At 43.9% G+C, this 62,302-nt stretch overlaps 1 protein-coding gene across 1 annotated transcript; it reads left to right on the forward strand.

Annotated features, from left to right (window-relative positions):
- Nucleotides 1-30,603: 30,603 nt before the first annotated feature.
- On the forward strand, nucleotides 30,604-55,969 carry LOC145407656 (uncharacterized). Its single transcript, XM_080278527.1, has 7 exons — nucleotides 30,604-31,248; nucleotides 41,378-41,539; nucleotides 48,753-48,863; nucleotides 49,468-49,592; nucleotides 50,168-50,375; nucleotides 53,726-53,857; nucleotides 55,790-55,969. The coding sequence occupies exons 1-7, from the start codon at nucleotides 30,604-30,606 to the stop codon at nucleotides 55,967-55,969; spliced, it is 1,563 nt and encodes a 520-aa protein (XP_080134653.1).
- The last annotated feature ends 6,333 nt before the right edge of the window (nucleotides 55,970-62,302 follow it).

Below are 62,302 nucleotides of genomic sequence, written 5' to 3' on the forward strand. Positions count from 1 at the left end.
CGGGGTGGTGGTGGTGGTGGTGGTGGTGGTTGGAGGGTTCGCTGCTACCACAATCACCACAATTACCACCATCGCAAATACCATCACTGCTTCCTCTTCCACAACAACAAGCATGGAGGGTACCGCCACCACCACAACTTCCAACATTACTGCAACCACTATCACTGTCATAACTACTTCCGTTGTTACTACTACTACTACTTTACTAATACCGGTACTAATGCTATCACTACCATTAACACTACTATTTCTACCACTACTACTACAATCATCACAACTACCACTACTGGCACCATCATAACCAGAACTACCACCATCACTACCCCAACCACCATCACAACAACCACTCAGACGCCAATACTATGCCAGTTAATTTACATTTTTCACCCTACACGAAAACACTCCTTCAGGCCCTCAGTCTACAAAATTCCCTATCGATCAAAAAAGAAAAAAAGAAAAAAAAAAAGCTTCTCTCTCTAATTAATGTAAATTTGAAATAGTAAGATGAATTTTAGAAGGGGAAAAATAATGTAGGGTGAAAGAAGAGGAACATGCATACATCCCCCTATGACAGCTGCGGGGTGACTGAGGATTGTGGGTAGGTGTCAGGTGAGGCTGTGTTTATATATATCCTCAAGACGGGTAATAAGTACGTGAAAATTAATCTTCTCCTCTAGATTCTCCTTCTGGTATCGGGTTTATTCACTTCCCCTTCATCTCTGGTTATTAATTTATACATCTCAGTGAACGAGCACACTTCTACAGGCTATGAATAAGCATGTCGTTAATTATTTATGGGTATGCATGTATTTATATGTATGAGCTTAGGTGGGAGGTAGGGAGCTTCTTAATTGACAGGGAGATATGTTATTACTGGCACCCTTCTCTCTCTCTCTCTCTCTCTCTCTCTCTCTCTCTCTCTCATCTAACACCCTCTAATCATCCCTCCTCCCTCTCCCTCCTACCTCCTCTCACCCCTTCCTGATTTATCATCCTCTCTCTCTCTCTCTCTCTCTCTCTCTCTCTCTCTCTCACTTCCCTCCCCCCCCCTCCCTCCTTCCTTCTCTTTCTCTCTCCCCCTTTTCTCTCCCTCCGTCTCCTTCAGTTCCCCTCTTCCCTACCATGGAGGTAGGTTATCCTACCTCCATGTTCCCTACCTCCCTTCCTCTCTCCTTTCTCTCCCTGCCCCCCGGCCCCCTGTCAAGGTATGCGCGCCACCTTAATGAGATAACTTGCCCACCTTACATTTGACGGCTGGCAAAGGGGGGGGGAGGTAGGAAGATGAGAAAGGAGGAGGGGGGAGGGAAGGCAGAAGGAGAGAGGGGAAGACAGCAGGGTAGACGGGACAGATCGAGGAGGGAAAGAGAGGAAGGTGGGAAGGAGAGGAAGATGAGAAAGAAGGTGGGAAGGAGAGGAAGATGAGAAAGAAGGTGGGGGGAGGGTAGGTGAGAGAGTGGAAGCAGGAAGAGGAGGATGAAAAAGGAGGAAGGGAGGAGATGGGTAGGGAAATGGAAGATGAGAAAGAAGGTGGGGAGGAGAGCTTAGGGGAGGGAGTGGAAACAGGGAGAGGAAAATGACAGATGAGGGTAAAGAGAAAAAAGTAGGAAGGTGAGAGAGGAAGAGGATGGAGGAGACAGAGAGGGAGATGATGATAAACAAGGAAGATGTGAGAGAAGGTAGTGTAGATGGGAGAAAAAGAGGAAGGGAGGAAGGGAGAGGGTAAAGGGAAGGAGGAAGGAGAGAGTAAAGCGAAAGAAGCAGGAAGAGAAGGGGAAGGGAGACCGAAGAGAAGGAAGGCAAGGTAAGGGAGAGGAGTTGGTGAAGGAAGGAGGAAAGAAAGAAGGAATGGAGTGAGTGAGGGAGAGAGTGAAGAGAGGGACATGAAAGGAAGGAGGCAGGGAAAGACTGAGGTGAGAAGGGAAGTATGAATGGAGAGGAAGGGAGTGAAATAAAAAAGAATGGGGAAGAAAAGAAAGGAAGGGAAGAGAGAGAGAATCAAGGGAAGGATCAGAACTCTACACTTTATCATTATGTTCCTATTCGATTACTTTACCTTCATTCTCTTAAGTCCTCCCTTCCTACTAAATCCTTGAGATGAGATGACAGAGAGAGAGAGAGAGAGAGAGAGAGACAGAGAGAGACAGAGAGAGACAGAGACAGACAGACAGACAGACAGACAAAGACAGAGAGACAGAGGCAGAGGCAGAGACAGAGATAGAGGGACAGACAGACAGACAGACAGATAGACAAAGTTACCCACAGACCACACAGATATTACAGACCTATATGACGGGGTTTGGCCTTGCTATCAATACGAAACAATTTTCCTGTCACAGAAATTTAAAAAAATATAAAATAAAAATTAATTACAGCAGAAGGCCTCCCTCCTACCCTTCCCCCGCTCTGATCTGAAGGGTACAAAAATACAGTATTACAAAATAAGAAGCAACAACAGCAGCTTGACGGCCTGTTGTGTACGAAGGAATTTTTATGTGATGAGTAGACAGAACTGAATTTAAGAACGGTAAATATCTGGGATCTTTAGCCCCCTTTTATGACGCCTTCTTGTGGTGGCACTGATATTGCTAAGCGGCTCCACTGCCCGGTTATACAAAACATCCCAAAGCTCCCTTTAGTCCCTTATGTGGTGCTGGAGAGGGAGGCCTTCAAGTGAGGGCACTGATATGACTTAAAGATTCCTCTGCCCGGTTATATAAAACGTCCCTCAGCTCCCCTAGCCCCTGAATGGAGGCTGGTGGACCGCAGGAGAGGGGTAATTTCAGCCTGAAGTCCACTGGGTTCACATTTCAGATGCACCTGGAGCTACACAACACCAGCAACCCCTCCAATACTGTGATGCGTTTTTCCTTACACTCTTGCAATGTCCGGACGATTTTCTTCAATTTAAGGTTAGTCAGTATTGGTAAAAGTGCTGATAAAGGCTACATCTAACCCCTTCACTTCGATAAGCCTCTAAAAAGCTGAATAAAATCGTGTGGAGGTAGGAAGAATAAGATCATGTGGAGGTAGGAAGAATAAAGTCGTGTGGACAATCGTGTGGAGGTAGGAAAAGTACAATCGTGTGGAGGTAGGAAGAATAAAATCGCGTGGAGGTAAAAAGGGTAAATAAGAAGGGTTGACACTTTGTAATTAGTATCCCCATTGGGCAATATCCTACTTGTATTAACTATAGACGAATTTATGTGCCATTTCTAGATGCGGGAGTATGTCTGGGAGTGGCTCTGTCCGCATCTCGCACTAAAGATTTTCGTATATTAGACGCTTCACTCCCGCAGACTTTAGCGAATTATGCCACGCCACAACACCCTATCACACCCACCACCCCCACAACACACCACCCTATCACATCCCACCACACCCAACCAGACCACACAACACACCATACCACCCTATCACATCCCACCACACCACACCGCACTACACAAAATCACCTTCCCACACCACACCACACCACACAAAATCACCCTCCCACACCACACCACACCAAGGGCATTAACGAAATAACCTGAACCTCCTGCATCTACTATACTTTTGTACTTGAAGACCAAACAAAAAAAAGAGACTAATTTTTCTTAATTATACGCACACAGAGAAACCAAATCCTCACAATAAACTCAAATCAAGTTAATATGTAAAGTCTAATTCATCCACTTGTACACTTAACCCCTTCAACACGGAGAAAGAAAGAGAGAGAGAGAGAGGGGGGGGGGATGATAGACATATACCCTAGTTCAAAAAAAATTCCGCTCCCTTTTTTAAGCCGTTTTTAATGGTCCCTAGAGATATTTTCTTACGTGCTCTCTCTCTCTCTCTCTCTCTCTCTCTCTCTCTCTCTCTCTCTCTCTCTCTCTCTCTCTCTACCTACCTACCTACCTAACTCATCTGTATCTATCTTTATCTATCTATATCTAACTATCTTTCTACCTTTCTATTTGTCTGTCTGTGTCTACCTATCTGTTTGTCTGCCTGTCGGTCTGTCTTTCTATAAGCTTGTCTGTCTGTCTATCCGTCTACCTATAAACATTTCTTTCTTGCTCTCTATCTATCTAACTATCCTGTCTTTAACTATTGGACGCTGTAAACTCAAGGGTGAATACACTACTTTCCAGAACTATGTAACAATATTGGTCTATCCTGCCCATAACCCCTTCATGACATCCGTATTTATGTCATCCCTACTATGGCAAGCAGCTTCACTTAGCTCAGGGGTGTAGGAAAGAGACGCCTTCATGTGGTGGCACCGATATAACCAGGTGGATCCACTCCCCGGTTATACATACACCCTTCAACTTTTTCCATAAGTGGTGGCGACCATCATCTACTGACAATGTAGTGCTGACTACCTCTTGCCTCAACTTTATCTTTCTTTTTCTTTTTCTTTTTTTTATGCCTGCCGTCCTCTCTTCCCATTTCTTCCATTTTTCCTGTCACTTTCAATTACTCTTCTTTCTTCTTCAGGTGGCATGCACTGAGTGATTCTTGTATGACCTGTGGTTTCCTGTAACCCAGGAAACCATTTACAACGCTGGGCAGTAACCATATAACCAAATAAGGAGGTGATGTGGAATCTGTTATGGTGCTGCTGTTAACTGGCTGGAGAGACGCAAATGCGGCGTACATCTGGGAACCACACTTTTCCCCGCGCCTCGCCAAAGCGAGGCCCTTCTGCAGCAAGGTAACACCAAATTACTGCACGGGACAGCCCTGCAGGAGCAGTTGCTTGCCTACGGTTGATGGGTCTGCTCGGCCAGACAGACAGGATTACACAACAACAATAATTTCGTCTTCATCCCACAAAAAAAAAAAAAAAAAAAAAAAAGGATGGATAACAAATGGGCAATTTAAGTTCCCCAGTCCACTTAGTTCACATTTCAGATCAACCTGTGGCAGCAGCAACAACAATACTTTACCTTAGGATGCACCTGGAACCTGAGAAATTTTTTGTCAGTATCCCCTTCAGTACAATATTATCTTCATCTGTTTATCCTTAATTCGGCTATGCTGTTTTATTCTGTTCAGGAGGGACACCATGGGGGGTTAATATGTAATAAATTTCAAGACAATTTTGATGACCCTATTTGAAATTTCGTAATCGTTTGTGCTATTTTATTTCTTTACGATTTTCCATTTTACTCTTTCTTGCTTTTTTTTTTTTTAACTGACATTATTTGAGATTTTCATTCCATTTTTTATTTCTTTCATTCAAGCATTAGTCTATTTATCCACACAATTACTGGTTCGTTCATTTCTCAATTCAGTCACTAATTCATTCATTCTTGAGTTACTTGTCCGTCCATCCATTCATGCATCTGTCCACCCATCCATTATTTCATTCACTCAGTTAACTATCCATTTACTTATTTGTCCATCCTTCAGTTCATTCAACAATCCAGCCATTCCTTCATTCATTCATTTAGTTATTCATTAATTTATCCATCTATCCATTCATCCAACCATCCATTTAGTTATTTATTTCTCGTCTGCCCATCCATTCATTCTCTCATTCATCCATTCACCTATTTATTTATTTACATATATATTGTTTGTTTATGCTTCCCTATTTCTTCCTTGACACTCGCCAAACCTTCTCGGATGCTCTAAATTGGGTTTCACTTTTAACATTATCTACACTGCCTCCATACCCTCTCCTCCCCTCTACTTCCCCCCCCCTTCCTCTCTCCCCTCTAACCTCCCCTCTTCACTCTCCTCCTTCCCTCCCTTCCCCTCCCTCTCCTTCACTCCTCCCCTCACGTCTTCCCCTTCCTCCCTTTTCATCTACCCGCTCTTCACTTCGCCATTTCCACTTCTCTCTCTCTCTCTCTCTCTCTCTCTCTCTCTCTCTCTCTCTCTCTCTCTCTCTCTCTCTCTCCGTCCCTTTTCTATCCTCTGCTCCACCTCCTCCCTTGATCTTCCCTACTCCTCCCACCATTCTTCCCTTTTGCTGACCCTTTCCTCCTCCTCCCTCCCCTTTTTCTTCCCCCTCTCATCTTTCTACCCAACTCCCTCTCCCCTAACACTTCAGCTGCACTCCTTCCCCATCTCCCTCCCTTAAACCCATCTCTTTCCCTCCCTTCTCCCTTCAACCTTTCTCCCATTCCTCACTCTATCTTTCCCCCCCTTCTCCCTTCACCCTTACTCCCAATCCTTCCCCTCTCTTCCCTACCCTTCTCTCCCTCCCATCTCTTACCTTTCTACCTCCCTCCCTTCTATCACACCTCATCCCCCTCCTTCCTTCCCTCCCCCCTTCATTACCCTCTCTTCCCTTCCCCACCCCTCCCCCCTCCCTCCCGCCTACATCCCCCCTCCCCAATTCCTCCCCTTCCTTAACCAGGCCTCATATCTCACCCTGACACTTACACCTCACCTCCCCTCCCCTCCCCTCCCCTCCCCTCCCAGTTATGCCTCAGTCACCCCCTAAACTAACTAACTCAACTTTACTCGCACGGGGGGAGGGGGAGGAAGAAGAGGGAAGGGAGGGAGAGGAGAGAGAGGAGGAACAAAGAACAAGAGACTGAGGATGGGAGGAGAGAAAGGGAGGAAGGAGAGAAAATTGATGAAGGAAGGAGAGAAGGAGAGAAAAGAGATAAAGGAAGGAAGGACGAAGAGAAAGACAAAGGAGGATGTAAGAAATGCAAGAATCGGAAGGAAGGAAGGAAGACGTGATAGGGGGGGAGGTGGATGGAGGGAGAGAAAAAAAGGAAAAACAAATGAGGGAGGGTATGAGGGAAAAAAGGTCAGAATGAAATAAGGAAGAAGAGACGGAAGACAAGAACAGAACATGAGAGGAGGAGGAGGAGGAGGGAAAGGAGGCACGACACAAAACAGGAATACAAAGGAAATCAAACATCAACAGACCTACTTGTTTTGTCGTTGCTGTCTTTTATAAGGAAGGCTAAGATTATTATATTTATCAAGTACAAATTAAGGATATTAAAGTAAGAAGGCACCACTTACTCCTCAGTCCTGCCAACAGAGACCGACACGAAAAAGGGAGCCAATTGCGCAGTATGGAGAAAATGTCAAGGAAACAGAAAAGATAATATGAACAGAAAAAGAGACAAGAAAAATATATTCTACACTTTTTTATCTGTTACGGAAAAGCAACATTACTGAGCATGAATAACGATGCTGTGCTGTTTCTCTTTAAAATTAATTCCAGCAATTGTTCAGAACGCGTTTAGCTGGGATTTAGATGAAAGACAGCTCAGCCAAACAACGAATATCATAATCTCTTTCATAATTTCATTGTCTAGGTGAGTAACTTTTTTGTAATTATGACCAAAAACGAGAAAGTAAATGAAGTGTGACGGAAGGAGAATAAAAAAGAGGGTAGAATGAATAAATGCGGGAGTGAATAAGAGAATATGAAAGTATGAGGGAACGATAGAATGAGTGAGGAAGACTGTCCGATTGATAAAAAATGAATGATGTATAAAGTGAGTGAATGAAGGAAAGAATGAATAAGGAAGTATATTTTTTTTTTTTTTTTTTTTTACGTGTCCGACTCCGGGCAAAGGCTCAGGGCCTATTTCTTGGGGGCAGTGGCCTATCCCAAGGCCCAGTAGTCCTCCTACACCTCCACATGTCACCACTTCGGCGCTAACACCCACCGTCCATATTGAATACATGCTAGGGCTGTCTCATACAGGACTGGTGTACTGGTATTAGCGGGGGTACTTTTACGACATGTCGGCGGGTCATCTGGTAGATCAGAAAAGTCTGCTTTTTAGGAAATTCAAATCCTTAAACTGTTCCCTGCCCCAGCCGGGATTCGATCCTGGGTCCATTAGGACTGCAAGCCGCCTCTCTACCGATTCAGCCACCGCCTCCCCCAAGGGATATGATGAATAAAGTAATGAATGAAAACGAATTAAATAAGTATGTATGAGTGAATCAAGGAAAGAATTAATTTGGAAACATGGGAGAGACAGGAGGAGCATTGTGAAGAAGACTGAATGATTGATAAAGAATGAAAGAAGTATGAAATGAATGAAAGGTGAGAACTAATAAATGAAGAGAGATGACCCGGCTTCCACTCAGGTCTGACCCTAAGTGATGAGTTGGGAACTATTAATGAACTCTCTCTCTCTCTCTCTCTCTCTCTCTCTCTCTCTCTCTCTCTCTCTCAGTTGGATATTTTATTTTCCCTGATATATCCCTATGACATTTCTATAACAATTTTTTAACACTGCAAAGCGATTCTAACTTTTAACTACGGAATGGCACCAATCTAACTGGGCGGTGGAGTTGCCCTGTTATTCACACGTCCCTCTCGCTTCCCTATCCCCCGAAAGGAGAATGGTGGACTGCAGAGGAAGGGCAACATCAGCCTGCAGACCACCGAGTTTACGTTCAAATGAGCCTGGGTCGATAATTACCACCACCACCACCATCACCACCATCATCTCCTCCTCCTTCAGTACATCCATCCATCCATCCATCCGTCTATTCAGCTACCTTCTCCCTTCCCTCCTTCCCTCCCTCCCCTTTCCTCACTCCTGTCCATATGTCCTTCTATCCTCTCCCCTCCCTCCTCTTCCCACACACCTTTCCTTTTCCGCCCTCCCTCCTGTCTGCCTTTCTTTCCTTGTCTTTCACAGATGCAATAGTTAAATATAATCTTTCCTTAACATACAGTCCCGAAAGAACCAAAAAGCTGGTTATTGTTTGCTTTCCTTTGTACTCCTTCCCTCACTGTATTCTTCTCCCTCCCTCCCTCCTCCTCCCTCATTGTATTCTTTTCCCTCCCTCCCTCCTCCTCCCTCATTGCTCCCTCACTCCTTTCCCCTCCATCCCTCATTTTCATTACCTCCCTCCCTACCTCCATTACTTACCAATCTCTCTGTGCCCCCCTACTCCCTCCCTCCCACTCTCCCTCCTTCCATTACCTATCTCTTTCTTACCCTCCTTCCCTCCCTTTCTCCATCACTCACCTTCCAAGTTCCTTTCCTCCCCTCTCCCCCTCCCCTCCTCATCACTCACCCCCATACCTGACTCCCGTGGCTCGCTTAAGAACACTAGTTTTTCATTCCGTAATAGGCAGGGAGGGGGGAGGAAAGAGGGAGGGAAGGGAGAAGGAAAGGAAGGAGGGAAGGAAGGGAGAAGGAAAGGAAGGAGGGAGGGAGGGGAGAAGGAAAGGCAGGAGAGAGGCAGGGGAGAGGAGGAGGGAGAAAGGAGAGAAAGGATGGAAAGGAGAGAGGGGCTAGAAAGGAGAGAGAGGATGGAATGGGGAGAGAGGTTGGAATGGAGAGAGAGGAGAGAGAAGCCATCTTATACAAAAAATAATAAAGTGGAAGGAAGGACAGATGGAAGGAAGGAAAGAAGGAAGGAAGGAAGGATGGAAAGAAGGAAGGAAGGAAGGATGGATGGATGGATGGATGGTTGGATGGATGGATGGTTGGATGAATGGATGGTTCGATGGATGGATGGTTGGATGGGCGAATAAATACACTGAAATAAGGATATACATACAAAGAAGAAAGTAAGTGAAAGAAGGAAGGAAAGTAACAAGGAGGATGTGAAGAAAAGGATGAAAGTAAAGAAATGAAATGAAGGTAGGAGGGAGGAAACAGGAAAGTGAGTGAAGGCGGGAGGAAAGGTGGGGGGGGAGGGAGGGAAGGAGGGAGGGAGGGAGAGAGAGAAGCAACAGGAGAATGCCGAGACGGAAGTAGAAATATATTTGAAGAGGGGGCGAGTGGGAGGGAGGGGGAGGGAGTCAGGAAGAAGGAGAGAGAGAGAGAGAGAGGGAGAGAGAGAGAGAGAGAGATTCACACAGGCCCCATACCGTCTTTCTCACTACAAAATACTTCTAAACCGAATTAAATCGCTCAGTAGTAACCGTAATAAAAGTAATGACAGTATTTAACCGCATCACTACGGAACATCTCTTACAACCTCCCTAAAGCCATCTGGTGGTAGCAAGAATAAAACAAAATACGGCATCGTACTAAAGAGGCTAATTGCATTCCCATCGGTAAAAGAAGCTCCCTAACACCCTTTCCTTAGCGAATTATTATTTTTTTGGATATAGGTGGTTAATATCCTTTTGTACGTTATTTATGCAGAGTATTGCGATACTGGAAGGATTTATGTAACACAGAAGAGGAGAGTAAGGTGTAATAAGCAATTATAAATCGCTTAGGAGAAGGTGTTAGGGAGCTTCCTTGACCGACGAGAGTACCGTCCGGGCTCAAAATTCTTCACTTCGCTCTCTCTCTCTCTCTCTCCTCCAGCGCAGGTGAATCTACATGTGCGTAAAAAATTGCGACTACATGGACGTAAGACAGTTGTATGGGTAAAACTCTGTGTGTGTGTGTGTGTGTGTGTGTGTGTGTGTGTGTGTGTGTGTGTGTGTGTGTGTGTGTGTGTGTGTGTGTGTGTGTGTGTGATAAAAGGGCCATGTGCGGCGTGTGTAAGTGCAGGGGGGAAGGGACAGGAGGTGGAAAAGAGAGAGAGAGAGAGAGAGAGAGAGAGAGAGTCATCCGTCTTATACCACACGTGAGGGAGAAAGGGAGGGAGAAAGGAAGATAAAGAGAGAGGGATAGACGAAGGCAAACAGAGAGAGAGGGAGAGAAGATAAAGAGAGAGAGAATGGGAGGGAAAGGGAGAGATGCTCCAAGATGGGTGGGAGGGAAGGAAGGAGGAGGGAAGGAAGGAAGGAAAGAACGACGGAAAGAATGGAGAATAGAAAAAGGAAAGGAAAGGAAGGGAATTGGTAAGCAAGGGAGGGAGTGAAGAGAGAGGGAGGAGTAAGACATGAAACAAAGAGATGATAAATGAAGGAGGGAGAGAGGCGAAGAGAAAAAGGAAAAGAAAATAAGAAGACAGAGAGGAAAGAATAGGAGAGGATGGAGGAAAGGAGAGAGGAAAAAGGAGGGGTTGAGAGGATTGGAAGGATGGAGGGACACAAAGGAGTACCGAAGTAGCAAAATAGCAACAGACCTACTGCTCCTTTCGAGGCTGTTTGTTTTAAGGTATGTAATAAATAAGATATGTATTCTATGAGTCACAAGGATAGCAAAGCAGGCAGAGAAAGCTGGAGGGGAGAAGAGAAGGGAAGGGGGGAAAGCGAAATTGTCTACGCCCTGTTTCTGTCCTATACCATACCACTGTTTACTACCACTATATTCTGTTTCACACACCTTGTATTTTTCCTGCACCATAACACTGTCTATTACTAATCCATTCTCTTTCAACATCTACTGCACCTTGTATCTCTCCTACCTTCCTACGCCATACCACTGATTACTCCCACTACACGTATATTTTTTCACCATCTGCCTTACATCTCTCTGTCTTCCTCCTATTCATACCATAATTTACCACTACTATATTCTGTTTTATCATCTGTGCCTTGTTTTTGCCTTACACCATGCCTCTGTTTACTAGCACTATACTCTGTTCTGTGGCTCATCTATGTCCTACCTTCCCCGTACACCATACCCCTGTCTATTAGAACTACATTCCACTTCACCGTCTGAGTCTTGCTTCTGTCTTACACCATCTCACTGTCTACTACCACTATGTTTTGTTTCACCGTCTTTGTCGAACCCTACCATCCTCTTACACCACTACATTCTATTTCACCATCTGTATCGTATATATATCTGACTAACCATCCTCTTACACCACTACAATTTATTTTACCCTCTGTACTGTAATTCTGATCAACCATCCTCCCGCACCACTACATTCTATTGCACCATCTGTACCGTACATCTGTCCTACTATCCCCCTACTATATTCTGCTTCACCATCTGCGCCTTACATCTGGCCTACCCTCCTGCCAACCTCCCTACTACTGTACTTTAGGTGAGGGTGCCAGGCCAGGGGTGAGGTGGGGTGGCACTCGACCCTGACACTCGTGCTGCCTCTAGCGCCACTAGGGCTGATGGAGTGCTGGGGATGAGAGAGAGAGAGAGAGAGAGAGAGAGAGAGAGAGAGAGAGAGACAGACAGACAGACAGACAGACAGACAGACAGACAGAGAATGAAGGGAGGAAAGAGAACAGACGCAGAGGGAGGGAAAGAACTATGGCACTCTGTAGGGAGGGTGAGAGAGGGAATGGGTAGATGGAAGGAGAGGAAAGGAATGGAGGAAGGGAAGAAGGGACGAGCAAGTAGAGGGTATAAGCGGAAGAAGGGTGGGAGGAGGAGGAGGAGGAAGAGCATGAGTGGTGGTGAAGGAGGGAGAGGGAGGGGAAGGAGGGTGCCAGGCAAGGGCGACAGAGGGAAGGGTAAGTGAGAGTAGTGAGAAGCACTTTGATGAATAAGAGTATGAAATGAAAGTGCCTATAGCATGGGGAAGGGTCAGGAGAAGTGAGGTGACAGAGGTGAAGGGGGTGCCAGGGGTGAGGTGAGGTGAAAGGGGGTAGGAAGGCGTGCCAGAGGTGAGGTGGCACTCGACCCTGGCACTCGGGGTGCCTCCAGTGCCACTATGGCTGATGGAGTACGGGGAGAGGGGGGGGGGGTAGGCGAGATGGAATGGAAGGAAGGGAGGAAGAGAGGGCATCAATGGATGGAGGGTAGGGAGGAGGAAGACCATAACTGGAGGGAAGAGAGAAGGGATGGAGGGAGAGGGAAGGCATGGAATTGACGGATGAAAGACAGTAGTGGCTGCAACCCCACGCTCATCTGAACGTGAATCCGGTGAACTGCAGGCTGAAGTTACCCTTTCGAAGTACACCATCCTCCTCTCGGGGAATATGTGGAGGTCTAAGGAACATTTGTTAACCAGGCAACTCCATCGCCAGGGCATATCGGTACCAGAACGTGAAGGCGTCCCTCTCAAGCACCAGGGATAAGGGTAAAAGGGAAAGGAAGGAGGAAAGAGAAGGTAGAAATGGAGGGAAGGGACAGGAACAGCACAGGAGAGGGGGAGGAGAAAAAAGATGGATGGAATGAGGAGGGAAAAGATGGAAGGAAGGAGAGAGAGGATGTGAGTGGAAGAAAGGTATTAAAGAGGAGGAAAAAGGAAGAACATGAGTGGAGGGAAGAAGAGAGGTATGATTAAATGGAAAGGAAGCGTGAGGAAGGTGGAGAGGGAGGAAGGAAAGGAAGGAGGTATGATGGAGAGGGAGGAAGGAAAGGGAGGACGGGAGGAAGAGAAGAAAGAGGGGAGGAGAGGGGAGGGAGGGAGGGAGGAAGGTTTAAAGAAGTAGCCTACACAGGAAAGCAAAGAACAACAGACCTATTGTTATTTCCAGGACGTTGTTACAGAGCAGGCAATGACAACGATATCTTTTCTATGCGTCAATGATAAAGGTAACAAAACAAGAAAGTTCCCTTCACCCACCAATCTTTCCCACTGAAGCCGGCAGGAAAAAGAGGAAGAACCACAATGCAGTATATATAAATTTAACGAAAAAAAAGAAAGAAAGAAAGGAAAATAATGAAAATGGGTGGGGGGGCTAGAAGAGGGTGGGTTGGTAATGGGTAGTGAGTTAAGTGGTGGATAATACGCCCTGTGAAGATGGGCGTTGTAGGTTGGATAGTATGGTCGTGGTGACAGTTTCAGTCAAGACTTTCTCCAAGAACAAGTACAAGAAAATATGTACTGGTTGCTCTCATCAACGACTTCTATATAATTATGTTAAAGTAATATTACAAGAAAAGATGACGTGTAAATACAACACCATCTCCATCCCCTCGCTTTGAAAGTTATGTAAATGTGTGGTGGGAGTAAGAACAAAATAAAGTAAAATCGCCATACCGCAGACGTTAAGGGAGAATTATTCAAGTTTCTTCCCCAAGAGAGGCTTCCCCCAGACTGAATAAAATGGTCTGGCGGTAGAAAAAAAATTAAAAATAAAAACGCGCATTGAAATAAAGGTAACAAAACATGGCTCAAACCTATTTACTATCTACTAAATAATAATGAGCAAGGACAAAATATTAACACATAAAATTAACTTTACAGCAAGGAAGTGTGGTTGTTTATTTCGTGATCTGCATGCCGGGAAAACAGTCGGATGGTCATTTGAGAGAGAGAGAGAGAGAGAGAGAGAGAGAGAGAGAGAGAGAGAGAGGGAGGGAATGAAGGGAAGAGATGAAGGAATGAGATGAGAAGATGAAAAGGGAAGAGGAAGGAAGGGCAGGAAGGAGAAGAAGAAACGGAGGGGAGGGGAGAAGGAGTAAAGCGAGAAGAGTAAGTAAAGGGAAGGAAAGGTGAGGAGGAATAAAAAAGAAAGAAGGGGGAAAGAGACAGAAACGAGAGGGAAAGGAAGGGAAGAAGAAGAAAGGAAGGAGGAGGAAGGGAAGTGAAGGAAAACGACAAAAGGATGGAGATGGAGGGAAAGGGAAGGGACGGGAAGGAAAGGGAAGAGATGATGGAGGAGGAAAACAGGAAGAAAAGAGAAGGAGCGAAATGGAAAGGGAACGAAACGAAAGGAAGGAAACGACATGGAGGAGGAGGAGGAGAAGGAGGAGGAGGAGGAGGAGGAGGAGGAAGAAAAAGAAGAAAGGGAGAAAGGGAGATTGTTGTTACACATGTTTTTGTAGGTGTGTGGTTTGGTGTGTGGTGTGGTGAAATTGCACTTGTGTGGTTTTGTGGTATTGTGGTGTTGTAGTGGTGTGTGTGTTGTGCGTTGTGGTGCTGTAGTGGTGTGTGTGTTGTGCGGTGTGGTGTTGTGGTGTGTACTGTGTGTTGTGGTGTTGTTGTGGTGTGTATTGTGGGGTGTGGTGTTGTGGTGGTGTTGTGGTGTGAATCGTGGGGTGTGGTGTTGTGGTGTGAATTGTGGGGTGTGGTGTTGTGTTGTTGTGGTGTGAATTGTGGGATGTGGTGTTGTGCCCTTGCTGGGGTGTGTATTGTGGGATGTGGTGTAGTGTTGTTGTGGTGTGTATTGCGCGGTGTGGTGTTGTGGTACTGTGGTGTTGTAGTGGAATTCATTTTGGAATGTTGTGTTGTGGTACTGTGGTGTTGTGGTGGTGTGCATTGTGGGGTGTGGTGTTGTGGTATTGTGGTGTGTATTGTGGGGTGTGGTGTTGTGGTACTGTGGTATTGTGGTGGTGTGTATTGGGGGGTGTGGTGTTGTGGTATTGTGGTGTGTATTGTGGGGTGTGGTGGTGTGGTACTGTGGTGTGTATTGTGGGGTGTGGCACTGTGGTGTTATAGTGCAGTGTATTGTGGGGTGTGGTAATGTGGTGTTGCGGTGGTGTGTACTGTAAGGTGTGGTGTTGTGATACCGTGATGTTGTGGTGTTGTGGTGGTGTGTATTGTGGGGTGTGGTGTTGTGGTGATGTGGTGTGCGGTGGCTCGTGAAAAAATGCATTATAAATTATTTTTTTCAAGAAACGTTAAAGTAGATCCAAGAAAAACGAAGAGAGAGAGAGAGAGAGAGAGAAGAGGAGAGGAAAGGAGAAGAGAGGAGAACTGGAGAGGAGAGAAAAAAAGAAAAAAGATGAGAAGTTACCTCACACAAACACAGTGTCATATACCACACCATTAAAACAATCCTACCCAGCACTACCACACCATACCTCTGCTACCACACTCCTACCACACACCATACCATGTACCACACAGCCCAACCTACCCTACCACACTGTATCACACCACTATCACATCATACCCCATTCTTACCATACTTCTGGTCCCCTACCACACCCAAACCACACCTTTTATTACCACGCCAAACACTACCATACCCTCAACCAGGCACCCAAACCTACACTGCCGTACCCTCCCCAACTGCACGCCTACCTCACACTACCATATCCTCTGCTTCCATACCATATCTTCCTGTATCATCCCGTACTTTACGCTACCATTCTCTTTGCTCTCATACCCCTACCATACCCCAGCCTACCTCACACTACCATACTCTCTGCTACCATACCCCTAATACCCTTACCACACTTTACAACATCTCACACTACCATACTCTCTGCTACCATACCCTAACACTCTAACCACATCATACACTGCCACACCTCACACTACCATACTTCTCTCACCACACCATACCACACTATCATACCCTCTTTTGCCATACCTCAACCACACATACCCTAACCAAACCTTCCGTACCATACCCAGCCACACCTCTCCACCATACCTGCCACAAATTGCCCTTAATTAGAGAGCGGGTAGAGTCATTAGGGGAGGCAGGTAGCAGAGTGAGGGTTAATGAGGGAGGGCGGCATGAAGTGGTGGTAAGGGAGGGGACAGAAAAAAGCAGTAATGTCTGTAATTAGGGATATATATTAATACTTGGTGGGGGTACAAAGGATTATTGCTAGGACCACTATCACGACTACGACCACTACTACTACTACTATCTCTCTCTCTCTCTCTCTCTCTCTCTCTCTCTCTCTCTCTCCGTAAAATGGGCAACATCGTCTACAGTACGTAATTGAAGGGCTCCTACATGTACTTCATCTACCATATGGTGATCATTCAGTGACATGGTGACATCAGGCCATCACGTAAACAAACGATAACCGGCTGACTGTCCCGAAGTACCATGCAATGACAAACCACTTAATGATCATCACAAAGTAGTTAACGTGATAGTAGATTTTGGCTGACTGACGACGTGACAAGAAGTGCCACGGCATTTTCTTCGGTTATCACTGTGCCATCTAAGTATAAAGTTAAAGTGTGTGTGTGTGTGTGTGTGTGTGTGTGTGTGTGTGTGTGTGTGTGTGTGTGTGTGTGTGTGTGTGTGTGTGTGTGTGTGTGTGTGTGTGTGTGTGAGATCTGCAAGATCAGTGTGGAAAACAACGTGGTATATAGATTGTTCTGGAGTGCTGATTATGAACGGAAACTCACTGAGTTGTTAGTGCGGCAACACAGGACAAAGCAGCCACCAGAGAATTATCACATTCTAAACAATATTTATCCTAAACTCGTTTCTCGCGACGGATTAAAATAGCAGTGCCAAAGGTAACAATAAATACATGGCAGCTAAGGATATTGTTTTGGAGATGAACGCCTTCACGTGGTAACACCATTATAACCGGGAGGTGGAGCTGCCTGTGTATACAAACTTCCCTCATCGCCCTCCCTGTCCCTTCAGAAGAGGATGACGGGATGCGGGGAAAGGAAATTCTCAGCCTGCAGTTCACTGGGTTCGCATTCAGATGTACCTGGGACTACAACAACTACAACAGCAATCTAGCACTCGGAGACCGCATACCTCCACCAACGCATAAACAGGACAACTCAGATCACCACCAAAATTTAATTACCTCTTCCATGGCCCACGACCCAAGTATCCACTAAATTTCATTGAAATCCATCATTAACTTTTTGAGATACCATGTGGACAAAAAAAAAAAAAAAAAAAAAAAAAAAAAAAAAAAAAAGGAGGAGGGGGGGGTGTTTGAACCGGGACTCGAACTCATATCACCAGCAAAATTTATTAAACTCTTCTCTGACCTATGACCCACATACCATCAAAATTTCATTGAAATCCATCAACAACTGAGATATTTTGTGGGAAAACAAGCAAACAAACAAACAGACAAACACGGGTGAATACATAATCTCCTCCAATTTCATTGCGGATATAATAAGACCTTGACGGGAAACACCATCAGGAGTTACAGATAATTTCTGCAATTTCTGTGGTCTGCTTCAGAGGTTAGATTTATATTCACCGACAGATATGCAATAAATATCTCATTATTGTTAATTTGTATAGTTTACAAGCGCCTCGCGACTCTATCAAGCCGCTCAGCAATTGTCCAAATTAGAACTGTCTCTGAATCAGGCTTCGCTTTGAAGCAAATGCTTTGTAGCCCTATCTGGCCGCCGACACCAGGACCATCATCATTACAGCAACCATCAACGTTACCAACACTACCACAACTAGCACCACAACCATCATCATCACAGCTATCACCACCACCATCACCACTATCATCATCACAGCCCCCAATACCACCGCAGATACCAACACAACCCTCATCATCACAGCTACCACAACCACCACCATCATCATCAGTTACCACCACCACCACCACCACCACCACCGCTATCATCATCATCATCATCACAGTTACCACCATTACCACCGCCACTACCACAGCTACCACCACCATCATCATCACAACTTCTACCATCACCACCATCACCATCATCATCACAACTGTTACCACCACCACAGCTACCACCACCACCATCACCATCATCATCACAACTACTACCATCACCACAGATACCATCATCACCATCACAACTATCACCACCACTATCATCACAGCCACCACCACCACCAACATCATCAACATCATCACAGTTGCTACCACCACCACCATCACCACCACTGTCCACTGAATAAAATCGTCTCTTCGTAGCATCAATGAAGTAACAGACGTTGGACAGAGGATGTACAACGCCTTCTCTCTCTCTCTCTCTTTCTCTTCAAAGACACATGAAATCCCACGCAAATGCCTGCCGCTTTTTTCACCTGTGCGTAACGTAGCACAAATGAGGACAATTTATTTAGATCCAAAACTCTCCTTCAGAAAATATCAGTCGACATCAAATTGAAACTGGCCCATCTGGGACCCAGTTTCAACCATCTTGCCAAGTTTAATCAAATTCTTGTTTCCACTTTTTGGCCATTTGACCCCCGACATTTCCCTGCTGGCCTTTAGTACAGCATTAAATAGATGAGTACCATTCACTGTGATGCAGCTGCGCATGATGCTTACCATTCTCAGGGAAGTGGCCTTCTTCCGCTTGATGTAGCACAGTCTTCCTCTTTTTGGGTGGATGTCTGTTTTTATCTTGGGTGGATGTTTGTTTTTATCCCACCATTAGGTACAACGTCCTCCAGGATCATCCACACACACTGATTACAAAGTAGCACCCTCCTTCTCTTCGCAGAAAGTATAGTTTCAACTTTTTCAGCCTTTCCCAATAATCCATGTGTTGTAGACCCCAAATTCTGCTTATCAAACTTCTCTGTAGGGGTTCTAGCTTTACGATGTCTCCTTATTTTTACGGTGAACAGAGCCGGCTGGCAGCAGCATTCCAGCCTGGGAAGGACCAAAGCTCTCCCGAGAGTCAACATGCAGAACCTCCTACGTGTTTGCAGGGTCCTCAGAATCCATCCAGTACTCACTTGCAGTTTGTACAATGTAGCGTATATGATGAATAAAAGTTACATTTGCACTCATGTTGACTCCCCTCACATGTCCCTTAGACTCAATGTTTAGCTGTTGGACCTGATAGCTGGCAGCATGTTTTATAATGTACAGTGGTCTATGTCTCATCAGTTCAAACTTGTACTCATTCATCTTCATGTCTGCATCAGCCCAGTCTAGGAGATGATTCAGGTCTTCTCGTAGCAAAGCCACATCGTCCTCTGTCACGATCTTCCTCTTGAACCCACTATCATCAGCAAAACAGGTACCGGTAGCATTGGACAGGTGGAGTTCAGCATCTATGCCCCCAGTCATCAAAAGCAAAGGGCGCCCAACACGGACCCTTGCGGATTCCATTTTACACATAACTTGGTTCTGAGAGGTAACCCATGACTGTTATCCATTGCTTCCTTCCTGTCAGGAAACTGTGCATACATTTCCCAAGATTTCCCCTAGTACCGGGGTCCCGGAGTTTTGGAGGAACATTCCATGGTCAACTTTGTCGCACGCCTTTGCATAAACCAGGTAGATGACGTTCATGCCCTTACTGATGTCCTGCAGTTCAGCTCAATTGGTAAGGGAGCAGCTGCGAGAGACAAGATCTGTCTTTTCCGATGCCATATTGGCCTTCGCCAAAGGATCGATCTTCCTCTAAGTGTCATATCAGTTTTTCTCCAATAACACATTCAATTATTTTCACAACGTGAGAGGTCAGTGCCACAGGTTAGTTGTTTGCCAGTCCCTTGCTACCTCCTTTGTAGACTGGGATCACTTTTCCCCCCTTCAGGGGTGCAGGTAGGCTACTGTGTCTGTAGACAGTGACTTGACCACCTGTAGTTTTAGTGGTAGGACCAGCTCACGTTTGCAAATTTAAAAAAAAAAAAAAAATTGCATTGAAACCAATTGGAACTGTTGCCTGGTGATTGCAGGTTCTCCTGTGAACGTTTTTCTCCAAGGTATGCTTATCATCATAAATTGTCCATTAATATCTTCTACCAATGCAGTCTGGCACACGAAATTTTAAAGCAAACTTTGTCAAATTATCATGAAAATGGGAGAGACGGGATCAGAGGGCGAAAGTGTGGAATATAAAAGTATACCCTATTCACAGTACCAGTATAAACGTTTTCTGTGATAGTTTTAAAGAGCACGTCTCGTATGCATAACTACTGCAATTTCGGTCAGGTGCTATGGGCCGTGATGGTGCCGTGAACTCCAATTAATTAACCTATAATTAATCTATCTGACCAAATGAACAAAGTCGAATCGCAGGTGCCCTACCCACAACCTAATCTAAACCGTGCAAATCTAAGTAAGGCGAGAAGGAACACTCACACTCACAGAGTGCAACACCCGTGACCACCAACTGGTCAAAGGGCCGAGCATTTGACTGTGTTATGACCCTGACCTTACATCAACTGCCCTCAAAATCGAATAATTTCATTCCTCCCTGACCCTCAACCCTTCCAACGTTTGGTCCAAATCAGATCAAAAGTTGACCTTAACCTGTGACCTTGAATTTTGACCTTTCCCTGTGGCATTGACCTCTGACTGATTGATCTCAAAATCAAATCCCATTATCCTTGCTTTACCTTGAACCCTTACACAATGTTGTGCGTACATTAGAACTGCTTAAGTTGAACTTGCCATACAACCTTGACTCTTGACCCACAATACGTCAACCGTCTCATCCTCAACTTCACAAGTTACCAAGTTTGATCCAAATCAAATCAAAACTGTTTTAGTGACCTTGTTTGTAAAAGCGAACCCCTTCGTGCCTGCATAACCCTCATTCCATTCACGAAATTGGGCCTAAATCAGATGAAAATGTTACCTGACCCTGTGTCCTTGACCACTGACCTATTGTTCTTAAAAACTATACTCCAACCCCTTGGCTGCCCCTTACCCGCTTGTAAAAATTTGGTAAAATCGATAAAAACTCACGCGGATTTACACACACACACACACACACACACACACACACACACACGTCAAGGAAATCATAACACCCACTCTCGCTTCGCCACCGTGGGTCTAAATACGTTCCGATTCCATTGGCTGTTAGGATTCCAACAACCTTGCACGCGTCGGCCTTGGTCTCCTAAAGGCAGCTCTCCACGCTGCTCACTCTCTTGCGGCCTCTTTGTTCAGTCCCTTGACCCTGAGGCCACACTCTAAGATCTCGTCCCGAGTCTTTTTTGGTCTACCTCTTGCAGCTCTACGCCCAACATTCACACCTCTCACCCTCCGCGACTAGTTGTCATCCTCTTATCCTCTCACCATGCCCAAACCATCTCACTCTATACCCCGTCTCATCGTAACACTAATACTGTCAAGCCCCGTACTTCCCCTCAGCTCTTTATAGTAATTCTAACCTCCCTAGGCGTGTCATTCAAGGATGCACTACACATCCACCTAATTATTCTCATTTCTGTACGTCTGAGCCTATCCTCTTCCTTTACTTCCCAGACCTCACTACCGGACAACATTGCCCTCCTAACACATGATGCAAATAAAGACCCTTAACACGGACGGAGAGCCCTTTCAATGTCAGGAAGGACAACTACTCCCTAAGTTTCTTCCAACCACTCCTTGCCCTTTGCCACCGAGCTACCTCCAGACCCGCCTCCAGCAAATATCATGTGCCTCAAATAACAAAACTCCTCCACATACTCACTATATTTTAGGTACACTATGAATAATATTCATCTCGAGAATGTGAACCAAGTGAAATATTTAGAAATTATAACAAACTATTTGAAATCAAAGTGCAAGGAAGCAATAAAGAAAGCTAATGAACTAGTCGGATTTATGAGCACAGCATTTTAATTCAAATTGAATATAGTTCTCACCATGTACAGTTCATTAGTAGGGCTTCGTTTGGAGTACTGTGTTAAATTTTGGTTACTTTATTACAAAAATGATATGAAGGAATTATACGCCGTGCAGCGAAGAGTTACAAAATTGATAACGTACCCAGATTAAGTAACAAACCGTATTTAGAAAGTTAAGAGATACAGCTGTTTAATTTATCAATGCACAGACTACAAGGGGATCTGATTCAAGTATACAAATTTTTAGGGACATGATACTATGATAGTTGACAAGTATTTCACAACTGTTCAATCAAACTACAGTACAGGTAATGGTTATAAAATCATTGGAAAACATTTCCAGTCCGGTGAAACAAAGCACTTTTCCTTCAGCAGAGTTATAAACATTTGAAGCAAACTGCTTAGACATGTGGTGGGTTACAATACAGTAATAATGTCAAAAAGTCGATTGGATAAGTATCTAGCCTCCAATCCTCAGTAAATCGCGTTCATGGCTAAATAATAAATATAATTTAACTGACTGACATTTCCTCTTTCGTATCATGGAGAATACAGCAACAGTTTTTCATATGTTAAATTTCCCTTACAGGTTAAGTTAGTATAAAACATATATAAATTTTCTAGTCTTTTCTACGAAATTTCCATGTAGTTTTTCTATGCTCCATGGTGGTCCTTCTTCCTTTATCCAGTTGGTTTCAAATGCAGGGTTTGGCGGGCAGGGGGAGCCTTTTTGCTTTGTTATCCTATCTTAAACTCATAGACCCATAGTCATAGTCTTCTTCATAACAAACAGCCTCGAAAGGACAAATAGGTATGTTGCTGTTTGCTTTCCTTTGTACTCCTTTGTACGACTCTGACTCTCCAGCAAGATCAATCCTTTCCCGCCTCTCTGTATCTGTTTGTTGTCCTTTACATACCACACATTCAAAATCAGCATTATTTTCCAGCCTACTTGTAATACCGTTGCATCTCTTATGCATCCACATATCAAGGACACTACACAAAATGGTGTTACTTCTCGCTCACTTGTGGCAAACTGCGCTTGACGACATTCCTGTTTTGACAGTACCCCCACTTGCCCTAGATAAATGATCACGATAATCGACCACAAACATTCCCCGAGCCTAAAGATATTCTAACGCCTACCCGGTCTGCAAACTGCACTGAAATCTTTTGTGATATTCTTCAGTGATGCTATTTTGAATTACATGACAAATAGCGATTAAAATATGCGCTGAAAAGATATCCTGTAGACCTCACAGCTCAAGCAAGATGAATAAAATCAGTTCCGGTATATAATAATTCATGAAAAATTCTACCAGACTCATCCCACGTTATCAAAGTTAATGGTGAACCTGCGTCATTTGTTCTCTTTTGTCAGTCATCTTCACCATCACCATCATCAGCTTATGTCCCACTATAAACCTGCATCTGATTTTCTGCTTCCCTCAGTCATCATCACCAACACCATCATCAGCCTATTTCGGGCTTTATGTCTCTCTCTTGTGCTGGTGAAGGACGCCTTCATGCGGTGGCACCGATATTATAACCGAACGGCTTCGCTGACCAGTTATACAAACGACCCTCAACTCCCTATCCCCCGGGAGAGAGATAGGGGATTGCAGAAAAAGGAAATTTCAAGCCAAGGTTCACCGGGTTCATGTCCAGGTGAGCCTGAGGTCACAGCAACAACAACAACAATAAAAGCAAGAAGAAGTAGAACAACAAAAATAATAATAATAACAACAACAACAACAACAACAGAACATACACTATATAAGGATCTGGCGCCCCTCTTGTGGCAGACTACAGTGGTTCCCACGGATAGTTGCAGAGCTATATGAGGATGTTCAGCTCGAGGTGGACGCCGTAGCTGTTCCATCCAGGGTGCACAGTGCCACCACGTGTAGGCTCCTTGTCAGCACCATGATAAAACAACAACAATGACCACAACAGTAATCTCTTTTATTATCATCATCATCATCATTATCCTAACCAAACTTTTTTCACACTTTCGCTCTCCCTTACTTATCATCATCATATTTCTTACTATCCTAAATGGGGCAGGTGTTATACATAAACAAGCGGGAAAACTACAAATCAGGAAACAGCACCATCGTTATGTTCAATGAAACGGGCCGTGCAAGCATTCGTTAATCATCATACCTGCAGTAGTGAGCTAGACTTGAAATACAATGAAACAGGAAACAAAAACACAGACCCATCAACAAAGAGTTAGATAATTGGTCATTCTCTTAACTTAAAAATATCAACAGCGGCTAGATAACTGGTCATTCACTTAATGTAAAAATATCAACAGCGGCTAGATACTTGGTCATTCACTTAACGCAGAAATATCAACAGAGGGCTGGATAATAATTGGTCATTCACTTAACGTAAAAAAATCAACAGAGGACTAGATAATTCGTCATTCACTTAACGCAAAAATATCAACAAAGAGCTACATAACTGATCATTCACTTAACAAAAGTATCAACAGAGGGCTGGATAATAATTGGTCATTCATTTAACGTAAAAATATCAACAGAGGGCTAGATAACTGGTCATTCACTTATTCACTCCTCATCCAAGCCTGCTGTATGTATTGTAAAGGCGGGGAGCTGCTCTAGAGGGTTTTGCCACCAACAGCAATGTAATGGTTCATCACAGTACCGCTAGTGACCCCTAGCAGTGCCCAACCCACTATGTTACTATATACCATCATCCTTGACCCTATACGCGCCGCTTTATACCATTTACACCAACACCATCATCACTATAACCACCACCAATATAATCACCACCACCACCACCACTACCACCACCACCACTACCACCACCACCACTACCGAAGACTAATACCACCATCCTCTTCCCACACATCACTTACACCGCAATCACCACCCACATTCCAGCGACTGCTACCACCATCACCAAGGCTATTATCACCATGACTCTTTTCCCAACCACTGCTATCACCACCACTACCAATGCCACCACCACTACCAACACTACCACCGCCATTACCACCACCACTAGCAAAACGACCTCTTACACCACCAGTACCGTTAGTTTTACCATCATCACCACCATCACCCTCACTATCACCACCATCACCACGACGATCATCACCGCCACCACCGCCCTCACTCCAAACACCGCTAGGTATCCGGTTGGGGCAAATCTCACCAGTTTTTCTACCTGAACTGACAGGACGCGGGTGGTGGGGGAGACGGGCGAGATGAGTAGGAGTGGAAAGGGGGAGATGAGAAGGGTGGGGAAACTGAATCGGTAGGGAGAGGGCGTGAATGGGCAGGGTGGGGGAGGTAAATGGGTAGGGGGAAGGGGTGAATGAGTAAGAAGGGGCAAGTGAATGGGTAGTCGGAAGGGGGTGAATGATCAGGATAGGGGAGGTAAATAGGTAGGGGAGGGGGTGAATGAGTAAGATGGGGGAATTAAACGGGCAGGATAGGAGGAAGTGAGTGAATAGGATGGGGGAGGTGAATGGAAAAAGAGAAGGGGGCGAATGAATATGCTGGAGAAGGTGAATGGGTAGGGGAGAAAGGGTGAATGAGAAGGGTGGGGGAAGTAGGGTATGGGGGAAAAGGTGAATGAGTAGACTGGAGGAAGTAAATGGGTTGGGGGAGAAGTGAGTCAGTAGGGCGGAGGAGGTGAACAGGAAGAAGAGGTGACCTGGAAACCATGATCTTGAATTTCCACGATCATCCTCCTTGTTGCTACGCCATCGCCTCAACTCCGCAGCATGAAGAACTTTATTTTTACCTTTGCTTTTACCTGATGACTTTAGTTTAAGGAACATTCTTCATGGTAGCTACAGCACAGGAGTTTAATGGGAATTGTTTATAACCTCCTCAATGCCAGAGGTTTCCGAAAGTTTAATAACAGTCTGAAGGAAGCAAGAATATTGGCTACCAAAAATGACGTCATCTGAGTGAAGAAGCCATTTCCTTCAGTCCAAGGACAGTATTTATTCTCGCTAAACTGCTAAAAGACGATTTTTTTTTTTTTTTTTTTTTCTTTTTTGGCTAAAGGCACGTTTGGCAATGAAGGGATTGATGGAGGCCATATGTTACCTCTGCGGTCCGTCTGGCAGTAACAGGAATGAAACAGAAAATACGTCATCATACTAAAAGGATTAAACTTGGTGACTTTAGCTATTATCCCCAACACTGAAGGTGGGAAGGTTATGTTTTCATATCTGTCAGTCTGTTTTATCTCTCTGCCTGCCCATCGGAATACAGAAAAGGGAAGGAAGGAACACCATCATCATTATAATCTTCACCACTACCATCATCATCATCATCATCATCCAAACCCTATTTCCTATCATGACACTGGGTGACAGGGATCCAAAAGAGGAACAGAGAAGCACAAAAAAAATAAGACAGGTATCAACAGAGTGCTCAGTAAATTTCGCCACACATTTAATTACCAATCATTCAAACCCTCGATATTCTCAGCACCTCACAAGCCGGAAGATGTGCAGAAAAACTCATGTTGGCTGTGAGATAGGGACCAGTTCATCGACTGCCAGGGAAAAATTAAAAAACAAAAATAAAGGAATGTAACCTTGTCATATGCATCTTTATTGCACTCATATCTTGCCTTCGTCATCTTGTGTGTGTGTGTGTGTGTGTGTGTGTGTGTGTGTGTGTGTGTGTGTGTGTGTGTGTGTGTGTGTGTGTGTGTGTGTGTGTGTGTGTGTGTGTGTGTGTGTGTGTGTGTGTGTGTGTGTGTGTGTGTGTGTGTGTGTGTGTGTGTGTGTGTGTGTGTGTGTGTGTGTGTGTGTGTGTGTGTGTGTGTGTGTGTGTGTGTGTGTGTGTGTGTGTGTGTGTGTGTGTGTGTGTGTGTGTGTGTGTGTGTGTGTGTGTGTGTGTGTGTGTGTGTGTGTGTGTGTGTGTGTGTGTGTGTGTGTGTGTGTGTGTGTGTGTGTGTGTGTGTGTGTGTGTGTGTGTGTGTGTGTGTGTGTGTGTGTGTGTGTGTGTGTGTGTGTGTGTGTGTGTGTGTGTGTGTGTGTGTGTGTGTGTGTGTGTGTGTGTGTGTGTGTGTGTGTGTGTGTGTGTGTGTGTGTGTGTGTGTGTGTGTGTGTGTGTGTGTGTGTGTGTGTGTGTGTGTGTGTGTGTGTGTGTGTGTGTGTGTGTGTGTGTGTGTGTGTGTGTGTGTGTGTGTGTGTGTGTGTGTGTGTGTGTGTGTGTGTGTGTGTGTGTGTGTGTGTGTGTGTGTGTGTGTGTGTGTGTGGTCGCCAGCTACTGAGGTCACCACAGCCAAACCTGATACTCTGGCAATCTTGACTGAAACCCCCTGCCGACGTCTTATGTGGTCTGACGTGTTTAACGCCACTGGATTTATTTTAATCGTTGAAAGCACCCCTTGAGCAGAAAGGGTTAAACTCCTCACTACGATATAGCTTTCTTAAACTGATGAAATCGTCTGGGAGGAGCAAATTAAATAACAAACCTCTAAAGCAGTAGCAACAGCAGTAGCGATAGTTCATTCATCTTAACTTGGCCCGGATTGCCGTCCTCCCGCAGTCTATTTCACGTAGCTCAGTGGAAAAGACAATACTAATGCTCTTCATACTTTCCACTGCACTTGTCTAGGACTAACATCACGTTCTAGTTTTAATCTCTTGCTATAGCTCAGCATTCAAGATGGACAGATGACAATTTTAAGCCATGTTAAAGTGAAAAAGGCAGCATGTATCCCAGACTCAACTGAACGTGAGCCAGGCAGACTGTAGGTTGAAACTGCCCCCCTTCTTCAGTCCACCGTCTTCCTTTTGGGAGATAGGAGGAGGGGATATTCATATAACCAGACAGTGGAGTCAACTGCTTACATCAATGCCACCACAAGCAGGCATCCCTTTCCACCACCACAATCTCTAAATGAAGAGGTTAACGAAGGATATATGTATCTCCTTTAGTTCGAAAAGACAGAGCTGAATAATAGCCTGAGGTGGAAACACGAACATAACTAAAAATGTGTCCGCGTTGAAATGGTGGACGGAGATAATGTTCAACCACATTACTGTCAGGACGTCACAGCGATGAACAAATCGCCTGGCAGTTCAGTTGCATGAATGAAGTACCTCAGCAACCGCAAGAGGTAAAGAGGTTGGAATCTCTCTCTCTCTCTCTCTCTTTACATACATACATATATATATATATATATATATATATATATATATATATATATATATATATTTTAATATATATATATATATATATATATATATATATATATATATATATATATATATATAGAGAGAGAGAGAGAGAGAGAGAGAGAGAGAGAGTCCTTTTTTCTTTCTTTTTGCCACTGTTACGCATGTGTGGTGGGGAGAGGGAGACGCCCATCAGGAAGAGGTCAGGGCAGACAGGTTTGCGAGATTCCGTCGCTTTAGTTGGCCGTAGGTAAAGCCAGTCCGTTTTCACCTGACAGAACTGGGCCACTCCCACAACGTCAATACTTAATTCTGGCTACATAAAATACGAAGCGTTTCAGTTAAAAAGCAGGAATGGGTCTCCGTGGCTACAGTTTTAACATACCCTCCAGTCTGATTACACCTGGCCATTAATTAAACTGACACGGGTTAGGATCTTTATCAGGTTAGAGAAACGCACAGTAGGAAGGTGGGGAGGGAAGGAAGAGGGAAAATGGGAGGCGAAATGAGAAAGGAGCAAGAAAAGAAAGGGGAAAAGGAAAGGGAAGGAATGGAAGGGGAAAGGAGATTCCGAGAAGGAAATGAGGAAAAGGGAAGGAGAGGAGGAATAGGGAAGAACGGGAGGAATAGGGAAGGGGAGGGAAGAAAGGTGGAAGAAGGAAGGGGAAGGGAAAAGGAGAAGAAAAGAAAGGTAGGGGAGAAGATATGTAAGGGAGAAGTAAGAGTGATGGAGATGGGGCGGGGGAGGAAAGGAGGAGGAAAAGAGAAGGAAAGAAAGATTGGAGAGAGGAAGGGAGAATAGGAGAGATAAAAGGGCAGGGGAAGGAGAAGAAAGAAGGGGAAAGGAAGGAAGGACGGGAGGAGGAGGAGGAGGAGGAGGGGAAAAGAAACCAATTGAAGGAATAATACATAGAGGAAAGGGAAGGGAGGGAGGGAAGGAAGAAGGAAGGGTTGGGAAGAAACGAGGTGAATGAAGAAGGAAAAGGAAAAGTAGGAAGAGGAAAGGGAAGGAAATCGGAAGAGGTAATAACAATAAAACACGAAAGAAAGACAGCAGGAGATATGGAATGGGAGAGGAGGGGAAAGGAAGGAGAAAAGGAAGGGGGGAGGCAGGGGTGGGGGGAAAACTCGCAGGAAGATATAAAGGAGGAAAAGGAGTGGAGGGAGGGGAGAGGAGTGGGGGAGGGAGGGAGACATGGGGGTGGAGCTGAGGTAACGGACGCTACAAACACGCCAGGTCCAGTCTCAGGCGGGGTGTTGCGCGGGACGGATCATTTCACCCTCCTTCTGCGCATCCTCGTGAGCCAGCCAAGTGAGGTGACGAGAAGAGACGGAGATGAGGAAGAAAAGGAGGTTTAGGATTAATACCTAGCGACTGCACGGAGGTCGCTGAGGCACATAATTAATTCTTATTAAGGTACCGGTACTGTTTTCCCAAGAACGACCCACAACAATCGAAGTTGCATCCAGGTCCCTTACTGTACTGTTGGGTAAACAGGTGCATGAGGAACGAAGGAAGGAAAATACGAAAAAAAAAGAAAAAAAGTGAGACTGAAGAGGGTTGAAGTCGGGCTAAAACTGTTCTCTCCTCGCAATAACCACAATTTTTATATGTGGGTATTACTCTTCAGCTAAGGAAAACGAAGAGAAAATTGTTTGAGCTTAAGACGAAGCCAACCAGACGAAACTGACGAAGATATTAGCGACAAAACGAAATAATGAGCAGAAATACAAAGAATATTGCTAAAACTGATGTGTTATAGTCTTAAAATTGTGAATAAAGGAAAAACAAATGAGGAATCGTGAAAAACAGATGCAAAACGAGGAAAGGTGAGACAGGTGCGACAAAACGAACAAAAAAAAAACAAAAAAGTGAGTCAAACAGACGAAGGCTTAAAAAACGCGAAAAAAATAAAAATAAAGGCAGACAGGAAAAGACAAAAGAAAAAAGATAATATGCAGTTTAAATGAATGGACAAAAATTCGAATATTAATAAGACCATGAAGAATAGATAAAAAAAAACTAGGAAGACTAAAATTAAGTAGAATAAAAAAAAAAAGGAAAGTACAGGTAAATAAATGCAAGAGACGGAAAAAGCACAAACATGTAAAAAATATACAGTATATGTGTAAACAGGGGGAAAACAGTAGAGGCTTTTTAACCCTTAGGCAACGACCTGCCATTCCCAAGCTGAATACAGTCATAAGGTGGTGGCAAGAATGAACTATACTCATGACTACCTAGCCGTAAAACTGCCATCTCCCCACCTTGACTAATGTGATGTGACACGAGGTTAACACTAGAAAATGGCTCTAGTCATTAAAAAGTATCAAGAAATGTTTGCAGAATCGTGGGATTGCCTCAGTCTGCCATTTAACTACGGGAATTAATTTGTTAAAGGACGAAAAGACAAGCCCACTTAAAACTGAATAAAGTAGAGCTACGATTTCCGTCGTTTTCCGATACATCATGACTCTCTTACCGGCCGCCAAGAGCACAAGGGTTGTGGCCATTTTAAGCTTCACGGTGGCCATCTTGTACTACCAGCATGAGGCGGCGCTGAAGCTGCCGCAACAGGTCGCGGACGAGTACTGGTTCAGTCTGAGAGGAACAGGAGACGAAAGAGGACAACATGAAGCTAAACAAACACAAATCGAGATTAAAAATGGACAAAATTACCTTATACAAAGTGATGCAAAACAAAGGCAAAACGAGGATAAAAGGGTAGAAAACGAGGCTACATATAGTAGAATCAAGACTGAACAGAGACAAGCAGACAGTGACCAAGCAGACGATAACAGCGGTCAGCTAATTCAAAGACAGACGAATACGGGAGGGACAAACACCGCCGGTAAGGACTCAAAAAGGAAAAATGCAGCTGCTAAACATTCAAGAAAGACAAATGCAGCTACAAACGTTTCAAAAAGAATGGGTACTATGCCACACAGTACAAAAGTGATGAATTCTGTTGTGGGTGGCATGAAGTTGACGAACACAGCACACTACGGTACAAGCAAGACGAATCCAGCTGTACTGGGTGTGCCTGTGCCCCTACTCACACCTAGCAACGGATCAGCTCTCTCACAAATTGATCTCTCTAGCTACACCAAGAAGGTACAGTCCTGGTTAATAATTCTCGTACACTATTGGGACTCACAGCAGGTGGTCTAGTGAATTAAAGCACTCTAATTGGATGTCGCCCGTACGGATTTAATTAGGACTACGATATCTGAGCATCCACAACATGCACATCAATACTGATCATCCCCACTCCACAACAGGAGACTACTAGCAACCAAAATTAAATCCAGTTACCCTTATAAAGACCTCCATAACTCTACCATAGATATCCCTAAACCGTTTCCTATAGAGCTTGCAATCTGAGCCACTTTCGCTTCCACCACCTCTTCCACCTCCATTGAGAAAAGCCGCGCACTACCTGCTGCAGCAGAGCTGCGGAATGGGGAAAAGACACACTACAAAGGACAGTGTGTGTGTTGGGCGGGGGGGGGGGGTTGAACTATTAAACAGTAACTTCTTTGTAATGCATTAATGTGCTATATACTGTACAGTCACAGAAACAACTATCATCCCAGTGCCGTCTGAGGAAAATTTATACCCGGCGAAATAAATTGAAAGCCCTGTTATTTACTAGTGCGTGTTTCAGATGGTTCGATTTTTCCGCTATGTATTCGTCAAAATTTGGGAAGATATTTTTCACTCTCTGCACATACATTTGGGACGGTAATCTATTACGGTTAGGAGGCTCACTAACACCTCTTCCTTACCGATTAAATTCTGATTCTGCTCCGTTACTATATTCTTGTGTTTTATTCGTGCAGTCTATGTCGATGTTGGAAAGACCTAAGAAGCAAACCAAGGGATATCAATAAGTAGTTTGGAAAATAAATTGTTAAGGAAGAGGTGTTAGGGAGCCTCCTTACCCAACGAGAATACGGGCTGATGTACAGCGGCATTAGTCACTGGGTTACTTTATTTTTCTTTTTTTTTACTCTGGTGGCTACAGGGGAGGCAGTACTGAAAAGCCGTACCGGTCCACGACAAAAAAAAAAAAAAAAAAAAAAAAAAAAAAAAAGCCCGTGCAACAAGAAGTAATCGTTCAGGAATGGACTAGCATGCAAGCTCTCTCTCTCTCTCTCTCTCTCTCTCTCTCTCTCTCTCTCTCTCTCTCTCTCTCTCTCATGAAAATATCTTACTTCTAATTTTCATACTCGAGTATAATCACTTTCCCAAAGAGAACTAGGGAGTGTAAAAAGGGCAAAAACCTCGGAATAGGTGAATTTATTTATTTATTTATTTATTTATTTATTTATTTAGAGACAGACAGACAGACAGACAGAATCCTGTGAAAGAGGGGGTCAGGTCAGTGATTTAATTAGTTGACAAATAGCGACAGGTACAAATCTGAGAGATCCAAGGATAAGTACAGCATAAGATACTTTCTAGCTATTATTATTATTTTTTACCTAGTATAGTGTGTATAGTATGTCTTTTTGATACAGAAATAGCTTCCATTAAAACACACACACACACACACACACACACACACACACACACACACACACACGAGAAAAAAGCTTATGTAGGATGCCTCTCCTTGTGCTACACGGGCATCTGATAGCGCTCATGACTGGAATGTCACACAGATATATTGCAGAACTTCTGCCAATCAGAATTCTTTTATTCCCCGAACTGTATTTCTCTGAAACTCGCTTCCTCGGAGTTGTTTCCCCCCAAACTTCAACCTACAGCTGTTTAAGTGCTACTGTTACAAATATTTTATTAATGGAGGAAGCCAACAATCTGGTGTATGCTTTTTTTTTTTGTTCATGTGTTTTTCCTTCCTCTGCTCTATTATTAATATATATATACATATATATATATATATATATATATATATATATATATATATATATATATATATATATAAAAGAGAAATTGGTAAGACGAAGGTGTCTGTAACCTTCCTGAGCCATCGATGATTGAGAAAATGATACCACCCCAACAGCTGCCATTCCCACCCCCGCCTGACACCATTACACACATGCCCCCCTTCCTTCCCTTCCTTTGCCCACTCCCTCCCTAGCCCATCCCCCCCTTGGTCACCTCGTGCCCCGCCAACCTTCTCTCTCTCTCTCTCTCTCTCTCTCTCTCTCTCTCTCTCTCTCTCTCTCTCACATTTGCCCCTAAGCTTTTCACACTCCCCCTTGATGCCCCTAGCCTCTCCAATTGCCCCTTTCACCCTCCCTCTAACTGTCTTCCTACCTTCCTGTACTCGTTTTTAACTCACTGAAGTTGCGTTAGTTTTTACCTACCCTATAACACACAACCTCGAAAGGAGCAATAGGTCCGTTGCTTGATTTCCTTTGCACTGGTTTCCCCTTAGTCCCTCTTTCCCTGTCCTTTCCCCTACTTGGTCCCCACTAACCCCTCCTTTTGCCCCTTCATAGATCCCCCTTGTTCCTTACCCCCCCTCCTTAGTCCCCACCAGCCCCTTCCCCTTCCTTGGTCCCTCTCGTCCCCTCTCCTCTCCGTTGCCATCCCTTGCCCCTTTCACTCCTTGGTTCCCCCTTGTTCCATCCCACCAGTGCCCCTTCCTTTTCCCATACCCCTTCCCCTCCTTCCCACCACTCTTCGTTCTCCCTTCCCCTCCCCCCTCCCCACCTCCCTTAGCTACCCCTTCCCCCTCCTCCTTCCCACCACTCTTAGCTCCCCCTTCCCCATCCCCTCCTTCCCACCTCCCTTGGCTACCCCTTCCCCTGCCATTGGTCAACCCTTACAAATCTCCTCCCATCACCTTCCCGCACCGCACTCCCTACAGACGCTTCTACCTTATAACCTTACAGTTCTCTACCCCAGTGGTCTTCAAAGTATGGGTCGTGAATCAACAGTGGGTCGAGAGAGGAATTTCGATGGGTAACAAAGACTCGGAATAAGCCTAATGCTTTCAGTGTATTTCACTTCCTTCACTGAAATTATAAGTATAATTATTATGCTTATCGGTGGAGGCGCCCATCATCAACCCACTAAGTGTAGCGGTACTCTATTTCTGGGTAGCTCTACACTGAGTGGCAAGCCAAATGATATCCTGTAAACCATGAAATCATTTAATACGCTAGGTGGTAACCTGAATACGCTAGTTGGTAACATTACAACCAACTAACACGTGTTCCCTACGTGTCAACAAGTGGGTTGGCGGAGGGTTAGTGCCCCTCCCCGGAAAACAACAAACTAAAAATACAAACAAGAACCCTCGGACCAGGACTGACTAACAGGTGACGACTAAGGACCGAACAAAGGACATGGTACCGATTGTGACGTGGAATGTAAGAGGTGCAAATGATAAGGCGAAAGAGAGAGAGATTGTCCAGGTTCCTGAGGGTGCAAAGTGGACACATGTGGTTTAACTGAGACTAAATGGTAGGTGAGAGTATGAGAAAGTGGGAGTATGGATGGGGTATATGCGTGGGAGTAGGTGAAAATGAGAGGGCAAAAGAGGGAGTATGTACTGTTGTGTGCAAGAGATGGAAGGAGAATATAAGAGAGTATGGATCAGTTGGTTCAAGGACTGTGTAGGTAAGACTGAAAATAGGATTACAAATGTGGGCGATTGTGTGTGTGTGTTTGCGCTGACACAAGATCATCAAGCAGAGTACAAGAAGAGTTCTGGGCAAATGTGGAAACATGCATGGAAAAGTTTGAAAGGAATGAGAGAGTGTTTTTGATTGGAGATATGAATGGAAAAGTTGGGATTGTGATGGTGGATGGAGTAGTTGGTGAGTGGGATGTGCCTGCAGAAGTGGATGAGAATGGCAGTGCTGTAGTGGACATTTGTGCAAAGGAGGGGGTTGGTGATAGCCAGTACCCTCTTTAGGCACAAAAGGATACACAGGTATACGTGGCAAGTGATGAGAATGGGGGGTGGTGAACTGAATGAACAGCAAGTGATGAGAAGGGTGGGTGGTGAACTAAATGAACGGAAGCAATGATTGCTTATGTGTGTGTGGATGATAGAATGAGAAAGCATGTAGTGGGTGCAAGAGCATACAGCGGTTGAGGGAGAGGACTTTCTGACCACCACTTGGTGGTAGTGAAAGCCAAGGTTCAAATGCAATTGAGGAATAGGAGGGAAGGACATGAGGAAGTTGTCGAAACAAAGAGAGTAGAAAGGTTGCAAGAGGATGGAAAGAAGGCAGAATATAAGAGAGAACTGGGGGAGCAATTGGGAAAATATGATTTGGAGCAGATGGGAGAGGAAGAAGGTGTATGCAAGATATTCACAGAAGAAATTTGTGCAGCATGTGAGGTGGTGTGTGGGGCAAAGAGAAGGCCAAAGGGAATGCAAGGAAAAGCATGGTGGAACGAAGAGGTCAGACAAACTGTGGTGTAAAAGAAGAGAGCATACAGTGAGTGGATGGGAAGCAGGGGCATGGAGGAAGTGGAGAGACAAGTGAGAGTTATATGTTGAGAGGAAGAGAGAGGTGAAAAAATTAGTAAGAGAAAGTAAGAAGAGAGTGGATGAGGAATTTGAGTGTAAAGTGGAGGGAATGTAAGAAAATGTTCTGGACAGAAGTAAAGAGAGTTAGATGGGGTGAGAAAAAAGTCAGTCGGGGAGTGAAAGATAAAAATGGTAGACTGCTAGTGGAGAAGGGAGAAAAAGTGAGCAAATGGAGAGAACACTTTAAGGAATTGCTGAAAATAAAGAATGAAAGTAATGCGAGTATAAGTGGCTGAGGAATGGCTGGGAGAAGGAGAGAGGTGAGAAAGGAGGAAGAGATCAATAGGATGGAAGTGGTGGAAGAAATGATGAAAGTCAAAATAGGAAAAGCCCTAGGAATTGATGGAGTATGTGGTGAAATGCTGAAGCAAACGGAGAGAAAGTAGTAGAATGAATATTGAAGATGTGCAGATTGGCCTGGGAGGAAGGTAGAGTCCCAGAAGATTGGAAGTCAGGTAAAATCATTCCCCTGTGCAAAGGAAAAAGGAAAAAAAAAGTTAGTGGTAATCATTTGGGCATTTGTCTTTTTAGTGTAACAGGAAAAGTATGTGGAGGGATACTTATTGACAGAGTTAGGGAAAGAACAGAAGAATTATTTGGAAAAGAACAGGGAGGTTTTAGGAAGGGAAGAGGTTGCATAGATCAGATACTCATTCTTAAGTCTTTGGTGGAAAAATTTCTAAAGAAGGAAAAGAAGTTATAAGCAGCCTTCATGGATTTGGAGAAAGCATATGACAGATGGTTAAACAAGGAAAATGGAAAATATTAAAAATATATGTAGTAAATTGGAAGTTGCTGAATGCCATGAAAAGCATGTACGATGGTGCTAAGGCTCAGTGCGTGTGGATAATGAACTGGGTGTTATCTGAATGTTGGATTGAAACAGGGATGTGTCATGTCTCCATGGTTGTTCAATCCATATGTGGATGGGACTATAAAAGAGATACACGGTAGGGAAGTGGATGTTGGAGCGGCCATAATGAGAGAGGGCAGTGTTTGGAAACTTCCTGTATTGTTGTTTGCAGATGGTACTGTATTGTTAAGCTAAGACGAAGGGGAACTGCAAGGCATGGTAACTGAGTTTGGGAGAGTGTGTAAGAAACGGAATCTAAAGGTGAATGTAGGGAGGAGTAAAATTATGGTCTTCAAGTGAAATTAAGTCACTGAACGTGAGTGCTGGGCACCTCTGCAATCACTTTCACAACCCGCAATTTCCACAACAGCGGACCACATGATTTCAGTTGCGGAATTGCGATTGCGGCAAACTCGTCTGAAACTTGCGGTATTGCGCTGCGGAAGTACTTCCACAATCGCAGTCCTATCCGCAGTCTCCCACGTGGTGGTCGTTGTCGGTTAGTACAGGCTACAGCATGACTCATGAATATCAAACTTGAACAGGATTCCCGGCCAGCAGCGGCAGCAGGCGAGGCGTTGCAGCGTCAGTTAGCAGTAGAGATGGACAGTACCAGAAGAAATGATTTTATACAATACGATACGATATACTATAAGCTAGCATGGCTGTAAATTTTGTGGCATGCATAGCTTATCATGCAATTGTTCCACAATATGACAGATGACGATCTTAAGGACTAATGTAATGATGATCACTGATAATACTTTTTTATGGTCTTCTCTATCTATCTACTGCTGCAAGAGTAAGCACATATCTATGAAATATCTATTTAAGTTCTATGGACTGCATTCTGCAACTGGTCAGACTGATTTTCCCGAGTGGCACAAAAGCTATTTCTTTTCGTTGTAATATTTACCCTATCTGTGCACTTTTTATCAAAAATTATGAAATTGGATAGAGGTTGCGGTATTGAGGTAGCGGAACTGCACATTCCAAGATGATTGCAGAGCTGCGGTAGCAGAAGGTAAGGGTCAGAGGTTGCAGAACTGCGATTGTGATGTTGAATTTTAGATTGTGGTACCCAGCTCTGCTGAATGTACAGTGAGGTTGGATGATGAGGAAATGGAAAATGTAAGCGCATTTAAATACCTGGATAGTATGATGAGTAAGGATGGAAGTTTGGAGGGTGAAGTGCTTGAAAGGGTACAACAAGGAAGAAAGGTTGCTGGTTCTTTGAAAGCCGTGATAAGAAATGGGGAAGTGAGCATGAAAGTGAAAAAAAAAAAGTTGCTGCACGATAGTATTGTGATACCAACTGTAACATACGGAAGTGAAGCTTGGACCTTGTTGGAAGGACACAAGTCAAGAATGAGATAAGTGGAAACGAATTATTTGAGAAAAGTATGTGTGGAGTTACATGGAGAGACAGACTGACAAATAAGGAAGTGAAGGAGCGCTGTGGTGTGGATGTGGATGTGATAGAAAGCGTTAGGAGAAATACAATGAGGTGGTTTGGCAATGTGGAGAGGATGGAGAGCGACAGACTAACGAGGAGTGTATGTGAGTGAGGTGGAGGAGGGGAGAGGAAGGGGGAGGCCGAGGATGAGATGGAGGGATGGATTGGAGAGGTATGAAAGAGGGGGGGTGTGAGGTGGGAGCTGGGCAGTGAAATGGCGGGGGACAGGGCGACATGGAGGCAATTTGTTTGTGGCCACCCCTTACGGGATCAAGGCTTCTGGCAATAGATAGATTATTACACTACAAGCATACTCATAACTACGATAGGCTGTATATTTGTTGCTCACTATACATACGTGCAGAACATTATTGCAGTTGTCGGACAGAACAAATTTCTTCGAGTATAACGTCCCCTGCGCTTCTCTCCCCTTCCCTATCCCCGGCTCCTCACCATCTCATCACCACCATCATATCACACGTTCAGATTTTTTTAAATCTTTGGGCTACATTCCATCGGTACACATGACAAGAAAGGTACTCGTCCAGCGCATAACCAGTTTACAGAAAAATCTTATATTTCTTAAAGTTACCTGGACTATGGCGTCTGGAAATAGATAGATAAATAGATCCTGATTTGGTGATTTTGCTTGAAACTTGAGAGCATATTTTGATGTCTACTTTAAGAATATGTACAGCTGATATGAGAGTTAAATATTTTGTATCACTGCCCGTAGTATCACAGTGCGGCAAGGAACATGAATTTACAGTATCATTTAATAAGGTGTGTGTGTGTGTGTGTGTGTGTGTGTGTGTGTGTGTGTGTGTGTGTGTGTGTGTGTGTGTGTGTGTGTGTGTGTGTGTGTGTGTGTGTGTGTGTGTGTGTGTGTGTGTGTGTGTGTGTGTGTGTGTGTGTGTGTGTGTGTGTGTGTGTGTGTGTGTGTGTGTGTGTGTGTGTGTGTGTGTGTGTGTGTGTGTGTGTGTGTGTGTGTGTGTGTGTGTGTGTGTGTGTGTGTGTATGTGTGTGTGTGTGTGTGTGTGTGTGTGTGTGTGTGTGTGTGTGTGTGTGTGTGTGTGTGTGTGTGTGTGTGTGTGTGTGTGTGTGTGTGTGTGTGTGTGTGTGTGTGTGTGTGTGTGTGTGTGTGTGTGTGTGTGTGTGTGTGTGTGTGTGTGTGTGTGTGTGTGTGTGTGTGTGTGTGTCTCGCGGGCCAAAAAATATGAGACTCACTGCCCTACCCCTACTCTACCCTCTTCTTTTACCACAATCCTACCTCTACCCTCTAACCTTTCCCTTCCCTACCTCTAACCCTACCCCTGCTATCTGGCCTACCTTTACCCCTACCCACCCTCAACCCCTGAATTACACCCCTAACCCTACCACTCTCTACCCAACCTATCCTTACCCATCATCTACCTCTACCCCTACATTATACTACTCTGTTCCTCCCCCTAACTATTCTATCCATGAGCCCAACATCCTGTCCCTCTCCCTCTCCCTCCCTACCCTCTATCCCTTCGTCTACCCCTACACTCGTCTACCGTTCTATTCCTCTCCCCTACCCATTCGACTCATTAACCCTACATTCCCTCTCCCCTCTCTCCCCCTGCCTCCAGTTCCCCCCCTATACCGGTCAGTTACCTCTCTCGTTCCACTTTACTGCTCCCTACATCCCCTACCTCAGCTACTTTTATTGCGATGACCCCTTCTCTCTCTCTCTCTCTCTCTCTCTCTCTCTCTCTCTCTCTCAGCAACCCTGCCTGAAGAATACCCCTAAAATCTTAATGTTAAATGATTAATAAAAATCCCACATCATTCTCCCCCTTTCCTCTTCATCTCTCCTCTCTCCTCTCCCCCTCTACCCACGCCTCTCCCCCTGTCCCCTCTCCTCTCCCTCTCTCCCTTCTTCTCCCCATCATCTCTCGCCCCTTCTCCCCTTCATCTCTTCCCTCTTCATCTCTCCCCTCTCCTCCCTTTCATCTTTCCCCATCCTCTCTCTCCCTCTTCTCCTTCCTCTCTCCCTTCTCCGCCCCTTCATCTTTCCCCTCTCCTCTTCTTCTCTACTGTCCCTTCTCCTCTCCTTATCTCCCCTCTCCTCTCCTCGCCTTCCTCACCCCTCTCCTCTCCTTCCCCTCACCCTTCTCCTCTAACTCCTTTCTCTCCCATCTCTCCCCCTATCCCCTCCACCTCTTGTCATCTTCCTCTTCATTTCACCACACTTATACCCCATTTCATATTAAAATTACACTCAGTCATGACTCACACTCCCCCACACCTATCCACACTCCCTCACTCTTACCTCCACCACCTATAACTAAAATAACTAACTTGGAATTATAATTACAGGTGATGGAGAGTCAGAATGAGGGAGTATGGCCAGATGCGGAAAGGGATGAATTGTGCCAGAGTGTAATCCCAGTTGGTCACTCGCATGTTTTCGCTACAAGCAAGCTGAAAATACCGACTCTGATCGTTTTGGTAGTATTAACACAAGTCACGTTTAAAACAGAAAAATATCGTGTGAAATGGCATTGACTTTATATCACGTGCATGCTGACTAATACCATGCTTCTATTTTGTCATTAAATAAGGAAAGTACGATACTGAGTGAGGTGGAGGTGCGGAGAGGGAGAGGGAGACTGAGGATGAGATGGAGGGATGGAGTGAAGAGGTATATGAAAGAGGTGGGTTTAAGTTAGGTGGGGGGCTGCGAAATGACAGGGGACAGGGCGACATGAAGGCGATTTGCTTGTGGCCACCCCTTACGGGATTAAGGCGTCTGGTTACAGATAGATGGACAGGCGATACTGAAAACCGCCCAAAAATTGCTTATTATTCCCTTTATTTACGACTACATCGAAGCATAATATTATTCAGTAAGTACTTAATATTCTGTGCAGCCATTTTCACACGATATTTTCTAACACGATTTTTGCTAATACTACTGCATTTGAATGCCTTTTATATCATGTGAACTTTATACATATACTTCTGTAAACAAAGAATTTTTGGTCTGTGGTCTTAACCTCTCCCCACTTTTTTTTTTCACCGTGACCTTGGGGCTAACCTAAGGGTATCGACCACTAAAATGAAGGCACACCATCAGCTGCAGAGGATCCAACTGACACCTAAGTCATTAAAAATTGGTCCATAACTGCTGCCTGTGGTTTGCAAAGGCATACAAAGGCCATCGACTTCGTCTTTGGAAAACCTTTCTAAGTTGGGTAAAAATAATCTGACGGTAGGAAGAATATGCTGTGTGTGTGTGTGTGTGTGTGTGTGTGTGTGTGTGTGTGTGTGTGAGAGAGAGAGAGAGAGAGAGAGAGAGAGAGAGAGGTGAATGGGTGTGTGTCGTGGCCGAGTGTTATTCTAAGTGGACTATAATTATGATAAACCATTTAACTCCCTCAACCCCCAGGATCAGACCTTCCTGCAACGTCGTCTGCGAGTGCTAACAAAACGGGCGCAGAAGGTGAGTGAGGGGTGCTCCCAAAGGCCCCGTCTGCAGCGACCCGGAGACCTACACCTCGTATGGGATATCAAGAGGTCACCTGGCATCTTGTACTGTCCTATCTACAAGGTGAGTGGGTGTAGAGAGGTGTAGGTGTAAGTGTAGATTTTTTGTTGGCTGCTTCCCCCCTTTCCTTGGGGGAAGCAGCCTAGGTATATAGATAGATAGATAGATAAATATGGATAGGAGCAGATGTAGATTGAGAGATACACCTAGTCTGGGATGTCAAGAGGTCAGCTGGTATCTTGTACTGCACTATCTACAAGGTGAGTGGGTGTAAAGAGGTGCAGAAATTAGCTAATAAACGAGTGGACTGTACGAACTCGAGTGGGTGTAGCCTATACTGAAACAGGTAGAATTCCGGTCGTATTCATTTAGTTTCTTGGCCTTAAGTTGTATTTAAACTGTTTATCTTAACCCGCGCAACTACCAGACAATTCATAAACACACTACCGTAGAGTCCATATTGAAGTGGGAAATATGACAGAATAAAACTATTCCCTATAAAACATTAACTTGAGGTAGATGGGGGCGCTCACAATCCACTCGATGTGCTGCTGCTTTGGGTGTCTGACCTTTCCTCTCTTCCTTCTTTCCTCTTCTGTCTTTCTTTCCTTCATTCCTTCCTCTTCCTTCCGCCTACGGGTGACTTTACACTCCCTCCTCAGTCTTCCTTTCCTTCATTCTTTCCTCTTCCTTCTGCCTGTGGGTGACTCTACACTGATTGACAAGGCAAATGGTTTTCTGTACACCAGAAACTATTTACTATTGCTGGGCGGTAACCATATAACCAAATTGTGGCACCTGGTGGCTTTGTAGGCAATTAAGGCACTCCAATCGGAATGAGATGGTGTAGGTTTATATCCAAGGGATGGTTGAGGTTTATTGCTCATGAAATGTCACTCATGGATGAGTGAGGCTGGTCACTCTCATCTTTAATGTCAGGACCAACTTGCCTTGCCCCGGGCTCCAATGCTCCTCTTGGGGCAACACAGGATTGGATGATGGATGGATGGATGGATAAAACATTAAGTACTATAAAGACGTATTTATCACAGAAACTGGCTGACATCCTTTATAAATAGGACCTCTAGTCTGGGGTGCCACTTTACTGTCCCGTCTACAAGGTGAGGTGGGTAAATAATACTGATCTGATGAGACAGAGTATGCATCCGGACAAAAAGTGATACATGTAGACAAACAGACAGATTGACAGACAGAAAACACACACACACACACACACACACACACACACACACACACACAGAAAACAAGTACAGTATTCAGGTAACAGATGCAGTTCCAGATACCTACATCCAGTGCTGGAGTACATTCTCACTCCACTACAAGGCTTTTTACCGCAAACCTCACACCTGGCGTCTCTCTCATATGTTTTCGCTCACTGGTTTCAAAGTATGAGGAGAATCTGTTGGCAGTGTTTCAAATTCTGTCTGTCTGTCTCTCTCGGTCTGTCTTTTGTATATCCCTCTCTTTCTCTCCGTGTTACCCTGTTCATTTCTCTCTCTCTCTCTCTCTCTCTCTCTCTCTCTCTCTCTCTCTCTCTCTCTCTCTCTCTCTCTCTCTCATAGCCAAACATCACGCGAACATCCACTTCCTTATCCGTCTTATCTTGCATATATTTCTGATATCAACGTAATGAAACTATTGCACGAATACTAATACGCAAGAGATATCCTACGCTTTGCCATTACTACTACTGCTACTAATACTACTGCCACCACTACCATACTACTGTTACCGTTGTTGCTGCTGCTGCTTCTACTTTTACCACTGCTACTACTACTACTACTACTACTTTGATTCTGCTACTATTACTAATACTACTACTGTTACTATTGTTACTAAGTCCACTCCTTCATCCCGTTATCAAGCCCTGTCAATTCTTCCTCCCTCGCCCTCAATTATCCCCTTCTCTCCCATCCCCTCATTTCTTCCCTTCTCTCTACTCCTGTATTCACTCTCCCCCACAACAATGCACACCTGTCATCAAAAAATAATCACAGGTAATGTCACTAGAGACGGCAGATCCCCCCCTCCCCTCCCTTCCACCTGAGCGCCCACTCCCCTCCCCTCACCTCCCCCCCCTTCCTATCAACTCTCCTATCCAACCCCACCTGAACGTTACAAGGGTCACAGTATCGTAGTTTTAGGAGGCTCTCTAGCAGCTCTCTTCCTTAGCATTACATTTCTGCATCAGTGGATAGAGAAAGAGAGAGAGAGAGAGAGAGAGAGCAGATAGACAGATATAGACAGACACAGATAAATAGACAGACAGATATAGACAGACACAGATACAGACAGATAGAGATATGCAGATTTATAGACAGACAGAGAGATGGGCAGATAGACTGACAGACAGATAAGGGCACCATCCCCTCACTCAGTGTAGTTCCACCTACAAGTGAGTCAACACTACGTGATAAGCCAAATGGTTTCCCGTACTCCAGAAATCAATATACTGTACTGTACTATGTTGGGTGGTAACCATAAAGCCAAGTGAACGCCTGGTGGTCTAGTGAGGTAAGGCGCTCTAACCGGATGTGGCTCATCAAGGTCCCAAGAGATATTTACGGTTTAATGCATACAAAATGCCGCTCAGGGAAGTGTGCCTGGTCTCCCTTGTCTTTAAAATAGATTGAGTCGGACCACTTTATTTCTGATGGGGTTAACCAGGACTGGATGATAAATGGATGTGCTAATGGTGAAGAAAAAAGGAGCCAACAGCTAAGCCTGCAAAAGTTGATCCTTCCAAAGAAAGCTGAATTAAAGAAAGCCAGACTCAACATAGTGTGCCAGTAGTTTCTCGTATGTTATTTTTCCTACCCATGTCCAAAATAGTAAGATATTTACCATACATAACTAGTTAGAAATAATTGACTCTGGAAGTGTGCTCCTCAACATGTCTTCCTCACTGCCTATGACCTCCAGCCTCGTCATGTGTCAAGGCATCTTCCAATGAACAAATGTTTTAACTTTCTTTTATTCATATTTTTTGAAAAGGGCAACTTCTGTAAGCTCTCAGCCTCTTCTTATTTATTTGCTTATCTATTTATTAATTTTATGCATACTGAAAAACACGAGAACATGTTAAAGTAAATGGAAGATAATTCAGTAAGGAAGTTCTCCGGCGCCTGCCAGATCCAGTGAGAGGAGGGCTTGTTCTGACCCAGTGCTGTCTCTGTTAAAACTGAGGGCAATAAACTCATGATTTTACGATTTCTCATGTTGTACTTTATGATTTGACAAAGAGGTGAATAAATGAAAACTCAGCCGAACACGCACGAAGGAAAATAGGAAATGCCGGACAGAGAGAGAGAGAGAGAGAGAGAGAGAGAAGTGGGTCAGAACGTGAGTGTACTGGGGTAATTCACTTGGAACTCAACAAAAGCACGGAAGAACCTTCCTCAGAGAGAGAGAGAGAGAGAGAGAGAGAGAGAGAGAGAGAGAGAGGAAATGATTGCATACAAAAATAAATATAAATCCACGAAATTAGAAGCACAAATGCACGAAAATACTAAATGCAAAAATACAAGAGCGAATAGAATAAGACAGAACAGACTCCAAAATCACCATATGAGATACATACTAATAAATCACAGCACAGATGAGCTTGGGAAACTCAAGGTAACTAATAAAAAAATCCATGGGTACAATTCACGAGAAACACCACAATTTAATGCAGTAGGGAAAACAACATGTGCAACACGTAAACAGCTAGCATTCCTCTAAGTCAAGGAAAAAAAAAAAAAGAAGGGAAATAAAAATGTTAACATCGTCAATAGCGACATTACAGTATGAACCTTAGGTGGGCGTAAAACTTGACCGTATTACAATGAATAATGGGCTAATGGAACTACTATACGACAGTATTTGCGTCTATTCCTTATGCTAGATACACAAGAGCACATGTGGAGGTGTAGGAGGACTACTGGGCCTTGGGATAGGCAACTGCCCCCAAGAAATAGGCCCTGAGCCTTTGCCCAGAGTCGGACACATTAAAAAAAAAAAAAAAAAAAAAAAAAAAAAAAAAAAAAAAAAAGGAGTATCATGAAAAACTTGAGATACGCAAGGGAAGCTCAGGAAAAAAAAGCATAAAAATGACATATGTAAGATTAACTTGCGCTAAGAACCACAAATGCAAGAAGAACATGATAACAGAAATATCGAGGAAATTCTCAGTGTGCACTTACCGCGACATTCTTGGCGGGTCACGACCAGGTCAGTGTTCGCTTCTGCACTACTTCAGGAACCACTAACAAGGGGTCGGCTCGCAAGGGTTGATGACCCACAGTATCTCTTCCTGTAGAAAAAATAAAGAAAGAAACAAAATAAGAAAAGAAACGGGATCTTGCGACTATAGGCTGTTTTTTATAGCTTTATCGACGGAAGTGACTGAAGACTAGCAACATTCCTCAGACCAGCTCTTCCTGGGGGGGAGGGAAGCCAAACGGGATCTCGCTTTTATATATATATATATATATATATATATATATATATAAAACGAAGGAAGTAACTAAAGAGTAGCAACATTGCGCAACCGAGGTCAGATTGCATTCAACCGCAAAGTTCACTGCATACTCACTTGGCTTTCCTACCAACAAGCACTGTTGCAAGCGCCTGACTAATTACATCAGTGACACCGAGGCGACACTATGCAACCCTCCCACAAAAGCCTCACGTCGATTAACGGGAAGGGAGTGTTGCCGTCTCGCTGGGTTGAGGATGGGTCAGGGGCTGAGGCGGGGGGTGATAATATGTCGTGTGACTCAGCATTACTGTGTTCAGTCGTACTTCCTGGACTTTCTGGGAAGGGTTTGATCCTTAGCTTGAACACTGTAACACATAATCTAGAAGATTCTTGGGGATATATTTTAAAAGGCTCGGGAGATTTCGTAACACTCCTACCTTAGCGATATACCGTATTCTGCACATCAGTCTGCATCTTAATATCCTCTTGGATGTTACTAATGCAAACTACGTCAGTATTAAAATAATATACATGACAATAAAATGTTCATATGAAAATGCGAATGTATGATATATAAAATAAACTGACAAGAGAAAGGTGGCGTGAGGACTCCAATAATATGCCACATGTAATACGGCCTGTAAAAGAGTAAATTGAACCGCTGTACTGAAGTAACTGCGTGTACTGTAGGATGTAACGGCTACCGGTAGCCTGTAAAGGGGATGGTGAGCGGCTGGCAGCCTTGAAAGGCTGGAGATATTGTGACCACACTGCCCACTACAAGAATACAAGTAACCTCTTAGCTCCTAAGGGGAAGAAGTAGCCGAAACCAAGATTTCCCACTCACGTTTCTACCTCTGACCCAAGAGAAATATATAAATAAAAAATTTGCACCACTACACACACGTAAATAAAGGACCAGCATGATGATTATAATGATCTTTCTGAGATTAGCTGCTTCCCATATTAACTTCTCTGCAATGACGTAGCCACAAGGCTGCCTGAGGGGGTCCGGCCCCTTCCCCCGGTCAGATCCTTAGCCCCTCCACTGCCCCCCCCCTCCCCCATGTGAAATTTCAGTTTAATATGTGCACACTGTGAAACACTGGGCCCCTGCAGATTAAGGCTTTGCCCCATCTTGCCTCCTCCTCCCATTTGTGAAGACCCGGCAATGCCACTGCTCCTCTGGTTGAGTTTCTTCCTTGACGGATGGAATTAATTACGTAATATGTGTCCACACAGATGTGGAGCATGTTAGAACGAGCGGAACATGTTTAAAATCAAATAGCTTTGATGAAGATTATGAGTACATATGTTATTTAAATTCACCACTTTCCACTACAGTTTCACCATTTGCTTTGGTTGAAGTGATTCTCGTTTTGTTGCTTGCATCCCGCAACAACCAAGTAAGCTAACCCATTCGCAACTTGTGACTCGCATCAATATCTCTGACTTCGCGCGCTTCGCGTATGCTGACTGTGTACCAGACATCACCAAACAAAACTTGTCACACACTCTGTTTAAGGATGCCTAATCAAACGGGTTTATTAAAAAAAAAAAAAAAGACCAGTATGTTCAGCGCTATGACAATATTAGAAATACTTTATATATATATATATATATATATATATATATATATATATATATATATATATGATCATCAGCCGTTTGAGTGTCCACTGCAGGACCGGCCTATCCCTACCGAAGTGGGGACGATACAGCCAGTGTATCTCTACCAAGCGGCTTAGGTTGTCTAGTAGAGATTGTATGTAGGGTGAGAAGTGCTTGTAAGTGTAACTGTTGTGTTGAAGTGGGTTTGGATGTGTGTGTAGTCTGTGAACCAAGTGTAATCGGCCCGCGCAAGCCGACTGGGTGCAAGCATTCTTTATAGTATGCGACACTGGTTCAACCACAGCACCCCTGATGTCCGCCAAAGCAGTACGTGGCCAGAAGAATGCTCCCAAAGTTTATTACCCTGGCGGGGGGCGAACCCTCGTTCTTCAGTGTACGAAAACGCACACTTTACCACTATACCACAGAGGCTCCATATATATATATATATGGTTCATGTTGAAAGTCTATTTCACATGGTCACATTCATTTTTCATCAAGATTCTAGAATGGTATAATTAACTTTCACAAAACTGTGCAATGAGACTACCCCAGTTTACACCCCCACCCATCCGCCTGCCTGGGGATCAAACTCGGATTGTTTGTCAGTTTGCATTCTCTCTCGCTCACTCCATTAACAATGTTAAGCTGTTATGTCTCCAGTGAAGTTGTATACTCATGAGCCGTAACTTCTGCTCATCCCGTAACCCTACCCCTACGTGGAGCAAGATCACTGTCAGTGTTTCACATCAAACGAAAACCTGCTGTCCAGTGTTACGGCGGCAATTTCTAAGCTTTGTTGGACAGCACGAGGAACACTATGCGATGACACTTGTCCAATCTATAAAGCTTCGAACAACAACCAACAGCAATTTGTTCAGTGTAAACCCCTTGCCAGAGATGGAGGTTGAGGATGCACAAAACTTATCAAGCATGACTGTTGTTGCTGTTGTTGTAGCCCCACGCAAACCCAGTGAACTGTATATAAGCTGAAGTTGTCCCTCTCCTACAGTCTGCCATCCTCCTTTCTGTGGATAGGAAAGTAGTTGAGGAACCTTTGTATAACCAGGTAATGGATCCGCCCGACTATATCAGTGCCACCACGTGAAGGCATCTCCCTCCAGCACCACTCATGACCGTACAGTGTACTCTGTTTCAGTGTGTTTTGTTATATGTCGGCAGGTGGGATCAACGTCGTGGATGATGAACTTCCTACGGTTGACTCATTTCAACGAAAACAACCCAGAACTGCTCAAACTGCCACCTAAGAAGAGAAAGAAGATGCAGTTTAAGGTGAGAGAGAGAGAGAGAGAGAGAGAGAGAGAGAGAGAGAGAGAGAGAGAGAGAGAGAGAGAGAGAGAGGACTCATTCCAAAATGGAGATCATATAATCTGGAGACAGAAATTATGGTAACTAAATATTCTTCTCAGATGAATGAACTACCTGAACACAACTTGAACGTGTGTAGTAATGTTGCTCACCACGTTTAGTGTGCAATCAGTCCGCTACATACATACATACATACATACATACATACTTGTACTGTACACTTGCGGATAAACAAAAGAGATATTACCTTGGCCTGGGCATAAAAGGTCAGGGTCATTTTTAGCTAAGGAGTTACAGTGGGGGTGTGTGAAAGTGGCAGCACCTTCCTCCCACTTACCCCCAACTGACATTAACCCCACTCTCCCCACTTTAACCTGTCAGCTAGAAATGACCCCGTCCTTGTGTACCTGGGCTAAGGCAGTGTTTTTCTTTCATCTGTCCACACTGTACAATGACCGACCCTAATATTATTGATGGAGGAGGGAAAATAAGTACGATAGAAATTATAATATCAACACTTTTTTTCTTTGTGTATTTATTCATTTATTTGGTGACTTTTTTTTTTCAGTCAAAATACGGAGCCAAGCAGTTCAAAGCGTACGAGCTGTTCCCTCCACCAGCCGATCCTGAAGAGAGGGATAGAGCCTTCAGGGACAGTCTGCGTATGGTGGTAGTTAGGCACCCGTTTGCAAGGTGAGAGAGAGAGAGAGAGAGAGAGGCGGGGGGGGGGGAGAAGGAGAAAATTCAGGGGTGATACGGTAGCTTTTGGAAGTAGTTTTGTATCCCTTCTCTAAATTATGGCAGGGGAGAAGGTGCGGCAGTAACAGGGATAGAGAACACACGAAGGGAGGGAGAGGAAAGAGGGATAGAGACGCAGGAACGGATAAAAAACAAGAGACGGAGGGAGGGTAGGGGAGAAGATAGACGGAGGGAGGATAGGGGAGAAGAGAGACGGAGGGAGGGTAGGGGAGAAGAAAGACGGAGGGAGGATAGGGGAGAAGAGACGGAGGGAGGGCTGGGAAGAGAGACGGAGGAAGGGTTAGGGGAGAAGAAAGACGGAGGGGAGAGATAGGGGAGGAGAAAGGGGAAAAATGGAAAAAGGGTGTAGTTAAAGAAAGGAAAAAAAAAATGGATATATGAATAGTCCGGGGGGGAGGGGTTCACTGATAAATAGCCTTGTCAAAAAGTACTGTAAAGACTCCATCACTTTCTTACTTTCTTTACCTCTCCGAAAACATGACGACCTAAAAACCAGTACGGCCCCACAGGCTCATCTCGGCCTACCGCGACAAGATGACCAAGCTCAACCCACGTCCCCCCGAGCACAGATTCAGAGACCTTCAGCGCCAGATCATCTCGCAGTACAGGCCCCGCAACTCCACCGAAAAATCGCCGTTTCCAACCTTCGCCGAATTCGCCCAACACATCATAGACTCCACCAGAAACTTTCACAAGAGGGAGGACTGGATGAAGCATGTGAGTTTTCGGATACTTTGCTGTACTGTGTTTATTCTCACCGGACCGAAGATCCTTAACCCATTTCAGCTCAGTTTATGCTTAGTTGTAGTCAGATCAGAGGGTGGATTTGACTATTGTTCTTTCATCTTAACTTGGCTTATTTGTGTCCTTTTCCAGCTGATCAGGCTACACGTGGTTTAGTGGCAGACTAGGACAGTACTGTGGCTGCACATCCTTTTCACAGCATTTCTTCATGACTTGCATCATATTCTAGCGTTAATCTAATGTTACACACCAGCAATCACAATATGACAGTATTAGGCCACGTTAGAGTAAAACGGGTACAGTAACCATGGAGACTCATTCCTACCTCATAACTAAAGCTCTTCGCAATCACGCAAACACGTCTTAATATTCAAGTTATAATGGCTGTCCAGTTCCGGCAGGTGAAATCAAATCGACTCTAGCTATTTTGGCCTGTATTTTCGTCGGCTAAGAAGACTCCCTAGCACCTCTTCATTGGCGACTTATATTTAGATATGGCTGGTTAATATCCTTTTGTATATTGCTGATGCACAGTATGGGAAAATCACAAGGATTTATATAACACAAGCGAGGACAGTAAGGTATAATATGCTAAAGCGGTGTGTCCAGGCATCCCGAAATGAACGGATCTTACATTTGGCTCTCTCTTATCTTTTGTTTTTTCATGGAGGGAACAATCTTCCGAGTTTCTGGCCTTTGGTTCCTTCATCTCTGCATAAAAAAAAAAAATAAAATAAAATAAATCGCTTAGGAAAAGGTGTTAGGGAGCTTCCTTAACCGACGAAAATACGAGTCTTTATTGTATATTGGTCTTTATTTAACCCCTTCAACCCGAGGATATATTTTTATTCTTGCTGCCACAAGACGATAGTCACTGTTTTGGGGAGACTTAATCAACCCCTTCCGTCCAGTGACGATTTTTTTTATTAACCTCAGTATATATATATATATATACTGTAGAATTAGAAGGGTTAGCTTGCTTTAGCCTCCATTAACATCCCACTACCACAGCTATTGTCCTTTTGCTATAACTTGACCCAGATATCCTTTTGCAGCTTGTTTCATGTAATTCGGTGGCAGAAGGCAACTGTGGCTCGGCATCCTTTCCACAGCACATCTTCGTGATTATCACCATATCCTAGTGATAATCTACTGCCACAACTCAGCATTATGATGGAAAGATGATAATTTTAGGCCAGGTTAAAGCAAACTGGGTAAAGTTCCTTTCAGCTTTAATAATTTCATCTGGAGAGAGCAAAATAAATTTTAATCTTTTCACACTAACTTGGCCTAAAACTGCCGTCTGTTCACCTTCAATAGAGTTGTAGCAATGGATTAACGGTTGAGTAAGGTGTTTGTCATGAGGAGGTGCTATGGAGGGGATAAAAAGCAGTAGCACTGTCCTTCTCTGTCACTGAGCTACGGGATGAATAATTGGGCTAAGTTAAGATGAAACTGGGGTAGAATATTGCATTATCTGACTGAAGGGTTAATGGCAAAGAGTGTCAATGCCTTCAGTCTGGTGTGTGTGTGTGTGTGTGTGTGTGTGTGTGTGTGTGTGTGTGTGTGTGTGTGTGTGTGTGTGTGTGTGTGTGTGTGTGCATTTTTTATTTATTACTGCTACCTACAAGCGATTTTATTCAGCATTTTAGAGACTTCTTCCAGTGAAGGGGTAAATGAAGGCTATATCTAACCTCTCCAGTTCGAAAAGTCTCTCCGAAACAGAATAAGACCGTTTGGGGATGGCTAACCTATAATGAAAAATGTGTCATCGGACTGAAGGGGTTAATGGAGTTTCTCATGCCTTCACTACCATAAAGATGTCTCTCCTGATGAGCAGAATCGTATAGTGAGAACTAATTGTATAGTGAGAACAGAATCGTATAGAGAACAAATCATATAGTGGGAGCAGAATCGTTTAGTGAGAGCAGAATCGTATAGTAAGAGCAGAACCGTATAGTGAGAACAGAATCGTATAGTGGGAGCAGAACCGTATAGTGGGAGCAGAACCGTATAGTGGGAGCAGAACCGTATAGTGAGAACAGAATCGTATAGTGAGAACAAAGACAAGAAAGGCATGATGGTAAATACGGCCACTTTTATCGGCACATGGTAGTCTGGTGGCTATAATAGTGGACTGATGGCTGACAAGAAGCGAGATCGATCCAAGGACTCAATAATTTGAAGGCTGAATTTCATTAAAGGAATTTTAATTTAATTTTCCGCGAAGCTCATGATCATGTCATAGGCCCTCCAAACACTAGCACACCAGTCCTAAAATGTGACAGCTCTAACAAGCATTTAGTACAGACTTTGGGTAAAAGCGCCCATGTGAAGGTGTCTACGCCACATATACACCTTCACCGAGCATTGCTGGGCCTCGAGGATAGCACTGTCTCTAGTCGGGCACTTATATTATACTTTTTTCTGTTAACCACTTCACTACGAGAGGGGTTTCCTGAGTAGAATCAAGTCTTCTCATGTCAGCAACTATAAAACAGAAAAATTTATTAATGAATGATTTCACGATAGTCCTTTCACCTTAACCCGGCCCAGATTTTGATACGTTGGTAGTTTATTTCACGTAGTACAATGACAGCAGAAGACAATGCTGTGGTTCTCCCTTCTTTCCACGGCGCTTCTTCCTGACTAGCATCATATTCTAGTGTAAATCTCTTGTTACACCACGGCATTCAAGATGGAGGGAAGGCAGTGTTGGATCGTTAATGTAAAAAAAAAAAAAAAAAAAAGGCATACTGGTACCAAGAATATGACGTCATTGTAGTGAAGGATTCAACCCCTTCAGTCCGGTGACGTGTTCTCTACTTTTATCCTGCTTGTTACAGATGATTTTATTTAATTTCGTAAGGGAGTATAAAGATTTAAAGATGACAACGTCTAACCTCTCCAGTTCGAAACGAATACCATAAGCCGAATAAAATCGTCTGGAAGTAACAAAAATAAATTAAAACAGGTGTCGCTGGATACAAGGGGTTTAATGTGTATGTTGCTTTATAGGTGCGGGGTTGGGTGCTGTAATGAGAAGGGCGCACCATGTGGGGCCCCCTCCACCCCCCGAGAGAGAGAGAGAGAGAGGGGGGGGCGGTCCCATTAATATCGTTACCATATTATACCTCCACAAGAGGTGGAATGTTGAGTGCCACCTATAATAACCTAATGTATGTATCACTAATTCACTGGTCACCGTTATTACACTGTCCTTGCTTTCGGGTAGGATGGCTGGTGCCAGAAGTAACAACAAAACCAACCAGGAGTCACCACACTTCACCACTAACGTAACCCTATAATATGTTGCTCTACAGGTGCGGTGTTGGGTGCCGTACTGGGCCGAGTGTAACATCTGTGGTGCCGACTACAACCTGATTCTACAACTTGAGACCAGCAAGCCAGACTTCAACTTTGTGGTCAGACTGGGCCGCATGGAAGAGCTCAAGGTTGGTGCCGAAGGTGGAGGTATTACCGAATGTGCACGATGTGGAATTGCATTGCCTTTTTTTTTTTTTTTTTTTTTTTTTTTTTTTTTACACCAGAAATCATATTTTTAAAGGACAAGAAAGAAAAGCCATTATTTGCGCCACACACACACACACAAAAAAAAAAGGCATCAAATAAAATCACAAATGAAAAAATGACTGATATTGCTGCTTCTACGGTCACTGCTCCTCTGAACTTTCTGCTTGCATCCCTCTGTGCAACTCTCTAATGCAAGAATTACTGGTAACCGTTACTCCCAGTCCTTCATGTATGCGACAAGTCACCTCTGGAACTGTCTTCCTCTGTCTGTATTTCCTTCTGCCTATGACCTCGTCTTTCAGACGGAGTGTCTAGGTATCTTGAAATGAACAGCTCTTGAATTTGGTTATCATGTTTTTGCTTTTTCTTGGAGGAAACAATCTTACGGACTTCTGGCCTTTGGTTCCTCCTCTCTTGCGTTAAAAAAAAAAAAATGAAGGAATGTGCCAGATTTTGCAATGAAAATTTCCTCAGTCATCCAATCCTTTGTTGTCCCATCAGGAATGTAGGAGTCAGGGGCTAGGCCACTCAGTTTGGATATTTAAAGCCACTGACCATTTGCTCTCGAATTACCCGTTCCTTACAGCTCCTGTCCCCTCAACTTCCTCCCTATCCCCCGAAACGGGCTTGTTGGATTAGGCTTAAAGAAGGGCAGTCTCATCCTGCAGTCTACCTGGTTCACGTTCAGATGAACCTGGGGCCACAACAAAAAAATGTGTTATCCTTGCTTAGGGGAAACTCGTTAAACTTTAGGATTTTGATATACCCTTCAATAACGCCGTCAGTACTAAAGGTCCTTCTTGATGTCAGATAAGATTGTCACGAAGTAGCAACGAAAAATTTTAAAATACGACACAAGACGGAAGGAGTTAAAAGGCATGATATGCCGATACTGTACTTGCTTGATAACAGGTACCGGCACTAAGACAACACATGCCATCTTAACAATACATCCCTATCAACACGGGAGGGTTTTCCACACCCTCCCGACGGTAACAATATGACGAAAAACTGTCCCCGAACTGATAATGTTAACCAAGACTGTTTCTAGTCCTGTCAGCACAAGAGGACAGATCTGATTAGGTCATGAGGAGGGGTAGCTTGGAAGAGAAAGAGGTGGGGGAAGTGGCCTTGGAGACATTTTGGGATAACTCGGGGATTAGATGTCTGGTAGCTAGCAGATGAATAGATGAAGGCACATATGTAAAGAGAGAGATAGATGAAGGCACAGATAGATAAACAGCTGCCGTAGATAAAGACAGACATAAGATACTGCTGATACTAGTAAGAAGACAGACGAACGAAAAGGCAGGCAACAAATACGCAGATGGACAGACAGATACAGGGACAAACGGATAGATATGCTTAGATGGAAGAATAGATAAACGGATGCATAAACAGGCACTGGTACATTCAGTATACTCTTTCAGCTGATAAACAGATTGACAGATATACGTATAAAGAGATACCTTTAGGAAAGCAACTTTAAATCCTCATATATCCCTTCCCATAAAGACAGACAAATATACGTATCGATAAATAACACTAGAAAAACACATGTAAATCCTTCTAAATCCCTTCTCTAAAATATTGACATATATACGTAGAGATACCACCAGAAAAACACGTGAATAAATTCGTAAATCCCTTCAATAAATGATAGATAGATATATGCATCGAGAGAGACACCATTATTAAAACACCTGCAATCCTCAAAAATCCCTTCCCTTAAAGACAGACAGATATATGGAGAGAGAGAGAGAGAGAGAGAGAGAGAGAGAGAGAGAGAGAGAGAGAGAGAGAGCATTAGAAAAACACCTGTAAATTCATGTAAATCCCTTCCCTCATTACAGAAGGGAAACAGTGAGTGGCGTCACCTACAGAACGGCACCTCCTCCAGCAGCCTCCTAACCCAGTACTTCAGTCAGCTCACCAGGCTACAGATTCACCAGCTCAAGCTCAGATACCTCCTTGACTTTGAGCTCTTTGGCTACAGGATTGGTCCGGAAGTATGGGAGAACGCGAAGGATTGAACTGGTGGGCTGATGAGGGAGAGAGAGAGAGAGAGAGTATAAATTGTGAAAGACAACCATGTGTATGGCCTACTGTACAGTGCCGGTATCCTACAAACAATTATCACTCAGGACAATTTTGTACGTAAGGCTATTTGAATAAAAAGTAAGCCATTGTAGTGAAGGTGAAAATAAATAAATAATTGGTCTGGAGGAAATAAATGGTTAACAATAACTTCAGTGTGGTATGGTACATTATTCGGCTACTCTGTCCATTAAGTACAATGACGTCTGTATTTAATTTTTCCACCTTCGTACGATTTTATTAATATTGTGAGGAAATTCTTGTAACGAAAGGGTTGCATACTTTATTAAACTCGTCATAGTCTGAGGTTCCTCCTCTGCGGAATAAGTCAAGTAACAGGGAGAACTAAATACCTAAGAAAAGGTTTTGCACAAGACTAAAACCGCACCTTATTAAAACCCAAGTGATGACATACGAAGGTGTCTCGCATCATCTACCGTTGTCCTGGATGACTGCTAGGCTTCAGGAAATGGACTTCTTGGATTATGAAGTAATAAATAATCCCCCTTTTTAATATTATAGTGTGTACAAGTGCTCGTGGGACCTTCGGGCCCTGTCGCACTTGCTCCTGCGGAGGCTCTCACGCTGCATGCTCACTTTCTCGCGCTGTGCACTCGTTTTCTCGTGCTTCTCACTCGTTTCCTCGCGCTTCGCGCGCGCGTTGCGATTATTTCAGGTAATCTGAGTCAAGTTTATGTGCTGTTCTAGACTAACGTTGTCACTATCGGCCATCCAGGCGACATCGATATAAAGCCATCGAAAACTCTACGGTGAACGCAACCCTAGTTTCACGCACTCACGCCGGAAGCGGCGTTTTTTGGTTAAATTTTGATCGCTCATTAAATATAGTAAAAGTTTTTCAATCGTGATGGGACCAAATTTTTTTCACATCAGCAATTTTTTTGCGATTTTTGTGCCAATTTTGGTGCGATTTGAATGTGTAGTTTCGGCTACCCAAAATACACACACACACACAGACACACACACGGCTATTGCTATATTAGAAGTATCGTTACCTTAATTTCTATTGTGATCATTTTACAGCTAAGGTAAAATTTTTTTTTTTTTAAACAAGAAGGTACCAATGGCCAGAAGCCCACAAGACTGTTCTCTCCTAGTCGGAAAAAATAGCAAATTCCGTTCATTTCGAGATGCCTGGACACATTGCGTTTGAAAGACTAGAGGGCATAGGCAGAGGGAAATACGGCCAGAGGAATACAGTTCCATGGTTGATCTGTTGCATGAATGAATGACTGGGAGTGTCAATTAACTCTTGCATGAACATATTTACAGCATTTTACTAATTATTCCACCTTTATCGTCGCCATCGGCCATCCATTATTATTATTATTATTATTATTATTATGATGATGATGATGATGATTATTATTATTATTATTCGTGCGATACAATGTACTGTCCTCAGTTCAAAGTGGCTCTCAATAAAGGCATTTTATGACCTTACGGTTTCTATGCAGTTCCCAATTATTATTATTATTATTATTTATTATTACTATTATTATTATCTGCCAACAGGATGGATGAGCTCTGTAAGGTGGTGGTTATATCCCTAACCTTATGGGAAATACTCTGACACCTAACACAAGCCCGTAGCCAGATTTATCGTATGGGGGGGTGGGTCTTTTCTGCTGAATCCGGACTTGCAAAGCTGCCGGCTGGCCAAAAGTCTGCTGCATACTTGCTGTGGAGTCTAGGTGTATGCATAAACAACGTTGACAAGCAGCAAAAAACTTCTGAACAACACCGATACTAAACAGACCGTGAGAAACTGAACCTAAAGGCAGGTGGGGGGGTCGACCGACCCTTTCGACTTCCACCCCCCCTGGACACGGGCTTGTAATATACTCATTCCTGCGATGTTGTAATGCTTGGTTAATGTTGAGTGAGACAGGCTTAACTGGCTGATATTATTTCAAGATTTGACCTTAATCTGTGGTTCCACGTTGGCAGTTTGTTCTGGCAATTATTTGGTAACTATACCGAGTTATGGAAACCCAAAGCATGGTAATTATGTTAAAAGACACATCTGTAATTCGTCCATCAGCCGTTTTTTTACTGATTTCAAAGTTCAGGGGACGTGACTGCTAACGTGCCAAGTGCTGCTTGCGTGTCACATGACATAGATGCAGTATCATTAGTTTCCCTGTTGCAGTCTGATTGGTTGGTGCATCTGCCTTGTGTGTCTGCCATCGCCTCTCATTTTGATCCTCCCTCCACAGGTGAAGGTCGGTTTTAAAAGTTACGAACTTCGGGCAACAACTACTTATGCTGGAGTAATTGTAAAGCTATGAATGTTGTCCCACCGGTATTCACCAGTGTGATGCTAGTGGTAAGACCTTTTATGCCACTGGCTGACACCAGTGTAAAACCTGAAACTTTATCCCACCAGTTGACACCAGTGTAATGATGATAGGGGTATGTATTTTCTTACCTGTTGTGGGTATTGATCAACTCACCCATGGATATACAAGTGGTACTCGACTTAGTATAGTGGATGGTAAATATTTATGAAAAGAATGAATTGTGGTAGCGTTTGTAGTTTTTGGCCGAGTTTAGATTTTAGTCGGTACCTCAGGTGGTTGTCGTTCCCTCAGCGAAGGAATCTTGAATTGGAAGGGGAGTGAATTTGGCTTGAGGACATAATTTCCTTGATTAGGTTTACTAATAAAGAAAAGAAAATGCTATATACTTTACTCTACTTTAATAATTCTGTTAATTTCCACAAAACTATCATTTCTTTATTACATGACCCTTTTTAGTTTGGGAGAAGATTGCAAATGTTACTAAGGCTTTTGGGTGATCATTCCTCTAACATTATTACCAGACGAAACAATTTGATACACTCGAGATATGGAGTCGTTGTACTTTACTTTCTTTTTTTTTTGGCCGTTACTCTTGGGCTCAACATTGGCCTCAAGACAGGGACACTTTTACAGATATGATTTGTCTGTTCGGGCTGGCATAGCCTCGTATCAATAAGAATGATTATTTGTATTCATCTTTCACCCATATAAGGTATTCTCCTCATATAATTTTCTCGGTTCTCACATCAAATCAGTAATGCTTTTCTCGTTTCACCATCGACAATGTTATATAATCACTAGAAGTACATAATCTCTCGGGCCTGTCTAGCCTCGAGGAATAATTAAAAAAAGAAATACAATCACTAGGAACACCTCAATCACTCGGGCTTATTTAGCCTCGAGGTACAACTTAAATATCACATTATTGTTCTCAATCAGTAAGTTCCTTTCACGCTCCTGATTATAATTTTTTTTTCTAATAAACTAATTTTAAAGAAAGAGAACAGTTGATGAATTTGAATTCTCCTTTCCGTTACAGAACATATCACTTCTATACTTCTATTCCTTATCTACAAAAAAAAAATTCACTTGATAGAACCATTAATAACACATCAAATACCTTCGGTTTGCAATAATAACTCGTGAGTGGTGCAAGTGTAAGTGTAAAAGTCTATGGGCAATACTTGGGAATAATGGCGTGCTCCCACGGTCGTCACCGCCGGTGTCTGGGGACTAAACGAACGTCTGTTACACACGATGTCTGGGCAGCAAGTCACTACGTTAAACTCTCAACAATATTACTTCTCATAGTTCATAATAAGTAAGGATTAAACAAAGAAAAAGAGGGGGAGGAAGAAGAAATGTGGACGACTCACCTAAACGAACGTCTGTTACACACGATGTCTGGGCAGCAAGTGGGGCATGTCGGGCACTAAAAGACGCCACTGCTCAAGTCAAATGAGGTGGTGTTTTTGAAATATGGGGGGTTTCAATTCTCTTTACAATTTATTTAGCAGTGTACCCATGACGCCAGGACTTTTGATTGAATTGGGGAAAATTTGGGATTTATCCTTACTTAAATTAGATACTGATTCTATCACTATCACAATTTGAATCTGAGAGCAGCTCATGCCATCTAGTAACGGCCAAGATAAACGGGACTTTAAATCATCACAAATGACATTATTTAGGCCTTTTGGACTGCTAATCTTACATACTTGTGTTCTAGCAGCTTCATTAGCAAACATTTCACAACTAGGTTACGGAAAGAATTGTATAATCATCATTACTCTGTTTAAGGTTTAAACTCGGCGCCCGGCAACGACGCATAAAGGGAGGGGATAAGCTGCTCGCATGTCTTTCATTACTCGGCTTGACTAAGGAATTCCCATAGCTCAACATCTACAATTACATCACCCACTGCATAGATACAGAGATACATACATATAAAAATAGAGTTAACCCTACAGTAATTATTAATATATGAATTACTACTTAGGGTAGGAACTTATAAACTAATATTCAGGTTACACCCTATCTTAAAATTACAGTACTACTAAACACATATATGAATATCAAATGTGTGGCACTACACGGCTCCCACGTTCGGAAAACAAATTTTACCCAAGTCAATTTTCTATGACATGTGCATGGATGGAATGTTGTTACTCTGATAACTGCTACAAACACTTTGAATTGGAATACTTTTCCCCACAATCGGTGGCACCTGTCGGTCCACATTAAACACCTGATGCGTACCTCGGGAGGTCGCTTACTCACCACATTAGGAGGTATGATCACTCCTTACTCGAGATGTTATGAGGGAATTTATGCCCCAGTCAGCCTCAGGTTTTGGAGGATAGCTTGTCACTCACCTGAGCTCGACAGGGTCTCTCGAGATTGAGATCACCACGGGAGGCGCTTCCTTACACTCTTCCATTCGCAATCACATTCACTCTGTCCTTTCGTTTCCAGCTCTCCGCCCGCAAGAGGTGAGCGCTCATTCTGTCCTGAAGACTCCACTACCTCACAAACCGTGCTAACTGTAAGGTGAGGGGATTAGCTACTCCCCTCGAAGTAAGGCACTTCCCGGTTCCAACAGGAACTCTTCTCTCTTTCCCTTTTTACACCCTCTCCTCGGGGATGAGTCCACCCGGAACATAACTTTAAGCAGTTATGTTTCACAACATTCGTCACATGCACTTATCCACTTTTCTAACACTCCTCTATGAGTCTCCGAGGGGCAATCCTCACTCGCGGTGGTAATCGCTCATCTTCGGGCTCCGGGGCGAGCTCCTGTTGCAGCGGTTCTAAGAGCCATTCCTCGGTACCGTAATATGGTTTTACCTTTTCAGCAGCCCTTTGTATTTTTCTTCCACTAAATACATTTTCAATGATATAAACACTTCCATCTAGCAGTACTTCAATTACTTTATACGGGCCGTCCCATTTGGCATTCAGTTTTCTACAGGTACCCGGTTGTATGGTCTCTTTTTTCGCCCACACTAAGCTATTGACTTCAACCTTCTGTGCTCTCCTCCGCTGTCCAGGACGATACCTCGTGACGTCCCAAAGTCGATGAAGTATTGCCCAAGACAGTGTATGATGTTTTGTGTATGTTTGTCTCTGGGTAATATTTGTCTAGCGAACATATAATTACCTAACCCTTAACATTCTAAGTTGGAAGGAAAGGAAAAGTGAAGAATTAGCACTAAGCTTGAAAAACATGGAAATATCAAGACGAGAGGTAGGACAGAAAAGCAGAAGAGGACAGTAAGGAGACAGACTGGAGATAAAAAGGCCCCCTTTAGTCGCCTCTTACGACAAGCAGGGATACTGGGGAAGTATTCTTTCCCCCCTTCCCCAGGGGTAACCATATCTAGTACATTATTTGAACCTCATTACTATCAGGATGTTCTGAATATAGCGTGGAGATATTTGGGAATGATCAACCAATGCTATGCTTAGCATTCTCACTACTTTTTCCGCTTCGCTTCCCTTCACTTTCTCACCAACGCCACTAATTTGGGAACGATGAGTATCCCACCGCTATTGCCACCAGTGTAAAGCTATGAATGTTGTCCCACCGGTATTCACCAGTGTGATGCTAGTGGTAAGACCTTTTATGCCACTGGCTGACACCAGTGTAAAACCTGAAACTTTATCCCACCAGTTGACACCAGTGTAATGATGATAGGGGTATGTATTTTCTTACCTGTTGTGGGTATTGATCAACTCACCCATGGATATACAAGTGGTACTCGACTTAGTATAGTGGATGGTAAATATTTATGAAAAGAATGAATTGTGGTAGCGTTTGTAGTTTTTGGCCGAGTTTAGATTTTAGTCGGTACCTCAGGTGGTTGTCGTTCCCTCAGCGAAGGAATCTTGAATTGGAAGGGGAGTGAATTTGGCTTGAGGACATAATTTCCTTGATTAGGTTTA

This window comes from Coenobita brevimanus, chromosome 74 (assembly GCF_032717465.1).
Source record: "Coenobita brevimanus isolate Jiangsu-jjx chromosome 74, ASM3271746v2, whole genome shotgun sequence".
Taxonomy (NCBI): domain Eukaryota; kingdom Metazoa; phylum Arthropoda; class Malacostraca; order Decapoda; family Coenobitidae; genus Coenobita; species Coenobita brevimanus.

What these genes read in the sequence shown, in the direction of transcription:
- LOC145407656 (XM_080278527.1), top strand. Translation starts at nt 30,604, where the DNA reads ATGACTCTCTTACCGGCCGCCAAGAGCACAAGGGTTGTGGCCATTTTA. An exon ending in GGGAGGACTGGATGAAGCAT is followed by an intron (nt 50,376 to 53,725) that starts GTGAGTTTTCGG and finishes GTTGCTCTACAG; the next exon opens with GTGCGGTGTTGGGTGCCGTA. An exon ending in GCCGCATGGAAGAGCTCAAG is followed by an intron (nt 53,858 to 55,789) that starts GTTGGTGCCGAA and finishes CCCTCATTACAG; the next exon opens with AAGGGAAACAGTGAGTGGCG.